This window comes from Rattus rattus, chromosome 5, assembly GCF_011064425.1.
Source record: "Rattus rattus isolate New Zealand chromosome 5, Rrattus_CSIRO_v1, whole genome shotgun sequence".
Lineage (NCBI taxonomy): Eukaryota > Metazoa > Chordata > Mammalia > Rodentia > Muridae > Rattus > Rattus rattus.
In genome coordinates, this window is record NC_046158.1 from 132,277,329 (window position 1) to 132,339,699 (window position 62,371).

General features: G+C 48.4%; 2 protein-coding genes across 3 annotated transcripts; one reads left to right on the forward strand and one right to left on the reverse strand.

Moving 5' to 3' along the window:
- Positions 1 to 24,071: 24,071 nt before the first annotated feature.
- Positions 24,072 to 49,649, forward strand: Ttll9 (tubulin tyrosine ligase like 9). 2 transcript variants are annotated; one of them, XM_032904458.1, is made up of 12 exons: positions 24,072 to 24,183; positions 25,111 to 25,296; positions 32,323 to 32,391; positions 32,748 to 32,822; positions 34,401 to 34,491; positions 35,896 to 35,936; positions 36,644 to 36,731; positions 41,495 to 41,553; positions 42,384 to 42,580; positions 44,404 to 44,517; positions 45,041 to 45,165; positions 49,144 to 49,649. In XM_032904458.1, the coding sequence occupies exons 1-12, from the start codon at positions 24,139 to 24,141 to the stop codon at positions 49,218 to 49,220; spliced, it is 1,167 nt and encodes a 388-aa protein (XP_032760349.1). In that variant the 5' UTR covers positions 24,072 to 24,138; the 3' UTR covers positions 49,221 to 49,649. The 2 variants fall into 2 exon arrangements, with proteins under 2 accessions (XP_032760349.1, XP_032760348.1); XM_032904457.1 differs by lacking the exon at positions 49,144 to 49,649 and adding an exon at positions 45,327 to 45,410 and having other exon boundaries at positions 24,078 to 24,183.
- Positions 49,650 to 51,386: 1,737 nt separating this feature from the next.
- On the reverse strand, positions 51,387 to 57,542 carry Pdrg1 (p53 and DNA damage regulated 1). Its single transcript, XM_032904459.1, has 5 exons — positions 57,386 to 57,542; positions 56,196 to 56,271; positions 54,762 to 54,836; positions 52,759 to 52,839; positions 51,387 to 52,239 (listed from the first exon to the last, which is right to left on the reverse strand). The coding sequence occupies exons 1-5, from the start codon at positions 57,470 to 57,472 to the stop codon at positions 52,157 to 52,159; spliced, it is 402 nt and encodes a 133-aa protein (XP_032760350.1). The 5' UTR covers positions 57,473 to 57,542; the 3' UTR covers positions 51,387 to 52,156.
- Between the last annotated feature and the right edge of the window lie 4,829 nt (positions 57,543 to 62,371).

Below are 62,371 nucleotides of genomic sequence, written 5' to 3' on the forward strand. Positions count from 1 at the left end.
TCCCGGGTGACAGGGAAGGTGACGGGGTTAGAGGGACATAGCACATAATAGGAGTGAAGGTGGGCAGGAACAGAGAGTGGTAAGTGAACTCTTATTTCTGGGCGGTTTTTTTTACATTAAGAGGTCAATAGAGCATCTATCTCAGGGCAGGCTACAGTCCTTGAAAAGATTCAAAACACATTTATAAGATAAACCAATGTCTTTGGAAACTTACAGGTAGCTGACCTTGGAAGGTGACAGATAGACATGGGAGAATCTCTGATAAGAGGGGGGAGGAGGTGGTGGGGAGGGACCCAGGTGTGTCACTCTCCAACATATTTCCTTAGGGTGGAGGCTGCTCAGCAAACCTACGAGACTACGAGTCTCACAAACGAGAGACTTCAGGAGCTGCTGGTGTAAACTTTAAGGAAGCAGAACTATTTCACGTATGGTTACCAGAGAGAAATCGGCCATGTGGACACCTTAATTCATCCAGTGAGACCCATTCCAGGCTTCTTCCCAGAACCTTAAGATAACACGTTCATGGGATGTCTAGGTTACCAAGTGTGTGGGAACTATAAGTAGCAATCAGAAAGTCTCCATTGCTGTTAGGAGAAATCAATCATCCCACAGTCTGGTGGCGTCCGCCCTGCTCTTCAGAACGTTGCTTCAAGTCTATGCGCCTCATCTTCTTTATCAACAAATGGGAGGGCATCGAAAAAGACTCTAGGTTTGTAGTGTGAGTAGATGAGATGGCTTATTTAAAGTACCCAGTGGAGACCCTAGCACACGGGAGATTAGGACCGTTGTCGTGGAGCCCTGGACAAGTCTCAGGTGTTAGAGCACCCATTCCAGACATTTATAAATAGGTCATGCCCCCTCGCTACCTCATACCCTCTACAAACATGCAACTGCTGGAGCTGGCTGGTAAGGTGGCCTGTTGATTCCCAGCCTGGTTCCTTCTGCTTACCCTGGAAACCTTAAAGTGTGTGTGGGCACCCTCTTTGTCTGGTACTGAAGGCACCCCCACACTTCCACCTCATTAATAAAACTGTTTCTTAAAGGGCAGTTTGTCTCAGCTCCTCTCTCTCCAAACCAAACCATTGTATCTCCCTCCCGACGGGGTCTTCTGGGTCACTCTCAGCGTGTCCAAGTCAACCAGCAGCATATAAAGATTTCTTTCTCAGGCCTCACCAACACGTGGCCTTTCAATGACATCAGTGTGATTTCATTGTTTTTATCTTTTATGTGTAATTTCCATTTAATTTTCCCCAGAAGGTGGTTTTTATGTCCTTAAGAATCCAGCTGTTGGGGCTGGAGAGAGGGCCCAGGAGTTAAGAGCACTCACTAATCTTGCAGAGGATCCAGGCTTGGTTCCCTGCACCCACATGGCAGCTCACAGCCACTTGTAACTCCAGTTCCAGGAGATCCAACACCCTCTTCTGGACTTTACGGATATCTGAATGCACACATGCACATCCTCCCACCACACGTATGAATAACTAAAACTAAATTCCCTTAAAAAAGAGAGAGAGAGAGAGAGAGAGAGAGAGAGAGAGAGAGAGAGAGAGAGAATTCATCTCTTTACATGAACTTTGGTAGCAGTTGTTGGGGTAGCATCAGCGGGTCTAAATTGGGGTGGGGATTTGGTCATTCTGGACTTCACAAGGTAGATTCACGAGCATCTTGTGAACAGCAGCGTACTATGCAATGCAGCCTTAGAGGGCTTGGCAGTACAAAAGCATCGAAGTCACTTGCTTCAGAAATGTCCCCAACAGCAGCAGCCTTAGTTAATCTCCAAAGGACAAATTTCTTTAATGCCCTTGACCTTGAGTATGCACAGGTCCAGTAAATGAAGCCATTATTCTACACAGGTTCCTTCCTAGTATGGGTTCTCTTGGGAGCCAGGACCCGAAGCTGCTTTTATTTTGTGCAACTGATATATTTAAAATCCTAATCTATACTTCTGTTAATTCTCAGATGGTTTGTAGTTAGAGTTGTCTTTCCTTCCTTCTTTTATTCCTTTACCCTCCCTTCCCTCCTCTTTTGTCTATCTCCCTCCCTCCTTCATCTTTTCCAGACAAGGTCTCAGTAGATAGCCTGGAACTCAATGTATAGCCAGGCTGTATTCAAATGTGCAGTAATCCTCCTGTTTCTGCTCCTCAAGTGCTAGGATCCCAAGTGTGCACCCCCTGCTCAGCAGATTTGAATTTTTTCTGCAGAAAATTCCCTACCTTGGTGTGTGATATCGTCATCTTGACAGGATCTAGAACCACTAGGGAGGCAATCTCTGGGTTACCCGTGAGAAATTTTCTTCTTCTTCTTTTTTTTTAAAGATTTATTTATTTATTATATATGAGTACACTGAAGAGGGCATCAGATCCCATTACAGATGGTTGTGAGCCACCATGTGGTTGCTGGGAATTGAACTCAGGACATCTGGAAGAGCAGTCAGTGCTCTTAACCACTGAGCCATCTTTCCAACCTGAGGAATTTTCTATATTGAGTTAATTGACGTACTAAGACTCATCTGAAAACCACACAATCTATGACCTTCTGTGTGTCTTCTTCCCCTTAGCCTATCATTCAGGTTCAACCACACCCGCGTCAGTGTGTCTCAGTCCGCCCTGCCTCTTTATGGCTGAGTAACATTTGATTATATGTATCTACTGTAACTAATTTGTCTCTCAATGGACATTCAGGTTGTTTCCATTTCGGGGACCTTGTGAATCTTACTATTGTGAATATGTGTGTATAAATATTTGAGTACTTGTTCTTAATTATATTGGACATATATTTAGTTTGGGGCTTTGTATTCTACTCTCGCAGTTGGTAACTATCCGTTTAATTGATATTTTCTCATTCATTCATGCAGTCACTGGGCGGTGTTAGCCAGCTGTCAAACGCTAGGCACAGTGGAAAATACATAAGTAGTCTTTTTTTTTTTTTTCCTTTCTAGGTGCTTATGGGAGGAGATACTACAGATTTAGAGGATTTTTTTTTCCCAGAATGGAATAATAGACAGCTGGAGAAGTTCTGAGACAAAGTGCAAGCTGAGGTTAGGGCAGAGGGGTGAGGAGAGCCGTCAGTAAGGGGACCCTGTGACGGTTGGACTTCAGAAAGTGGGGATGGGAAGCAATGGCCAAATTGTCAACTGAAACAGGTTGGAGACTACATGGGAAGAACAGGGTCACAGAGTGGGCGGATGAACTTAGGAAGGCTGCCCGTGGGTGTGTGTTGCGGGGGGAGGGGGGTGGAAAGTGTGTTCCAAGTGGTCAGGCATGATGCTACAGCAGGCACGGGATGAGCTCTGGCAAACAATTGATACTTAAGGATTATTATTATTGCCTGGCTAGTGACATAGGCCTTTGATCCCAGCGCCTGGGAAGTGGAGGCGGAGGCAGAGGAAGACCTCTGAGTTTGAGGCCAGCACGGTTGACAAAGTGCATTCCAGGACAGCCAGTGCTACACTATTAGACCCTGCCTTACAAAAAAGAAAGGTATTATTCCCTGTGTGGGATGTAGCTCAATTGTACAGGGCTTGCCTATTATACAGGAGGCCCTAGCTCAATCCCTAGCACCACAATGCAAAAACAGAGTTTTTATTGTAAATTGTAACTAGCTTATTTTTGTTTTTGAAGCAGGGTTTTATATCATACTGGCTGGCCTTAAACTCACTTTCTATCCAAGGATGCCTTTGAATCCTTCGGCCTTTACTTCCCAAACAAATGCCACTTTGCCCGGGTGCTTAAAAGGTAGAGAAAGTTAGAGAGCCGGGTGTTGAGGCAAGGGTATAGGAGTTCGAGGTCATCCTCGGTCTTGAAGTGAGTTTGAGGAGTGCCTGAGTAACGAAACCCTGTTTCAAAAAACAACCCAAATGAAGAAAAAGAAAGAGAAAGAAAGGGGGAGAGAATAATAATAATATTAATGTTTCACGGGGAGACCAAATAAAGGTGACCCAGTGAGGAAACTTCCTTCAGTTAGATTAGAGGACTGCAGTTTTTTGTTTTTGTTTTTGTTTTTGTTTTTGTTTTGTTTGTTTGTTTGTTTTCTTGCTTGCTTTTGTTTTTATTTTGAAACGTGACCATTTTTCAAACGCAGTGCTTTTAGATGGGCGGGGAAGTACAGCTGGAAGCAGAATAGTAAGTGCTATGGCGGGCAGCCAGCCAAGTGTACCCCAACGTTGGGAAGTGGCACCAGGAGAGAAAGATTGAGGCAGTCAACTGACCTGGGCAACACTTCCAAGAGCCATGGGTCAGAGGGAACCGATATATGCGGCCTAAAGGCGAGTCATTCAAACAGATGCTATTATCCAATCAGATCGGAGGATCCGGACACCTCCTTTTGTTGCCGTGGCAACGAGACGCCCAAGCTTTCTAGGGCGCCCGTGGCGGTTTGGTTTGGGCCCAAGTCATGTCGCGACTGAAGGTAGGACTTACAACAATCCGATGATTTCGATTGTTCTTAGAGGGAAGGAAACCGCGGAGGGATTCAGAAGGGGAAGGTTGGGTGCAGTTATTAGAGGGAATTAAAAAAAAAAAAAAAAAGAACACTCTGGACTCTCTTAGGACTGCAATTCCCGACAGGCCGTGCGCCACATAAACACGCTCCGCGAGAGCGCTGTACTGGCGGGAATTTACTGAGTGTAGATTCTAAACTGAACCTATCCATTTCTGTGGCCCCCTAGATACTTTCCTGACTTAGAGAAGCCATTAGAGATTCTTTCATCCCGTTTGCCTGTCCGACCGTCGGTTCGTCGGTCTGCCTGTCTGCCCCATCCATCCATCCATCCACCCAAAAAGCTCTGCTGTGGCTTCTCCAAGCCCAGTGCTCTTTGAATCTCAAATGAGACTGGAACGGACAAGCCAACTCTGATTTTAAGACCAGGAAAAATGAATTCTAAAGAAGGAAAATGAGTCTCCTTAGAACCCAACATTCTGGCCCCAACCTGCTTCTTATCTTGTGCTTCAACTCTTCAGAGTGCCGTGAATTTCCTCCTTTTACTAGGCTTCCTTAGTCTGTCTAATGTTCTGTCTTTCCTTCTAGACTCCAGGGTCGACCTGCTCCCTGGTATTGTACCCCAGCGCCAAGCACAGAGCTTGCACACGCTTCACTACTGGGTGACTGACTGCTGTTAATCAAGTTAGCGAAACTAACTCCTCTGTTTCAATGCCTTCATCAACAAATCCTCTCTTTTTTAAAAAAAAGATTTATTTATTTATTTTATATATAAGTACACTGTCACTCTCTTCAGACACACCAGAAGAGGGCATCAGATCCCACTACAGATGGTTGTGAGCCACCATGTGGTTGCTGGGAATTGAACTCAGGACCTCTGGAAGAGCAGTCAGTGCTCTTAACCACTGAGCCATCTCTCCAGCCCCAAAATCCTTCTCTTTTAACTCTGTGAATTTATATTGAATTTATTCCCTCCACTTCCACTACCACTGACTAAGTCATCATGATTCACTTCTTAATTGAAGTAACACTCTTTGAATACACAGGCTGGGAAACATCTCACTGTTAAAATGTCATTAACAAAACCCAAACCAGCATCTTCTGCAGTAGCCCTTTCCATACAACCTGTTTCCTTTTGATACTGAGCGACTAGGGCAACCCCATCTTGTTCTGACGCCATTTTGTGTTTGATTAGACAGTTCTCAGCCCTCTAAAGTCATCCCCCATGGGATGTCTGTCTTGGCAACACATTTGAGATTTTCATGGCTTTGACCATGTGTAATGGTCCATGAATGACACCCCAGGCTCAAATAGTATATATATTTACAAAGAGTGTTTTATTCTGCGGTCTGCCCATTACTAAGATAGACAATCAAGTGAGCTCGCAGGCCTGATTTAAAGCACATTGGAATTCCAGGGGAGATGAGCTTTATCTTACTCTAGCTCTAGGCATTCGGGAACCATTATCCGGACATGAATGCCGGAGCCTGGGTTTTGTTTTTTTGTTTTATTATTTTTTTTTCCTATTAGTAATCGACATGCTTGTCATTGCCTGGACTTAGCCAGTTCTTAGGCTTGGTCTTCTTTTTTTTTTTTTCGGAGCTGGGGACAGAACCCAGGGCCTTGCGCTTCCTAGGCAAGTGCTCTACCACTGAGCTAAATCCCCAACCCAGGCTTGGTCTTCTTAATTGCTAATTTGAAGCCTGTCATGGAATCAGCCTAGCTGTCTCATGTGGTCCAGTTGTATTAACCAAAATAAAGTAAACTAAAGTAACTAGAAAGGATATGAGTAAAAAGCAATTGGCATGTTCTGCCTAAAATAATTACTATGCTCTTCCAGAAATGAGTGTTTTAAGGTTACTTTGATACTCATCTAATTTTGATGTAAATTATGGTCTTTGTGGATGTGGTGGTTCAAAGTGCTTGGCCCAGAGAGTGGCACTATTAGGAGGTGTGTCCTCGTTGGAGGAAATGTGTCACTGTTGGGGTGGGATTTGAGACCCTCCGCCTAGGCATGTGGGAGCCAACCTTCTCCTGTCTGCCTTTGGATGAAGGTGTAGAAACCTCAGCTCCCCCAGAGCCATGACTGACTGGATGCTGACATGCTTCTTCCCTTGATGATAATGGGCTGGATCTGTGAACCTGTAAGCCAGTCTTAAATGTTTTTTATAAGAGTTGCCTTGGTCAACCAGTAGTAAAAACTTAACTAAGATACGTGGAGAGATGGCTCAGTGTTTTCTGTGAAAGAGTTAAGACCTCAGTTAGAATGCCCAGAACCAAGATAAAGCTGGGTGTGGTAGCACACGAAGTCCTCCTAGGAAGAGATGGGAGGTGTAGGCAGGGGAATCTCTGGGAGTGTGAGAGACAGCTTGCCTTGCACACAGGGCAATGAACAACAAAAGAGACCCTGTCTCAAACAAGATGGAAGGCAAGCACTGGTAGGGCTGTTCAGTGACCTCCACATATGCAGCAAGGTCATGTACCCTCTGTCTCTGTGTCTCTGTCTCTGTCTGTCTGTCTCTCTCACGCAGTTCTTGTGGTGTCAGGCAGAAATAAATGTAAAACATCGCTGAAGAACTAGAACCTGATGACTGTGATGGGAGAATAACATAATTATCAGTGAAAGATGTTTTTAGTGACTTTCATAGTGTTTCCATAATTATGAAAGAAAAGATGCCTTAAGTAAAAAAAAATGTTTAAATAAAACACTGTTCATGATAAATCCTTAAGAAACTAGGGAACAACAAACCATTTGCCCTTTTTGGTATAGGACAGTTATAAGAACCTATAGTAATATCATTGCTTAAAACAAATTTTTATTACTTTTTTAAAAAATTATGTAATGTGCTCCATGATACATATGGAGGTCAAAGGACAAGTTGCAGGAGTCCATTTTCTCTGTCCACCCTGTGGGTCTCCAGGATTGAACTCAGATATTCAGTTAGTTGCAAACACTTTATACACCAAGCCATCTTGCTGGCTTCAGCAACATCATTTTTAAAAGTTGAAACAGGAAATAACCCTCAAGGTCAAGTCACAAGTTAAGGATGCTTGCATTCAATACTTTTAGTCAGCATGTATGAGGGTTTAGACACTGCAGTTGAGCAACAGAAGTAAATAAAAGACATAGATAATAGTTTTTTTTGTTTTGTTTTTTTTTTTGTGGATGCAATATAGGCTAGATTAGACCAGATTAAAAATAGAGATTTATTAGATGCTACACCTGGGCAGGTTCACCGTTCCCAAGCAATGTGGCTGGGGAAATTGCGCACCCAGGCTAAGAAAGGGATGTTTTCGAGGTCTTAGGCAAGGGGTGATATTGTGTCGGCCAGGAGCTGGGATTGTGTCCATGTATGGTCAAAAGCCAAGCCCCTGGGTGGGCACTCTTGTGTGAGGTTCTGGAAATGCAGATACAAGGGGTGATGACTGCAGTTTCTCAGTTTATGTGGGCAAGCAGGGGTTCCAGCCAAACAAAAGATATCAAAAAGTAGGGAGTAAGTCTGCCTTTATTTATAGATAAGATGTATATACATAGAGAATACTAGGGAATCCATAAGCTTCCTAATTGTTCGGCAAGGGTGCTGACTGCTGGTTACTACACATTAATTCGTTTTGCTTCTGCTTGTATCTATTTTCAATGGAACAAGCTAACCTAAGTCTATTGATTAGAAACCTTGTTACCTAACAGGCCTCATGGTCAGAAGTATGAAATGAGGTGTTGAGTTGACAAAAGCCATCTAGGAAAGACCATGGCAAGCAAGTGAGTTTCCTGGAGATGGCCACCATTTTGCATGGCTACAGTGGGTACACTCTGGAGAGGCACAGCCCTAGAGCCTTCATCCCAGGATTGCTTCTCGCTGCTGATGTGCCTTTCCTGCCACTATTACATAGCCTAGTGATTCCTGGGACTGATAGTCCACCCTTCTGAGCAAATTTCCTGCAGATCAACATGAAGATAAACTTTAATAAATCAATGCTGTCTGGATGAATTAATGATTTTATAGAATTCCTAATTTGGGGGTTGGGGATTTAGCTCAGTGGTAGAGCGCTTGCCTAGTGCACAAAGGCCCTGGGTTGGTCCCCAGCTCCGAAAAAAAAAAAAAAAAAAAAAAAAAAAAGAATTCCTAATTTGATTCAAATAATTTTAGGAAAAAAGTTTAAGGAGATGGTTTTAGTTGTTTTGCCAGAGAGATGTAATAAAGTTAGAATCAAGAATACAATGTACCTCCTCCTCATAGAATAGTAAGTAAAGGCTGCAGAATAAGGAATACCATGAGCTTTCATAAATTACACTAAGAAGAGAAATAGGCTTGGGACAGATTTGTGATCAAGGATTCATTGTAGGTCAGGTCCAAGGATGAAGCCACAGTGCACTCTATGGTAAAGCAAGGCCATGTGAAACTGTTGCTTTGAACTTATAATGAGCTTACAGAATGAAACACTGCTCTGAACTTATTATCAGCATCTTTCTGTAACTCCCTTTTGTGTATCATTTTATCTGTGAGGTAATTTTATAAAGAACTTTTGTCTAAGAAAATATAAGAAGGTCAGAGAGAAGGAATAAAGAGTGGCATTTGGGGCTCAGCCCCATCCACCAAATGTATATATTTATATGTCTGTCTGTCTATATGTATGTATATAGATATGTAGGTATATGCCTATGAATATAAATGAACACTTGCGGAATTGAGACCAGTGGTCAGGTTCAGCCAAAGTGTGCGAGTATGTGTGTGTGTGTGTGTGTGTGTGTGTGTGTGTGTGTGTGTGTGTGTGTGTGTGACTTTTCCTCTATCTTTTTCTTTCTCTCTGGCTCATGAAGAGTTAATGAACTCAGAGCCTCTTGCTTAGCCAGGGAGGTACCCTTGAGCCAGAGAAAAACTAAGCCCTTTTTCTTAATCCCCTGCTGCTATCCGGGGAGTCAGATTACTAGAAGCCAGTGGCTTTTGGCCACAGACTAGCAAAGAGTTAAAGACAGAGCTGCCAATGTAAAGCAGCTTTGGCCATGACACTGACTCCATATCCTTTGCCGCCTTCCTCCATGAACTGGATTACAATGCAGAGTACAATGCAGTACAAAAGATTGCTCATTGCAGAGACAACCTAAAATAAACAAAGGGAGAAAATCAAAGATAGAGGACTTAGCTATTTGACTTTAGTATTTACTAGAGTCCACAGTCCTCAAAACACTGTGCCCTGGCTCTGGTAGCTGTAGTCTGGTACAGTGTGAGTTTAAGGCCAACTTTGTCTCAAAAATAAAAAACGAGAGCTGGAGTGGATGTTTGGGAATGTAGCTCAGCTGCAGAGTGGTTGCCAAACACACTCAAGGCCCTGGGTTTGAGCCCTAGCACTGAATACTTCTCATCCCAGAATCTGAGAGCCTGGAGCAGGAGGATGAGCTGTTCAGTGTCATCTTCGTTACAGAGACAGTTTTAGTCTGAGGCTAGCCTGGGCTGTATGGGCTCTGTCAAAACGAAACAAAGCAAAACAAACTCAAACAGCTTGGGCTGTAGGTCATCACTGGAGGACTCGCCTAGCATAAGCCAAGCTCCACATTCAACTTCTGACTGCTTAAAAAATGCGTTAGTGACACAGGACGAAATGCAAGCAAACCAAACAGAGCGGACCCTTGACAGGTAAGTTTCCTGCTGGGCTAGCGCGAAGAGTCTAGCATTTATGTGAAATCTGGTGCACTGCAAAGATGGCTCAGTGGTTCAGTTGCCTGCACTGCGACAAGAGGACCCAAGTTAGGGTCCCCAGAATCCATGTAAATGCTGAGCAGGCATGGCAATTCTCAAAGTCAAGGTGGGATTCCCAGAGCAAGCTGGCTAGCCATGCTAACCACAGTACCAAGCTCTGGGTTTGATTGAGAGACATGGCCTCAGTGGCACAATGGGGAAGAGTGATGACCATGGTTCCTCACATCAACTTCAGGCCTCCACATGCACACAGGTGTACAGACTCTTAACACACACACACACACACACACACACACACACACTCACACATACAAACATGTGCTCACACACACATGTGCTCCTACAGACACACATACATACACACACATGCTCACACACATGCATAACACACACAGAGACACATGCTCACACACATACATAACACACACATACATGCACACACATGCTCACACACATGCATAACATACACATAGAGACATATGCTCACACACATACATAACCACACATATACATACACATGCTCACACACATGCTCACACACATGCATAACACACACATACATACACGTGTTCACACACATGCATAACACACACAGAGACACATGCTCACACACATGCATAACACACACACACACACACACACACACACACACACACACACACACCTGGAAATTGCAAAACAAAATAAAAACTGGGAATGGTATCCAAATCTGTAACCCCATCTCTGTGGGATAGGGAGATAGGCAGATCCCAGGGGCAGTCTGGCCAGCCCAGCTATCAGAGAGCTCTAGGTCCACTCAAAGACACTGTCTCATTTAATAATGATGGGGGATATCCGAGTGGGAGAAATGTACCCAACACTGATCTCTGGACTTTACTCTCACAGGCATGGGTGAGCACACCTACACACACATGAAGCATCTGACTTGTATCCATGATGTGACTGAGAGCGGAAGAAACGCCTTACTCTAGAAGAAAACCATCAGGGAGGCACCTGATGTGGCCTTGTGAGACACGTCAGACAGTCCATTAAGCTGTGTACTGACTCTCCATCCATAGAAACTATATAACAATAAATGCATACTCTTCCAAGACACATCTGTGGTACTGTGTTAAAGGCAACAGAAAAGCCCATCCACCCAGAAGTCATCCTGAACAGGGACAGTTTGCTCCCTACTCACCCATGTATCAGGGACTGATCCTACCAGGAAGTGGGGAAGGGGGCAGTCTCCTTGGAACTTAATTGGAACCAAACAGTACCCCTTACCCATAGAGGATTGGGTAGGTGTTTGTCAGGGGTGGGGGTGGGGGATGTGAAGAAATCGCTCTGAGAAATGGGCACAGTCCCTTCCTAGAGCCTGTGTACTATCAACTCTCTAAGAATGGAAAGTCTAGGCTCTTCTTAGGGAGCTGGAGGAGCCCTCAAGCTGGGCTTTGATTAAGATTTGAAGTACTGGTGAGCAAGCCTTCATAGAGTGATCTTGCTTGCGGTGTAGCTCTTCAGCAATGGAGGATTCATTCCGTGGTAAGCAGGTGTTCTGCCCTGATTCATGGGCAGAGATGATGAGGAAGAACCCAGTCAGGCTGGAGGTTTGTGCCTGAGGACCTACACCCATTGAGTGTGGTAGTTTGCGTGGCTCACTCCCGGAAAAGGTTGAGCAGGGAAGTACACGGGTGTGCAAATTGGTTACATCACTTTTCTTTTCTTTCTACAGAGTCAAACTTCCAAGGGCCACGGAGCGTCAAAAGGAAAAGAGAGGTGCGTGATCTCACTCTCTCCACACAAACAGGGCCTGCCCTCCTTCCCTCCCTCTTTCCCTCCCCCACTTCTTTCTATCTCCCTCTGTGGCCCAGGCTGACCTAGAACTCACACAACGGGTTGCTCATGACACCTGGTCATCTCTCCATTATTTAGTTCAATAATTATGATCGGAACTTTAGTGACCTTATGAAACAGTTGTTGAACGGCTATTGCCCGAGTCAGACCTTGGACCACCCCACCCTGCCCCTTGTACTATGTCATCAAATCCTCATATTACCACCATCCTTGAGGTAGATCTGCTAACATGTCCACTGTTCAGATGGAGGAAACTGGAAACTCAGAGAAGACAAGTGCCTCGCTGGGAATCCTGCAGTTGTAGAGCGTGGCTGGTTGGACTCAACCACTATCTGGCCTCATTAGTTCTGTAAACCTAAGGCTTGCAGTGTGCCCTCCCCTCTGGCACTCTGCATCTATAACAGCCTGGGCTCCACACTGAGCACTGCCCTAAGCACAACCCTCCTGGACCAAGCCAGAGAACAATGCTCTTTACTGGAGATTTTCCCAGTGTGGAGGGGTTTGCACTATACACATTGTAGCCAGTGTTTTTATCTTTACTGTTCCCTGAGGTTCCTCCGACTCCCTCCTCCCCTGTCAGTCAGGTGGCTCTGCTGTAGCCTTGCTCTCTCCATGTTTGGTTCTATCTCATCAATGTCTCCAACTCACACAGACACATCCCAGATCTTGACCCTGAACTTGCATACCGACCCTAAAAAAACCAAGAACACTTCAGTCAATAGGACCCACCACCCTATGGTCAGGGTACCTGTCAATGAGAAACAAGTAACACCACAGCCAATCAGCAAATTGCATTTCCTTCCCTCATCAGAAGAAGCTGCAAGAGTGCTGCTACAGAGGTTTGATGTCAGAGCTTCCTGACTGTGTTGGGCCTACTGAAGCCGAGGCAGGAGGATTGGGAGTTAACATTAACTGGGCTACCCGAGTGCCTGTCTCAAAAAACAAAACAAAACAAAACAAACAAACAAACAGCCCAAAGAAACAATAACAACAAAAACAGGAATAGGTGTTTGTGTGTGTGTTGGGGGGATTCCTGACACACCCCTTACCTTTTTTGTTTTCCAGAAGTCCAGCCTTATCTTATTAGCCATAACCATGCTATACGACCATCCCTCACAGCTCAGGAGCTAGGGATGTGAGCTGCCTGTTTGTATAGTTTCTGCTCTGCACCCTGCTTATGCTGCAGAAAGTTACATTTTCAAAAACAAACAAACAAAAAAAACCCAATAAGAACACAAAATGGTAGTTTGAGTATCAATTAGTGGGGCTCTGAACATGTGGGCCACTTCCAGGCTGTCCTAGGCTATCTCCTAGACATGTGGATCATCTGGTTCCCTTTGAAAGCCTGGGTGTGTCCCCCGAATCACACGTCAAAATAAAGACCCAGAGCAAGATATCTGAAGGATGGTTTCAGGAAGCACCAGGAAGTGAGGGGAACAGGCGACTACAGGAGGGAATTGGTGTGGCTGAGGCCAGTGGGCTCCCTCTGCCCAGAGAGTAGCCCATAAAGCAGAGCTGGGAATCAGCCTCCAAATCCAGGCACTGGCTGTGTGCTGGTGAGAGGGAGGCTGACTCCTCACTGCTTCAGAGCTGCTCTGAGCCTGAGTGACCCCTGGGGGAAGGTTCAGGTGCTGAGGGGGAAGGCACTCCGGGTTGGTTTATGCAGAAGTGGAGAATGTTCGAGGGATATGAGCGTGCTCCCACAGTGATGTTTCCATAGCAAATGTCAACAATTGAGCCCTGACAGCGGTCCCTGGCATGTTTCTGAGAACACACCTAGGTGCGTACTTGGCTAAAGCAGGGTATTTTCAGGCTCAGTTTTAATAGAACTGACCTGTGAGTCAGCCAATGGCTGCTTCCTTCCAGTGTTTAGGGACTTGCTGGTTTCCTATGTACAACATATAGCCCGTGGTTTCTTTGTTGGTGGTAGTGGTTTTGTTTGGTTCTTTGATTGGTTGGTTGGTTTTTTGAGACAGGGTTTCTCTGTGTAGCCCTTGCTGTCCTGGAACTTGCTCTGTAGACCAGGCTGACCTAGAACTCATAGAGGTCTGCCTGCCTCTGCCTTCGGAGTGCTGGGATTAAAGGTGTGTGCCGCCACCACCATTCAGCTTGCTGCTGGTTTTAATAGGCCCAATCCCTGCCCACTAACAAGGTCCCAGACCTTAGCATGACTGACTCCATGATGGAAGTGACACTCTGGCTGTAAAACTCAGCACACAGACAGCACCACCTGCCAAAAATGAAAACAAAGACCTAATCCATCAAAGTCCACAGTTCTGGGAAAGTCTCTAAATGTTCTAACCTTGTTTTCTGGCTTCTACAATTCTGCTTCTGGCTAACATTCCTGTTAACTAAGTATGTCAATCCAGAACATGGTCTTTGTGTTTAAAAGCTTACCTTGAGAAAGGTTCAGTGCTACATGAGGATCCTGAACACCCAGCAGAGGCATCGGCTGGGTAGTAAAGAATTTCTATTGGTTTAAACCCATGTCTGAACATTCTTCTCTGGTGAATACCCCACACCATCAGCACCATATGGTAATTACGAGACCATCCCCCCTTCATGTGAACTTGTTATAGTCCGCTTAACATTTTCCCCAGTCTGGTGGATTTTGAAGCTGTCTTTTTTGTTCAGGAAAACGTACTCCTTTGTAATGTTCCACTTGGTCTCTATTGCTTTTTAGCTAAACCTAACCTTATTTATTTTTTTTTTAACAGTGGTTCTCAAGACCAACCTCACCTACTTCAGACCCCATTTCAAGAAAAAAGATGTTTGTGTTGTTTTAAAGGCAGGGTATTTCTTTGTATCCCTGACTGTCCTGGAACTCACTATATAGGCCAGGCTGGCCTCAAACTCAGAGATTCCCCCAGCGTCTGTCTCTCAAATATGAGAAACACTGTGCATGCCTAGAAATTTTTTTTAGTTCAATCTGTTGTTCTGCTAAAGGATTAGAAGAAAAACCTATCTCATAAAGATAGTAACTCCTGAAAGAGAACTGTAAACTCCCATGAACACTCATGACGGTGACCCAAGGGGATCAAAATGTGCATCTGTTATGGTTTTTACATCTGTCTCTCTGCCCCCGTCCCCCAAACTGGAAGTTTAATCCCCAAAGTCTAGTGTTGATATTAAGTTATTAAAATATTAATGTTATCTAGAGGTTGAATAGTGGAAATGCCTTTTCTGCTTTAGTTGATATGATCGTGTGATTTTTCCTCTTGCCTCTGTTCCTGTGGTAAATTACATCAATTAGATTCCTAACACTGAGCCAGCTTCGCTTACGAGCAATGTGCCACTTGGTCATGCGGTGTAATTATTTTTGTATTGTTGAATTTCCTTTGCTAGTGTATGTTTATGAACATGTGTGTGTGCCTGTATTGTGATGATGAGGATGTACCCAGGGTCTCACACATGCTAAGCAAGGACTCTGCTGCTAGCCACACCCAGCCCGTAGTCTGGAGCTGTGTTTTTATGTTAACTGAATTTCACTATCAGATTACACTAGTGTCACAGATGAGTCTGGAAGCTCTCTCCCCTCTTCTTCTTCTTTTTTTTCCTGAAAGAGAATGTGTAAAACAGAGGTGGCTTCTTCAGACCCCTCAGGGAATTAATTCTCTAGTGGAACCCTGTGGGTCCAGGTCCATCTTTTGGGGGTATTTTCATATATTAGATTTGATTTCTCTAAGAATACAGCTACTCCAATGTGTGTCACACCAAGAGAGTGGTAGTAGTCTGGGCTTTTCAAGAGCTGTGTCCCCTCAGCTGTCATGCTTGAGTTTGCAGAGGGGCTAGCCTGCTCTCACTGTGGTCTTGGTGTCTGTAGGGTCTACAGTAGCACCCCATTTGATCCCACCTGTGGTAACAGTGTCTTCTCTGTGTCGGTATTGCTGATAGATCTGTCAATTTTATTGGTCTTTCAAGACCTCCATTTTATTGATTTAGTCAATTGTTTTAGTAGTATTGGTTGATAATTGCCTTAAACATAATCCCAGAATGGAATATAGGACATAGTAGGACATATCCCCATGCCTACTTATAGGAAAGTGTAGGCTCCCCGACCCTAGGCCTCCTATGATGGGGGTAAGTGGTTAACCTTAGCGCCTGAGGGAGACAAAGGCCTCAATTCGTATTCCTACCCTTCCTCCGCACCATCCACTGACAGAGCAAGTGTGGGGTACATTGATGGAGCCTCATGAGAAGTGAGGGCTCTCCACTTGACCTTTACTGGTACCCATGGAGGTAGACAGCAGGTATTCACCAGAGTGGAGCCATTATTATACATTCTGCTTGTGGAAGGCTGTTCTGTCTTGGACTTCCCTAGGCTGGAGAAAGCAGGCTGCTTTTAAAGGTTGTTTAGGGCCCATGCCCATTACCATCTTGGGATGTCCATTGGCTGGCTTTTTCCTTTCTACATCTGGGATGTGGAGAGGCAGGGAGAGCACCAGGGTTGTGAGAGTTGCTGTCCCTTGGGTCTGGGTCGTTAGCTAGCTTCCTTGGGTACCATTCAGTCTTCTTACATTTGATTTCTACATAATGTTTTGGGTTTTTTAGTTGCATTAGTAGAAGGAATAGGGAAAAGTACATCTGTTCCGTCTCCCCGGCTGAAAGCCAGGGAAGGGGATCTGCAAACACTTACCATGTGACATAAGAATTGAGTCACAGCACACGTGAGGCAGCCAGACCTTGCCTTGCATGTAGTACGGACAGGAGAAATGCTTGCTTTATCATCTTATTTAAGGCTGGCCTCAAATTACGTAGCCAAAGGTGACCTTCGACTGGCCCTCCTGCCTCCCGAGTACTAGGATGGCTGGTGTGGGCCGCCACGCCTGGCTTATTGTTTTTATCATTTATTGTGTGTGCACGGGTGTTCTGTCTACATGCAAATCTCTACACCCTGGGCATGCCTGGCACCCACAGAGGCCAGAAGAGGCCACCTGAATCCTTGGAACAGGAGTTAAAGATGATTGTAAGCTGCCATGTGGGTGCTGGGAGTCAAACCTTGGTCCTCTAGAGGAGCAGCCAGTGCTCTTATTCACTGAGCCATATTATTATTGTTGTTTTAGGACAACACTAGACGCTTTGTGGTCTAGGCTGATATCCACGTGGCCTTGAATCAGGGCCTTCTTCCTGCCCCAGCCTCCTGGATTTCAGGCATGGAGTATCTGCTTAGTTTGCTATTTTGCATTGCCCCACAGATGCTAAGAGTCTGGGTATGGCTAGTCTAAGTGCTGGCAGGCGGCGGTACCAAGCTCTGAGAGAGCACATCTGGCTGTGGCATCTGCATGTGGAGTCTGGCTTTTCTTCCTCTGTTTTGTCCCGATCCTGGAAGACATCCTAGGAAAGTCGCTGAGCATAATTTGTGCTGTCCTATCTTGCAGAGAGCAGAGAACATTAATCCGGTTCAAGACCACACTTATGAACACGCTCATGGACGTACTGCGCCACAGGCCCGGATGGGTGGAAGTGAAAGAGTAAGACACACACACACCCCCACCCCGCTCAGCTTCTCCCTCTCCCTCCCTCAGCCCCTCCCCTCCCTCAGCTCCTCCCTTCTCTTTGTCTCTCAGGTCCTGGTCTCATTTCGTTTTTCTCTCAGTTCCTCTTGCTAGCTGCTGGAATTCACCCTAAAGCAGATGTGGGGTGGGTTTTTTTGGGGGGGGCAGTGGATGGGGGATTCACTTCACTTCATTTGTGTCCTACAAACATCTAGTCTATTGTGATGCCTTTCCGGGTGCTGGCCAATTGCTTGAGACCCTACAGCATGTGTGAAGGTTATATCAATTGTCAACCATATTACAGATTCGGTAGGGACAAGCCACCAGTATGTTTGTGAGGGAGTCTGTAGATTAGGCTACTCACGGTAGGAAGACCCATCTTCACAGTAGGCAATGCCAGGTCATGGGCTGGGGCGGAGAGTGTCCCAGGTTGAATTAGAAGTGGGGGAAGAGAGCTGGGCACCAGCATCCAGTCCTTCCGGCTTCCTGACTGTGGAGGTAATTGACCAACTACCACACGCTCCTGCCAGCCTGATGGGCTGCATCCCCTCCAACTGTAAGTCAGAAGTTAACTTTCCTTCCTTCCTTCCTTCCTTCCTTCCTACCTACCTTCCTTCCTTCCTTCCTTCCTTCCTTCCTTCCTTCCTTCCTTCCTTCCTTCCTTCCATTGCTTGTCCAGTATTTTGGGCACAGCAAGGAGAAAACTAACACAGCTTTCAGGCGTGCCTGTAGGATGCCATCCAGGTTTTGGGTGATTTCTGCCCACTCATTGTCTCTCATTCTCAGCAGAAACAAGGAATGTTTTCCTGCTGGCTGGAGCTCACTAGGGACCAGCCAGGCCAAGGACTGCTCTTCCCCTGCCACTAATTAGTCTGTGGCCTAGAGAGAGTGACCTGACTGACTTGGCCTGCATTTCTCTTGTGCGGTAGCGGCTCTGGGGACAGTGACAGAGACAATAATACATGGGCACATGACATTAGGTGCAGTTACGGAGGGCTGAGGCTTGGATGTGTGTCACAGAAACCCACAGGAGGCTTTGACAGGTAGAAATTTCTGGATCTGAAAATCCAGAGACAGTAGAGCCCTCTGCCCCAACCCCCACAATGGGGATTCCATTTCCTTCCATCTTTCTATCCTGCTTTCTCATGAGTGAAGCCTCATCCTCATGACCTGAGGTGACACTTCACTGTTGCTTCACATAGCGGTGGCAAGGTGAGGTGAAATAAGTGAGCCTGCCCCCCCACAGTGTCTTTGGTGGGACTTAGCCATGTTCCACACCTCACTGCCAGGAAATCTGGACAAACTGCACCACACATTGCCCAGTTAAATTCAGGGAATTCTAGCTGGGTGTGGTGGTGCAGCGCTTGGGTGTCCGAGGCAGGCAGATCTCAGTGAGTTCAAGGCCAGCCTGGTCTCCTAGCAATAGTCACACTAACATGGTGAGGTTCTGGGAAGAGCATGGACTTGAGGGATAGGGCCTAATAGCCAACCGTGCCAAGTTGTCCAACAAGCAATTCATTGTGTCCCAGTCACTAAGCCACCTAGGCACCCTGAAGCACTTAACACCAAACTGTCTCTTAGCCACACCACAAATCTTCCACCTCGAATCTTCCAGGCAAGTGCCATTATGATCCCCCATCCCAGTAATGGGAAGCCAGGGCACCGAGTAATGGGAATGCCATCTTGAGAGTGCTCTGCATAGGAAGCCATGGAGCAGGGTGTGTGATTAGTGCCTGCCTGCAGAATTGGCTCGTCCCCACCCACTCTTAGCAGCCTTTCCATGAGCAAGGGAGGCAGTGAGCAAGAGCTCTGGACCCGAGCTTCAGTCCAGCAGGAAAATGGACTATGGGCTACATCTAGCTGGTCCCCTCATTATCATTCAGTGCTAGTGAAGCTCATGGTGGCAGCTGCCCTGTTGGCCTTGGTCATCCCATGGTCATCCTGGGAACAGAGTGAGTGGCCTTTCCTTCCCTGGAGCCGGGGCCCTGGTGCAGGCAGTGGAAGATGAGTTAGGGGACAAGCTAGAGGGCGGTGTGGAGAAAAAGATACTGTTTCCACTTGTCCTGTGTCTTGGGTCCTTCTCTGCCTCTCCCAGTCTGTTCTTCAGTTTGGTAGCAGGGGATCTGAGGCTCACACTATGGGAGTCACCCTCAATGCCTGATCCTCGACTGGCTGTCTCAAGAGTTTTCAAGTCAGGATAAGCTCGAAGGCCAGGGTCTCTCTACCTCTTTATTCCCTCTAAACCCAAAGCCTCATCCTTGAGGACTTGTATTTTCAAACAGAATTAGGTCTTGATCGAGACCTTTCAGGTCAGAGTTTAGAACAGATATGGCCAAGCATGTCCTGTTCCCTGCTTCCTGCCGAGAAAGCCAGTAGGACCACAGGAGTTGTAGGAGTCACCTAGGGACCCAGGCAGTCATCAGGATGCTTTAAGGATGAGAATGGGAAGTAGAAGAACCTTTTACCTGGCTTAGTCATTTAATATCGTCCTCCATAATTAAAGAGTGGCCACATGGAATGAATGTGAAGATGGTGGGTGCAAGAGTGAACTTGCAGGCTCGGGATAGATCTGGTGCAGACTGCTCTGCAAGCCTTTGTTCTGTTGGGTCTTAGCTCTTTTCTCATCTTCGACTCTGGCATCTCAGCCACCTCTATGGCTTCCTTCATGCCCTTGAACCAGGGCATGTCCCCAGGGACATGCTCCAACCCCCTCCCACTGCCCCTGACCCTGCCACCCTCTTCACCCACCAGACCTCAGCTGAGGGTCACTCAAAGGGTCCTTCCCGACCTCATGACTGCTTTGCTCTGAAACACAGTTCACAGTACCTCTCTGCTTGTTGTCAATCAAGCTTACTGGAGTGAGGGCAACATCTGGCCACGTGTTTTGTCATCTCACTCCCCACAAACCGCCTCTCACTAGCACCCCGGAGACAGCCTTCACACATCCTCAGTCACTCAGTCAATACTCAGATCCCGGGGAATGCTGGGAGTGAAGCGCTGGTCACTGCCCGTTCATATCCTCGTGTTTCTGAAATGCACTGCTATCTTCTAGTGAACACACCCTCAGCAGACAGTTCTAGAACAGCTGCCCTTCTCCGAGCTCAGGGCAGCCACAGCAGTGACAGTCCACAGAGAAAGGTCTACCGGCCACCTTTTGCCAGCCCCTCCTTTATTGCTCCCTTTCTTATTGAAAAGTAATTTCACCTACCAGAAGATAAACCCTTTTCAAACAATACAATTCTAGCTGGGCTCTGCGAGTTTAAGACCAGCCTGGTCTGGTTAATGAGACCCTGTCTCAAAACGACAGCAACAGCAATGAGACCCAATTCCACATCTTTCTTTTTCTCTCACCACCCAGTTTGTCTTCAGCCTCACTATGTAGATGAGGATAGCCCTTTGGAGTCTTTCCCACTGTTCTTTCCCTCAGTTTGTTCTACTCAACCTCATAGAAATGGGGCTGGACAATGTGCCTTTTCTCTTCTTCCCTTCCTGCCTTTTTCACCCTGTCTTTCCTCCTTTCCACCTTCCCTTCCTCCTTCCATCCCTCCTTCTCTTCCTCCCTCCCTCCTTCCTTCCATCCCTACCTCCTTTCTTCTCTTTGTCCCTCCCTCTCTTCCTTCCTGAGTCAGAGTCTTGCTAGTAGCCCTGTGTAAACCCATTGTGACACACTAGCCTGATAGTCACTATGTAGCCCAGGCTAGCCTCAAACTTGTAGCAGTCCTCCTGAGTGCCGGCATTTGTAGGTATGAGCCAGCTTGCCCAGTTTGTCTGGTCTTCTACTTGTTCCAAAGGTGCAGCTGTGTTGAGCATGTCTTCATTTGTATCAGTACCTTGTGCCCCATTCCACTGCTGGAGGTGGAACCCAGGACCTCATACATTCTACACAGCCATCAGGCCATTAACTCACCATCCCCCATTTTTCTGGTTGAATAATATTCCACTTCATGGATGTACCACATTCTCCTTATCTATTCATTAGCCGATGGGTATTTGGATTGTTTCCATTTTAGGATTGTTATAAATAAAGCTTGTGAACAAGACCCATGTACAAGTTTGAGTAGATATGTTTTTATTTCTCCTGGGAGAAACACCTACAAGTAGAATTGTTGGGTCTTGCATATAAATTCTTGAGGAAATATTAGAATCCTCTGAAGTGGTTTCTCCATTCTCTGTTTCCAGCAGTAGCATATGCAATCCTAGTATTTCCACATCCTTCTCAATGTTCATTATTATCCATTAAAAAAAATTGACATCCAGGTACTGTCTTAGTTAGGGTTTTACTGCTGTGAACAGACACCATGACCAAGGCAACTCTAATAAGGACAACATTTAATTGGGGCTGGCTCACAGATTCAGAGGTTCAGTCCATTATCATCAAGGTGGGAGCATGGCATTGTCCAGACAGGAATGGTACAGGAGGAGCTGAGAGTTCTGCATCTTCATCTGACTGCAGCCAGGAGAAGACTGGCACCCACGTAGATAGAAGGAGGGTCTCAAAGCCCAACCCCACAGTGACACTTACTCTAAAAAGGCCACACCTCCTAATAGTGTCACTCCCTGGGCCAAGCACATTCAAACCACCATTGTGTCATTGTGGTTTTTCTTATTTTGATGATTAGTGACATATTTCCTGTGCATGTAGCTCATGTGCAAATCTTTACAGAAACATCCTGTTTAAAAAGAAACTCAGAATACAATTTGGAAGTGGAAATTTTTTATTTATATTTTTTTGAACTAACATCCAAAATAGCAAGTTTCCATGTGTACTGCTGCCCCGAGTACACACGGGGCACTTTGTCATGTATCACTGCTCCGAGTTTACTGCTGCCCCTCGTGCACCACCGCCCCTCAAGCACACTGGCCACTTCCTCATTCCTTGGTTTGATCCTCCATCTTGTTGGCCCTCCTCTCCTAAGCAGATCCCTTTCTGCTTTCTTGACCAACAGAGACAGTGATTCCTGACAGTCCATCCCACAGGCCATTATCCCCTTCCCAGTGTGATTTATTTGGAATTGTCCAGGGATGTGGCTATTAAATTTTGAAAAAGTCATTTGGAGCTTGGTGGAAAAACAAGTGGAATGCTCAGAGACATTCCCACACAATGTCCTCTGCAAAGGACAGAGGGATTCCTCAAGCCCCACACTGCACCCCGGAGGCCAGGCTCCTGTGCACGGTTGGCATCCAGGAGAGATGCCCATCCAACAGCTGAGAGGAGTGGAGAAACAATCTAAAACCTTAGTTTGGGAAACTTCTAACACCCAGCAGACCTCGCTGGCCATTGTTCCTCTTGCTTTATAGACGTCTCAGAGCTTAGCTCTCTGGACATTAAGCCAGCAGCTCCTGTAGGTGGGTCAGGATTTACAGTAGCCACAGCAGAGTGGCGTGACCCTGTGATGCCAGCGCCTCAGCCGGGAAGCATCCACGTGAAAGTCAGTGCGTGTGAGCAGCCATCTTTAGCTATTTTTGCTCACACACTAAGAACTCACTTGTGCCATCTACCACAGAAGGTTCTCATAGCTTCTGCCCATCCTTGTAGCCTCCAGCCACTGGGGTGAAAGGGACAGTTGGGAAGTACAGTGGACTATGGTGTTCTTCCTGACTTGGTCCAAGTCAGGCCCGGTTTATTCATCACTTCAGGAAGCTGCCTCCTTATTACAGTTTGTTTTGACTTCAGATCCCTCAAGGTGTTTTTCAAAACTCAGTACTTGGCCACAATAACAACAGAAAGAGCAGGAGCAGGGGTGGTGCGGGGGTGGGGGTGGGGGATGGGACGGTATTTAGTTGAGTTTCCATTGTTTGGGCAAAATGTCTTCTTCTAAGATAAATTAATTTAAAAACTGGAAAGAATGTCAGCAGCAGTGGCACACACCTTTGATCCCAGCACTAGGTGGGGTGAAGGCAAGTGGGTCTCTGCGAGTTCAAGGTCAGCCAGGGCTATATAGTGAGATCATGTTTTGGAAAAAAACAAAACAAAACAAAAAACCAAAGGCTTATTGGGTTGGGGAGGCCGTGGCCCATGATCAGTTGGCCCTTTCCTCTTAGACCTATAGTGAGGCTGAAAGCATGCTGGGATCTCATGGTAGCCATGAGGCAAAACCAGAAGCCAACAGCCAGGGAGGAGCTAAGGGTCAGACCAATATCCCATTCCAGCTCACGCCTCTCCATGAATAACAACCTTCTTCTGGGCCCCATCTTTAAAGACTCCACCATCTCCCAGTATTGCCACAGGCTGGTGACCAAGCTGTCAACACTCCAGCTTTAAGGGGACAATGAAACTCCAAATTAAAGTAGCAAGGCAGGGGCAGAGAGGGTGGATTCTGTGCTCTCCCGGACAATGCAGCCTGCACAGGCAGCAGTGAGTACCGATTGAGGGGCTGCTGAAATGTTTAAGCAGTGCACCCTGCACCTCAGGAAGTGGCTGAGACTGGAGCAGGCATGACCACTGTTGAGAAGTACCAGAAGGCACTCTGGCAGCATCTGCTGGTGCCTCAGGGAAGCTAGCCACTGTGGCCAGCATTCTCCTTCTACTCATGGTCAGATGGTTGTGTGCTGTGAGACCCCAGCAGCACCCCGTCCTCAGATCTGACCCTTGTCTCCCTCACCGCAGTGAAGGTGAATGGGATTTCTATTGGTGTGACGTCAGCTGGCTGCGTGAGAACTTTGACCACACCTACATGGATGAACACGTGCGGATCAGCCACTTCAGGAACCACTATGAGGTGAGCCTCCCGGTCTGTGAAGTGAGAATGGGTCTGGGCCATGGGACTATCTGTTGGAGCCCTTTGGATTGTTCCTGCTACTCTGAGGGTCTGAGAGTAGACACTGGTACCAAGAGGTGGGCAGGAGGACCAGCAAGATGGCACAGCAGATAAAGGCTTTTGTGTCCAAGCCTGAGGATCTGAGTTTGACACCTAAGACCCACATAGTGGAAGGAGAGACCGACACCCAGAAGTTGCCCTCTGACCTTTGATACTAGTGGGCTCTATCGATTAAATAACCACAGTACTGGAAAAAGGCTCAAAGCAAGCTAGGCTTAGCAGCAAGTGTTAGAGCTCTCTAGACAGAGAAGGGCCCAGAGCTGGGTATTGCTGACTCTAAGGGGGTCAGGGGCTTTTCTAGGGTTTACGTCTTCCCATCTTAGTAATTCTCCTACTTTTCCATTGGTCTTTTGTTTGTTTTGTTTTTTGAGACAGAGTCTCTCTCTGTAGCCCTGGCTGTCCTAGAATTCACTATGTAGACCAAGCTGGCCTCAAACTCGCAGAGATCCACCTGCCTCTGGGATTAAAGGTATGGGCCACTATGCCTAGCTTCTATTGGTTTTAAGGTGTGCACGTGTCCTTTCTGTTTTAGATTGCCGTTTAGGTCCACAGACACAGAAATGGTTGAAATAGGGCTTGGTGCTTGAGTAGAGAAGTTACTATGAATAGGGTTGAGTAGGGTCAGAGTGGGCCCCCAACACTCCTATCCCTCTGTGGTGTAGGAGGGACAACTCACTGCTGAGGACAAAAGCTCACGAAGGGGGTCACCATGTCCCCTTTCTCTTATTTTAGCCCCTCTCACATAAGTAAGTGTAATGAAACATTTTTTCTAACTAGAGGTGGGCAAGGCAGGAGCAGGGGTTACCGTCTGCCCTCCCCGCTGCCTAGCTCACCAGGAAAAACTACATGGTCAAGAACCTAAAGCGATTTCGGAAGCAGCTGGAGCGGGAGGCAGGAAAGACGGAGGCAGCCAAGTGTGACTTCTTCCCCAAAACCTTTGAGATGCCCTGCGAGTACCATCTGTTTGTGGAGGAGTTCCGCAAGAACCCCGGCATCACCTGGATCATGAAACCTGTGAGTGCCTCTGCAGGGAGGGGCAGGGCTGAGGTGTGGTGTCCCAGGAGGGCCCCGTGTCAAAACCGAACGCCTTGTGTCCCTTGGAGTTTTCATGAAAAAGAAACAAGTCTGTGGGCACTTTAGGAAAGCACACTCACAGGACCCTCAGGGCTCCGCAACTGGACCCCGGGGAGTCCTGTTTCAGGTTCTCCTGCAGAGCTCCAAGCTGCATGGGGTTTGGGAGCTAATTGCTTTTCAACCTTTTATTTTTAAAGAAATATTTTAGATTTATTTTGATTTTGTGTGTGTGTGCTTTGCCTGTATGTATGTTTGTGCACCACTTGTGTGCATTGCCCATAGAGACCAGAAGAAGGCATCGATCCCCTGGAACTGGAGTTACAGACAGTTGGGAGCTGCACTGTGGGTGCTGGGAATTGAACCTGGGTTGTCGGGAAGAGAAGCCAGTGCTCTTAACTGTTGAGCCATCTCTCCAGTTCCTGCCTTAGGATATCCCCGCATGAATTAGACCAGACTGCTCAGGCCCACCCGATCTGCCCAGTGACTTTGCTTTTGCACACGTTCCTGGGTAAGGCATGCGCACACTCAGGTCTGCTTATTTTGTCTTGATTTTTGAGATAAAGTCTCTCTATGTATTCCTGTCTTGTAGCTCTCTATAGCTGTCTTGGAACTCACTCTGTAGACCAGGCTGGCCTCAAACTCAGAGCAATCCATTTGCTTCTGCTTCCTGAGTGCTAGGATTAAAGGTGTCTAGCATTACACCCGGCCTCACAGGTTTGTGAAACTGACCAGAGCTTCCTGGGGCAGTGTGAAGGGAAGATGCTTCCTGAACTCTTAGAAACTATAAGAGAAATGGCTCGCTGTTGAGCACTGAACTCCAAGCCTAACCTGCATGTTTTGTAGCCAACAAGCGCAGCCTCAGGGAAACTGAGTCCCATGATGGGTCGACCTGGGTCAGTACTGTCCCAGCTTACAGATGAAGCACGTGGGCCTTAGCTTGAGGTCACAGAGCTCACGGGTGGCAGAGAAAGAATTAGAATCCAGGCACTTAAGAGGCCAAGGCAGGAGAAATGTTCCAAGTTTAAGGCCAGCCTAAGCTACACAGTGAGTTCCAGGATAGCTTGGGCCATAGAGTGAGACCTTATCTCAGAAAAAAAAAAAAAAAAAAAAAGCCCAGGCACCTGCTCTCATTCTTGCATTTCCTAGACAGCATGCCTCCGCTGTGGGACACACGCGCGCGCGCGCGCACACACACACACACACACACACACACACACACACACACACACACACACAGAACACTACCCACAGAGCCAAGGTTCCGCCTCTTAATCACAGCTGTCATGGTATCACCACTAACAAAAGCAGTGGGCTGGGAGAGGAAGCGACTTAATGTGCAATTGCTGGTTCCCAATTAGCAGACAGTGCCACTTGATGCAGCTGGGGCTGCCTGTAGCTCTCTGCTCAGCCTCCTCTCCCTGCTGCCACCAGATTGCCTCACCAGCCCGTTCAGGACTCTGGGAAAGAACCAGGAGCCCGGGAGCCACCCTCCTGGGGGACATGGTGGACCAGTGTGTTTTCCAGTACTGCCTTACCTAAGTCCATCCCCCTCCAGGCACCTGGGCCATGGCTACATCTGCATAAGCCAATCCCAAGCCTACTCCTCAGCCTCACTCCTCAGTTGCCTGCAGAAGGCTGTGCCCTGTTACCCAACCATTACCCTCTTCCTTAGGCACAGAAAATACAAGGGGGCTTTGGCGATGCTGCACCCCCATCCCAGCACCGTTCTGTAGACTCTCAGGGCCTTAAGACCATCTGTCTCTCAGCTTTCCTCTCTAGGGATAAGAACAGGCCTTTGTCCACTAGGCACAGCAGCACACTTGGGAGGTAGAGACAGGAGGATCAGGAATCCAAAGTCATCCTTGGCTACAGAGTGAGGGCTTGAGTTTTATTGTTAGCCCCCTTGTATTTTCTGTGCCTAAGGAAGAGGGTAAGAGTTGGGTAATAGGGCACAGACGTGGTGGCCTGTGCCAACAACACCAAGGAGTTAGAGATGGGAGCGTCCCTAGGGCTCACTGGCTGGCCATCCCAGCCTGGCTAAAGAACCAAGCCCCAGGTACCAATGAAAGCTCCTGTCTTAAAAAGTAAAGTGGACATGCTGGGTGCAGTGACCTGCACCTTTGATCCCAGGTGGGCTGCTGTGAGTTTAAAGTCAGTCTGGTCTGAATAGTTCTAGGCCAGCCAGAGCGACACTGAGAAACCCTATCTCAAAATGAATAAACAAGGCAGGCAGTTCCTGAGGAACGACATCTGAGGTTGTCCTCTGCCTCCTACAACATGTGAACATAACAGGTACAGGAACCACACACTTGTGTGTGCCCCCAACACATGTAAATGTGCATACACGAATAATAATAGTATTAAAAAGGATCAACTAAAAGCTAAGAAGTGGGCCTTTGGGTTTGACCATAGGAAGTCCAGTCTAAGAGCTGAGGATATAGCTCAGTGGTAAATGCTTGCCTAGCCTGCTGCCTGAGGTCCCAGCTTCAACTGTCAGTCCCACAAAAACTAAAACAAAAACCAAACAATTTAAGTCCAGTCTACTGGAAAAGAAATCACATACCACACCAATGTTTCTCCCATCTGCCCTTCCTCTCCGGCTCCCCTGCTAGGACAGAGGGTCTGGGCAGGACCCACTGCAGCTCTCCCAGGCTCTCAGAGTGCAAGGCATCAGGTGTGTGAGTCAGGACCATACCTTCTCATCAGTCTCTGTGTCCCGGAAGCTGCTCCAGGCCCTAGATTGTGGTGTCTTGGACAACCTTAGCTGCTCCCCACACGAGGACATTTTGTCACTTTGCTGTGTCTGAATGGAGGTGCTGAGACTGTCACTGAATCCTGAGAGCTGGCCTGCCTGGGCAGTAAAGATCATAAAACCATCTCCAGGGACCTAAGCAAGAGCGTGGGACTCCTGTCTGTCCATGCGCATGGGGGAAATGCACCAACCGGACACAGAACAGTGCTTTATTTAAAGCCACTTTTCCCAGATATGATTGACATATGAAATCTGAACAACATCATGAAGCCAGAGAGAACTATGACAGAAGGAACAACATCATGAAGCCAGAATGACAGAACAGTGGCTTTCAGCCAGGGGTAATGGCACATGTGTGTAATCCTAGCACTCAAGGCAGAGGCAGGAGAATTGTTGCATGTTGGACGCCGGCCTGGTCTATCAGTGATTAGCCAAGGCTACATAGCAAGACTGTCTCATGAAGCCAAAAACAAGACACAATAAAGAATGGGGGTTTTCAAAGCATAAAGTATATTTAATTACAAAAGAAAGCAGCTATGTCGAAAAACAGTTATTAAAACAGTTACTCCAGGCCTCCCAGGAAACGCATATCAAGAAAGACTAAATATGACTGTTGGAGAGAATGAGCAGGAGAAGCAGGTGGAGCTGAAAGACCTGGAGGGCGGGAGGGAGGGAGGGAGGGAGGAGGGGGAGGGGGAGAGGGGAGAGAGAAGGAGGGGGAAAATGTGGCTGGGGGTGGGTGAGAGCTAGGGCTGTTATACCCAGTGGCTTACTCTCCTACTGGGCAGACCCACGTTCTCTCCATGGTGCAGCTCGCACACTATTAAGCATCCTCTCTCCTCCTCATAACATGCTAAAGGGCCTAACAGCAGACTCCATCCCTGTGGTGATTTGAGAATCGTAAGATACACGAATACTCTTCTGACATCTATGCAACAATTGTCCTATAAAGAGGCTGTGATTTCTTCTGATGGTAAAGTCACAGACATGACTAATATTCCCAAGATGGGACACCCGCACGCATCTTAGAAGGAAATGCACAAATCTGCTTAGATATTAATAGAACTAAAATATGAAGAAGTCTTCTCCTTGCAGTTTCTAAGCCCCAGGTGACTTTCTTTAATAAGAACAGTCAAGCCAAGGATGGTTTATTGGGTGTCACACCCAGCAGGCGGGCGGCTCCTCCTGCTCACATCATGGCTGCAGCAGCTCCACTTTTACCTCACCTCTCCCCACCTGCCACCAGATAAACGAATGCCATGTCCTTTATCACTCTTGAAGACACACTCTCTCAGAAGTCTCTGCAGCAGACCCCTTGGCGTCCTGAAGGCCAATGCCGGAGTCAAGCACGTGGTGAATTAGCAAGGAGCGACCATGAGGAGACCTCAGCCAAGGGTAGAGCCCCAGGAGGAGTCGATCAGACCCTGTCTTCTGGGTGGGATGAAGTGGGAGAGGCTCTGTGGGAGATCATCTATCAACCTCAAGGCCTCACAAATGACACCAGTTGTCTTAGGGTTTGTGTTGCTGTGAAGAGACCCGTGGCCAAGGCAAGTCTTATAAGGACAACATTAATTGGGGCTGGCTTCCAGGTTCAGAGGTTTAGTCCATTGTCATCACGACAGGAGCATGGCAGCATCCAGGCATGGAGCAGGAGGAGCTGAGAGTTCTACGTCTTCATCTGAAGGCTGCTAGGAATGGACTGGCTTCCCGGCAGCTAGGAGGAGGGTCTTCAAGTCCACATCCACGCCCACAATGACACACCTACTCCACCAAGGCCACACCTCCTAGTAGTGCCACTCCCTGGGTCAAGCATATTCAAATCACACCACTGAATGTCACATAGTGGATGGCATCACTGGGGGCAGAGCAGGGATGGTTAGGGAATAAGGACTCAGAGTGGACACACTGGTATAAAACCAAAGTTATAATGGCTTCCAATGTGGCTCTGTGGGTAGGGCACTTGCCTAGTGTGTCCAAGGCCATGGGTTCAATCCTAGCACCAGACTCTACCGAAGCTGGCAGCAGAACTTAGCAGCAGTATCTAAGTACACGGTTTTGCAGCCACGAAAGGTGAGAAGGCGTCATGGAGGCTTTCATCTGGGTTCCAGAAGGTCGTGTAAATCAGTGAGTTGTGGCAGAGTAGGATCACCTGTGGAAAGCCCCAAGAAGCCATGGGTGAAGGTGCGAAGGGGAAGCCCAAGTTGTCATGGAGACCCCAGTGCACTGGAGATGCTGTGGCCATAGCACGTCTGTCAGAGAGAGCCACAAGTGTGGAGTGGAGCTGTGCGGAGAGAAAGACTGTGCTGCAGGGAGCAGAGCTGGAAGGATGGGGGAGCCCAAGGCTGTTGGAGCCTGTGGGGTCCTATCATGAGCTCCACGTGCTGCCCTGAGGGGCAGGATGGGAATCTTCCCTGCTGCGTTTCAGTCTCACAGTGAACTTTCCTTGCTATACCCTTTTGAAATGGTTATATGATTTTTCTATGCCATTGTGTGTTAGAGGTATGTAACTTGTGTTTTTAGTGTACAGGTGCTCATAGTTAGTAAATTGCCTTGGGTCTCAGAAGAGACGTTGGACTAAGGACTTTTGTTTGTCTGTTTTTTAAGAAAGGTTCTCACTCTATAGACCAGGCTGGACTTAAGCTCACAGAGATCAGCCTGTCTCTGCTCACTGGGTACTGGCATTAGAGATGTGAGCCCTTTGAGTGGCTCTGAATTAGGACCTTTTGTTCTGTTTTGTTGAGACAGGGAGTGTCTGTCTCTATGTAGCTTTGTGTATTCTGGAACTTACTATGTATATCAGGATAGCCTTAAACTCATAGAGATTCACCTGCCTCTGCCTCCTGTGGGCAGGAGTTTATCAATGTGAGCCACCATGCCTGGAAAGCATTTAAGACTTTTGAATAGTATAGAAATTTTGGGTGTTGGGCTTGGGGTTTAAGTTAGAATTCACGCATTTCACATTGAGAAGGCCATGACCCTGTGGGCCAGGGGCAGAATGTTGTGGTTTCAAGTGATGTGTTTATGTATTAAGTTGGCAACACTTAGATGTGTGATAACACATTGTTAGCTTGATTGGATTACTAAACACCTACAAAATTAATGAGGTGCATCCTTAGGGGTGTCTCAGAGGGTGTTTCCTGAGAGGTTTAGTTGACTAGAGAAGGCCCACCATGGATGGGAGATGGCAGCTTCCCATGAACTGGGGTCCCGGACTAAACAAAGAGGGAGAAAGGAAGGATTTGGTTTGCTCTGTTTCCTGCTCTGTCCAGAGCTGAGCAAGCCGCCTGCTGCCAGGCCTTCTGTCCTCTGCAGTCTGGTGGGCTGCACTGCTCAGAGAACAGAGGGAAGGAGGCGCTGCACTCACCTGAGGACTGCCAGAGAAAAGATGCCTTGGGGGAGTGGGGAGTGCTCAGTAGCTCAGATAACTAAAGGGCTGAACTGGCGCAGAAGCCAGAGTTGGTCTCAGAGGCCACAGAAGCCAGGCCAGACAGCAGGTTTTAGCTCTGTATAGGTTCCTCTGGGAATTGTGACTTCTAAGTGACAGATACAGCATAGACCCTGGGGATGGTCTGTAGCTCTGCCATGGAGTGCTTGCTTAGCAAAATCGAGATCCTGAGTTTGATCCTCAGCAACACACACACACACACACCCATACATTCACACACACACCAATATACCTTTGGACGATTGCTTCACTATCCTGCAGTCCCAATGGACTGTGGGCTGTGGGGAGGGTGGTGAGCATGCTGACAGTGTTTCTGTACAAGGCCAGGCAGGTGAACACCTTAGAAGACAGAAACACCCCAGGCTATTAAAGATTCCCCCAACCCCCTTGCCTCGGGGAGGGCATGAATTACCCATGGCAGGGTGCAGTAAAGGCAGACTGATTCCAGTATTAGCCGAAGCAAAACCTAATTAGGAAGGCAAATTGATTTCCAAAAAAAGCATTGGATGATATGTTCCAGGACTGGCCGAGATGGTTTCTTAATTGTCTGTCCTTCTGCATTATTCATGCAAATGTATGTCTCCGTAGCAAAGCCCAGCTCGATTTCCTCCTTCAGCCCCATGGGGGTTGAATGGCCATTCTTCTGGGCAGAGATTGGGTCCCACAGGGACATGGACACAGAGATGATCTGGGTAAGACCCTCAGCATGGGCCCAGGGAGGGACCTTGAGCTGAACTCTGCCTTTTTCCTACCCCCACCCCATCACCAGGTCGCCCGATCTCAGGGGAAGGGCATATTTCTCTTCCGGAGACTGAAAGACATCATGGACTGGAGGAAGGTGAGGCCACCTTTTTCCCTCACAAGCCTCACCCTCCAGGAGGAGGCTATACCTTCCTTCCTCCCGAACTCACAGTGCGACCTGTCAAGGTGTCCCACAAGAGTGCCAGCTCTAGGTTCAAATCCTGACCTCACCCCGCCCTTCTTAGCGTCTGCCCGAGGATCCCCTGTGCTGATGAGCAGGGTCCAATTACCAGCTGTGCTCTGAGAGATAGAGGAGACCTTCTGAACCCTGGCAGGGACAGCGGTGTGGGTGTGGGGAGCAGGAGGAGTCAACTCCCAGGGGAGACAAGCAAATGCTTACCAAATGCCTCTCCCCTTAGCACATCCCAATGTATCTCTTACACCTACTGGCAGGGCACTGCGGGGAAGAAAGTCACCAGTGTGGAGACCCAGGCTACTCGAGCCAATGTGAACCCTTCAGGCAGCCATGTGAGTAGAAGTGAGGAGGGCTCCAGGAAGGAGAGGCCTGGCTGCCCAGGTGGGTGCCGTGGCTCAGCAGGAGAGGGCTCTGCCCTGATGGCTGGAAGCCCCTAGTCCAAGCACTTACCGCTGTGCAGCTGTGAGTCCAGAGTGTATGGGACTCTGGGGTTTGGTTTTGGCTCCTCATGAAGTCACTGAGGTGGGGTCAAGGGTAACAGGAAGGGCTGTGCCTGTGAGTGTTGCCTGAACTGCTGGGTAGGAGGGGAGAGACAGCCCTGCTCTGGTGTTCTCTGGGCAGCCCTGCGCTAGAGCTTCTACAGCCCGGACAGGAGCAATTTCTCTTCCCAGGTGAAGCACTGGACTCACAAAGAGAATTGATCGCCCCTCCCTCCCTCCTTCCCTCCCTCCCTCTCCTCTCTCTCCACCTTGCCCTGTGATAGTGACAGAATCTAGAGCCTTGCATATTGGAGGGCAAGTGAACTGCCCCTAAATTCACCAAAGATCTAAACTTTTGGAATTTCATTTCCTCCGAGAATGGAAGGCACAAGAGGGTGTGGCTCAGCAGACTGCCAGCCTATCAGTGCAATACCCCCTCCCCGTTATCTCCACCTCCCGCCAAACTGTACAGGGCACAAAATCTAGGATTTTAATCATTTGCATGTATGTGGGGGGCATAGACTAGGTGTCTTCCTCAGTTACTCTCTTTAGAGAATCCCACTTTGACCATCTCAGTACTGAGGTACTAGGAGCATTCGTATTGTCACTTGTTGGGAACCCGTGGGCACAGTGTTTGCACCACTTAAAATCAGAACTCTGGGCATTCCATACCGACCTCCGCAATCCTTCCGCTTTTGGCTGCGAGGCACTGGACTATGCTGGTGACTCCAAGAGGTGGATCCTCTTGTTGCTGGCTTATTTCATGCAGCCACTGGCTTCAGTTTCGTTCATGTCACAGCATGTAGTATCGATATGAGTGTGAATGTCAATGCCACATGTGCCTTTTGAGGCGGTACAGGTCTAAAGCGTAACTTAGTGTCTTAGTTAGGGTTTACTGCTGTGAACAGACACCATGACCAAGTCAAGTCTTGTAAGGACAACATTTAATTGGGGCTGGCTTGCAGGTTCAGAGATTCAGTCCATTATCATAAGGGCAGGAGCATGGCAGCATCTAGGCAGGTCTGGTGCAGGAGAAGATGTGAGTTCTACATCTTCATCTGAAGGCTGCTAGCAGAGTACTGGCTTCCAGGCAGCAAAGGGGAAGGTCTTCAAGCCCACACCCACAGTGACACCTACTCCAATAAGGCCGCACCTCCACATAGTGCCACTCCCTGGGCAGAGCATGTACAAACCCTCACACCTAGGCTCTGGGTTTGAATTACATATGGCCCCACACCCCTGCTGAACCTCTGGCCAGCTGTGTGACTTCAGACAAGGCATCTCACCTCTCTGTGCTTCTGGTGCGCAAGTGTAAAAATGGGAATGGCGTTAGTTCTTACCTTAGAGACTCGACGTAAGGATCCAGTCAGACGCCCCAGGGAGGACACGGGTCACTTGCTGTGCATTGTTGTTTGCTATTGTCACACCCAGGACACAAGGAGCTCTGATGACCAGAAAGACGATATCCCAGTGGAGAACTACGTGGCTCAGCGTTATGTGGAAAACCCCTACCTGATAGGAGGTGAGATGGCTGTGTCTGTCCCCTGCCCTCTGCACAGTTAGGCAACATGGCAAAGACCGGGCCTGTCATCAGGCCTGGAATGAAACAGAGACTTGTCCTGTACTCTCCTCCCTCCTCACTGCGACTCTGCAATCCTCCAGCTTACCCTGATCTTCTCATTCCCACTGGGCTCCGGAAAATTCTTCTTGGAAAGCCAGTTCATTCATGCACGCTTTCATCCAATGAGACATTTACAGAGAGCCTCCTTGGTGCCAGCCACTGTCCTGGGCTCCATTCTAAGAGTTTGTGCTCCATATGAGGGAGCAGAAGCAAGCCACATAAGGAGTCTCACTGCAGCTGACCTAATGACACTTGTCTCCTCCAAATGTCCCTTGTCCCCTTTGTGGGGGCACCCTCTGGGTCTCTTCTCTTTTTCCCTCCCCCATCGATTCCAGCTCTGTGTCCCCAGCTATGTCTCTTGGGACTCTCCTAGCAATTCCATACCAGTGTGCCTCAGATTTGGGACTGCTCCTGAGTCTGGCTTACCCTCCATCTTCTCCACTCGAGCCATGGCGTCTCCTCCCCCAGGTTGCTAAGCCAGAGTCTGGGAAGTGTCTAGGAGTATCTGGTGCTCTCTGGTCACTGTTTTTTTTATTCTCGTTTATTTTTGTTTATTATTTTAATTATGTGTAGGTGCCTGTGTCTGTGCCTGATATGAGCAGGTGCCTGCAGAGGCAAGAGGCATCTGATCTCCTGGAGATGGAGTTAAAGGGGGTGTGAGCCACCTGAACTCAGCTCATATGGGAGAGCATTACACACTCTTAACCACTGAGTCATCTCTCCAGCCCCAATTCTGTTGATCATCACCAAGCTCAAATCAGTTCTAAAGCTGTCTGTCTGGCCACCTCTTTTCCCTGTCCCATTCCTAGCTGCTGCTGTCTCCCCACCTGGATGGCTGTAATGGCCTCACTGGTGCTCCGTGAGGGGCATTGACTCCTGCCAGTGGCTTCTTATAGTTTGGAGAACAAACCCCAAAGACTGCTTGGTGACTTGGCCCTGTCTACATTACTGTCCTTGTCTGCACAAGTCCTGGACCCTGCCACCTGCCTTGATTTCCTTTCTTCCTCCTCCCCTGGGCCCACAGTCTTTCCCCATCTGGGTCTAGCCAGCCTGGGCTAAGCCTACACTTGTCTATGTGTCTGTCAATCAGTCTCCACATCTCATAGGGCCTTCCTTGGTCACTCAGCCTCCAGCTTTGCCCCAATACTGCGCCACCCAATCATCTCCCTGTGCCCTGTGTAGTTGTGTTTGGAACCTCAAACAGGAAGTCCCTGTCTGTCTGACTTTCTCCTGATATGATCTGAAACCTAGACTAGGTCTGACAGCCAGTCAATAACCTTTACACTAACCAGTTCTTTCCTGCAGGCCGCAAGTTTGACCTGCGTGTCTACGTGCTAGTGATGTCGGTGAGTCTCTCGGGGCGGGGCCTGCTGTGAGCCCAGGGACATGGAGGGATAAGGCTGTTGAGGGGCATGTCCCATTGTAACAGCCTAGTGAGGTCCTCTGTCAAGTTATTAGTCATGTTTTACAGATGAGAATGGATGCACAGAGGTTAACCCAGAGTGCTCGGGAGGCTAAAGTAGGAGGACCTCAAACTTAAGGCCAGCTTGGTCTCCATAGTGAGTTCCATGCCTGTTACATAGGGAGACCCTGCCTCAAAAAAGTAAAAGCAAAAACAGATGCAGAGAGGTTAAATGACTTGCCCAAGGTCACACAGCAGGTCGATAGCCAAAATGGGATTCAAATCCATCTAACTCCACAGGCTGTTGCATCCCCTCACCCATTTATCATTCATTCATTCATTCATTCACTCAGTCAGCATGTGTTCAAACCTTCCTAGTGTACACTCCGTTCCACACTGTCTCAGGCTCACCCCATCCCTCAGGACCTTGAGGTCCTGGCCTGGGTGTCATGTATGGTAGTAGACCCATCGCTTTGCTTCTTTTGCATCTCTAGGGAAGGAAGGGGTGGAGCCGCAGGATGGGAGTGTAGGGAATGAGACCACTGTTGAGAGAAGGCAGGGCCTCCTGGGCAGAGGTAAGACGGTTAAAAAATTGGTACCAGGGAAAGATTCTGAGCTTCATTTCCCTTTTCTCTCCCTCACCCCCAACAGTACATCCCTCTGCGGGCGTGGCTGTACCGTGATGGCTTCGCCCGCTTCTCCAACACCAGATTCACATTGAATAGCATCGACGACCACTGTATCCTCCCAGTGGGACTCCTTTTGGTCCTCAGTCCCCTCCTCCAGCCAGCCTGCCCCAAACTTCACCACCAGAAGGATACTTGCCAGGTCCCCTACCCAGAACCAGCCCAGTCCTTTCTCTCTGGGGGTTCCCAGGCTCTCAGGAAATGGATCTGCTCAGGATAGCATCCCTCATATGTCCCCGCTGGATGGTGGTCTTCATGAGTGCCCAGTGATGGGGTTTCCCCACGTTCATAGGAGCAGACAGGTTGAGCTCTGCAGAACCTCTGCATCCTTCTTCCGCATCTTCCCAGGGCTCAGCTCCCTCGTCCACTCAGTTCCTTCTTGGCAGAAGCCAAAGCTCAGATACCACACCGTCCAGGCAAAGCTATGGGAGAAAGATGCTGTGTGTGTGGATGGCAGGAGCGTAGAGTAGGCTAGCCCTCTGCTGATGAGTAGCTGCCAAAAGCCGGACACACACACCCTCTGAACCAGCAAGCCCCATTGGTGTGCGTGCACACAACATGGGAAAGAACAGGCTTAAAGACTGCATATGGCATATCCTTGATGGGGCACAAAACCTAGAAAACAAGACAGGAGGTGCATTTATGCATGGAATACTATGCAACTGTTAAGTGGAAGGCTGAACCTTGCTTTAGATACTGATGGAAAACAATCTCTCAGGAAAAAAGAATACTGCAAATACAGCAAAGGGTATGCTCTCATTTGGGCCAAACCGTGTCTATGTTTTCTTACTCGTGCATAGACATCTCTGAATGATAGACAAGAAACTGGAATCAGGGCTGGGAGTATGGCTCAGTGGTAGAGGCCTTGCCCTATAAGCAAGCCCATAGATTTGATCCCAGCACTGCCTACCCCCCAGAAAAGGAAAGGATGGAGGAAGGGAAGAAACAGTAGGCATAGAAGTTGTCTTAGGGAGGAAAAATGAATGGAAAGGAGATTATATACATACATACATGCATGCATACATACATACATACATACATACATACATACACATGCATGTGTGTGTTACATTTTTACTTTGAGCCAGGCTAATGTATTGTCTACAAAACATATACATTTTTTGTAAATAAAAAAAAACTTTACTGGGTATGATGACACATGGCACATGCCTGTAATCTAAGCATGTGGGGGGTTGGAACAGGAGGATTATGGCTTTGAGGGCACTCAGGGCTATAGAGTGAGACCCTGTGTTTAAAAAGAAAAATCAGGACTGAGCTATGTAGTTCAGCTAGTGAATTGCTTTCCCAGCATGCACAAAGCCCTGGGCTGCATCCCCATCCCTCCACAAAGAGGCTGTGCTGGCACAAGCCTGTCATCCCAGCGCCTGGGTGCAGAAGGCTCAGAAGATCAAGGGCATTCTCAGCTATAGGGTGAGTTGGGGCCAGCCTGGGATAGATAAGAACCCAGCCTGGGCTACCAGAGAACCAACATCAATAACAAAACAAATAGACAGCTTTTGCTTTGGTTTTGGTCTTCAAAGAAGGGAGGGACAATCCAGCGCTGCTGGGAGGAGGGGCCAACTGGCAGGACTGCATGGGATGGGGGTTGGGGTGTAGGGGGACCGCACTCTGAGCAGACATTCCAACCCTGCTTTGGGCCAGCCTCCTCTCTCTGCCACGATGCCATCTTTCAGTTTAAGGGTGTGCCTGAAGTAAAACACTTTCATTGCCTGCCCCTGAGACTGGGTGTGGCCCTCATGCACACAACAGCACCACAAGCTATTTTCCTTGTTTCTCAGACTCTGTTACTCATATGTTAATTTTATCCTGCAGCTCTAACAAGCATTTGCCACAGGCTTGCCCTCGACTTAGCTTAGTTTGTTTGTTCTGCTGCCTCATTTTCAGTAAAATTAAGTAACACATACAAAGACACAGAAAGCAGTCGGCCAGAGTGACCCTGCAGCAAATGTCGCTTCAGAGTGCTGGCCCAGCCCTGGGTATCCTGAGGACATACTGAACAAGACTAGCCCTTCCCAGGAACCCGATGAGGGTCCACTGACTAAATATTCACACCAAGAGACTGCACCGCACTTTCCGCCCTTTTAAATGGTTTTCAATTTCTTAAAATTCAAATATACAGAAAAGACTACAGAGGATCCCTGCGTGTCAGGGTCTGCCCAGGCTGGGAGCTCCCTTGCTCTGCGAGGCTGGCCAACTGGAACTACAAGCTCATGCTATTGTCCAGAGTTGGTTGGTTTTTGAGGTAGGGTCTCATCATGTAGCCCTGGATGGCCTAATACTCAATTTGTAGACAAGGCTGGCCCTGAACTTGCAGAGATTTGCCAGCCTGAGTACTGGGATTAAACCTATGTGCCACCATGACTGGCCATTCCCAGGTTTTTTTTCTCTATGGCTTTTGGGCATCAAACTAAGGGAGCGAGAAGTTCATGACTGAGCTATTGCCCCCACCTTCAAGGTACCAACATTAAAATAATAATTTCTTCCATCACGAAACAAGAAATGCAATTACCTTAACTTTGGTATATGTAATATACAATAAATGCAGCAATTTGAGCATATATACACATACAGACACAAACAGGACACGCAGCTGAGCACACGGATGTGCTGAGGTGTCAGACGCCCTGACAGGAAGGAGTCTAAAGGAGGCGTGGGCCGCTCAGGAGATTGATGTGCTAACAATCCCATTTCCACTTTTTTCCCCCAAAGAGAGAATGAATTTTACATTTATTGCTAGGTATGTTAAAATATACTATCTCCCTCGGATTTATTTATCCTTTATTTTTGAGCTTATAATATAACTATGACATTTCCTGCTTCCCTTCCTCTGAATCCTCCCACACAGCCCCGCCCCCTGCTCTTTCCCGAATTCAGACTGCTTTTTTTTATTAATTGCTGTCACTGATTTCCACTCTTTAAAAGCTTGTTTTGTTTAGGAAGCGGTTTGAAAGGCCACTGTCAGCCATTAACTTATTAACTTTGGAAACACAGAGGATCTGGAATTGGGGGAGGAAAACGATTTGAAGGTAGTGCTCCTACCTTACCGTTCATCTCCGCAGCTAATACACTCTAACAAAAATAACAAAATGGCCTGAGGCAGCAGCTCACCAGGTAAAGGTGTGGGGCACACACACACACACACACACACACACACACACACACTAATAATAGTAACAATAATAATAATAATAAAATTTTGTACAATTGCTACAGCACAGATTATGATAAAATCCAATGTATCTATTTCTTCTTCTGTTGTTTGTGCTTTGCTGTCATAGCTATTGTGACTCTGAAGTGACAATGACTTATCCCTGAATGCTCTTTTAAGAATTTTTAGTTTTGTCTCTTGCCTGAGAACTCTGCAGTGTGTTTGAAGTTGAGTTTGTGTGTGGTGTGAGGAAGGGGGCTGGTCTGTGCATCCTGTTAGGTGGTCCAGGCAGTTTCCCACCTGGTTGCCCGGGTGCTCCTGCCCTGCGTGTGGGTAGGATGCCCCTTTCTCTGAGACTTACCTTGAAATCTTTTTGGAAATCATTGAGCGCGAACAGAAGGGCCCTTTTCCTGTTCAGTGGTTGGCCGTGTGTTCACTCTTCCAAAACAAACCTCTCAGATAAGGGTGAAAGAAAATGGGGTTGGGGATTTAGCTCAGGGGTAGAGCGGTTGCCTAGCAAGTGCAAGGCCCTGGGTTCGGTCCCCAGCTCCGGAAAAAAAAAAAAAGGGTGAAAGAAAATAAAAGGCCTTTGAAGAGTTCTAAAGATGGCAACTAGGAAATTCATATGAACAAGGTCTCCCATCTTCTAGGAGGCTGGAACCGCCAAGCCCTACCATGCTGGGGACAGACAGAAATGTGCTGACTCAGACTCAGGCAAGGGACCAGGCACTGTCCCCTCCCCACCTGCAAATATCCTGATTAGGTCCTGGGGTGGTGTTAGGTCATCTCATTTGATTTGGATGCATAGTCCCGGGGGAGGGATGCTGAGGAAAGGCTGAATGTCTGTGCCTGTCCTTTCTGAGCCTTGAAAGTCTCACCCAACCGTGACATGGGGATTATTCAGGAGCGAATGAGATGGCGCTGGAGCAGTGTCTTGTGGGACAGTCAAAGGGCGCTCCATCTAATCCCCCAAATATCCCAGGGAGCCATTGTGTGCTCCCAGCCAACAGGCTGGTGCCTTAGGTTTCTGTTGCTGTGATGAAACACCATGACCAAAAGGGAGAAAGGGCTTCTTTGGCTTACACTCCCATGCTGTGCTCCATCACCAAATGAAGTCAGGACAGGAACCTGGAGGCTGGAGCTGATGCAGAGGCCATGGAGGAGTGCTGCTTACTGACTTGCTCTCCAGGGCTTGCTCAGCCTGCTCTTTATAGAACCCAGGACCACCAGCCCAGAGATGGCACCCACAATAGGGTAGGCCCGCCCCCCTTGATCACTAGGAAAATGCCCAACCAACAGCTGGATCTTGTGGAGACATTTCCTCAGTTGAGTTTCCCTCCTTGCAGGTAACTCTTAGCTTGCTTCAGGTTGACACAGACTAGCCAGCACAGCTGGTAAACAGGCTCAGAGAGGTCACCGGATTGTCCAGGAATCCACAGCCCCTGAGATGTACCCAGAATCGCACCCAGGCCCATGTGACTGCAAAGCCCATGTGTGTGAACACTGGCTGGGTTTTGTTTCGTTTGTTTTGTTTTTTGCTTTCCTGGTCAACTCCCAAGCCAGGGTCTCAGTTCAGTCCTTGGGGCAGCAGGAGCTATGTCTGCCCCTCTCTGTCCACACTGGCCCTTGACCACCAACCTCTGCCAGATGTTCACCTCACCAATGTTGCTGTGCAGAAGACATCACCTGACTACCACCCAAAAAAGGTGAGGAAGCCAGGCACCTGCCCTCCTCCTGGGCCAAGTGGGGAGGGACAAGCAGAGCAACATGGAACCCAGGATAGACCATCACTTACCAGAGAGGAAGGGGTCACCCATCTGCAGAGCTAAGGCAAGGCTACAGTGGGGAGCCACTTGGCATGAACCTCAATATTTGACAATCAAATTAATGTACCTCGTAAACAGGATGTGATCTATCTTTATATCCTAGGTGCCTCTTACTGATCAACCAATCTATCAGCTGGTATATTAAACAGATATTCTGCCTACCAATCATCAATCTACCTGTAAATCTCTATCTATCTATCTATCTATCTATCTATCTATCTATCTATCTATCATCTATCTGTCTGTCTGTCTGTCTGTCTATCTGTTTATCATACCTACCTACTGATTTATCATCAGTCACCATGAGAGCCTGAAAGTCAATACAACTATAGAGTTCTCAGACTTCTCAGGGTTAAGGGCCGAGCCAGGGAGCATGGATGAGTCCGCACTCTTATCTCTTCCCTCCCCTGGTTCATCTCACATCATCCTAGGAACAGAAACTTACTGTTGCCTTTCCACCCTAAGAGGCTACCAGTGCAGGCCACCAGGAGAAGCCGCCTGTATGGGCCAGAGACATAGCCTGTCTGTCTTCTTAGCTATGTAGATATTCACCCCAGAGCGAGGGGCGTACCCAAACTTCCTAATCCCAGGGCTCAGGTGGAGCCCTCCCACCAGGCTTGAGGGACCCAGTGCATGGGTTTGTTCAAGAACCATCAGGTGGGCTCCAGTGAACTGGGCCCCTCTTCCCAACCTAACTGCCCGGGCCTCAGGGTTGCAAGTGGACTCTTCAGCGATTCAGGCAGTACCTGGCCTCCAAGCATGGTCCCAAGGCGGTGGAGACGCTCTTCAGTGACATGGACAACATCTTCATCAAGAGCCTGCAGAGTGTGCAGAAGGTGATCATCAGTGATAAGCACTGCTTTGAGCTGTACGGCTATGACATCCTCATTGACCAGGACCTCAAGCCGTAAGTGGCCCAGAGAGCCAGGGTGGGATGGGGACTATGGTGAGCTACACATTCCAGGGCAGACCACTGTGGCTTGAATTCCAGTTCTGCTGTTTCCTATCTGTGTAAATTCAAACATGCTTCCTTTTTCTGTGTCTCAGTTTGCCAGTCTGTAAATTGGGTTTGATCAGGGTGTCTGTCTTTAAGGGATTGTTAAAAGGATAAATGAGGGAGTTGGGGATTTAGCTCAGTGGTAGAGTGCTTGCCTAGCAAGCACAAGGCCCTGGGTTGGATCCCCAGCTCCGGAAAAAAAGAAGAGGAAAAAAAAAAAAAGGATAAATGAGATCTAATTGGTGCAGGCCTCTTCTAAAGGGATCTCTACCAATTGTAACTGAAACAATGTTGCAAGACCTTTTTGAGGAGTCTATTTCTATTCACAGATAGAGACCATGATAAACCAGAGAGAGAGAGAGAGAGAGAGAGAGAGAGAGAGAGAGAGAGGGATCTCCCCAAGTCTAACTGGGGGGACCGATGGGTTTAAGTGGGGTTACTTTGCTCTTGGGAGCATGGCTAAGCAGTTTCAAGAGAATGGGAACTCACAGGCAGCAGGTAACAGACAGATCTCCCATCTCAGGAGGAGACCATGCCAACCCTTGTCACTGTGCACAAGGACTCTGAATGGGCCCAGTCTTGTGAGGGTCTCCTGTAGGAAGTCACAGCCACTCTGACTTGGAAACAGAGATAGCTGCTGGGGGACAGCATTTCGCCACAGCACTCCAGTTACTCTGACTGTGGTTTTCTGCCTGCCTTTCTACAGTGCTTCCTGAGCCTCAGAGGGAGTGAAGGAGAGACCTGATTATGCACATGCTCTCTCTCCCACCTCCCCCCTTCCAGTCTCTTCCCCTCCCCCATTGGGCTAAGCAGTGCTATTGTAATCCTTGCTATTCCTTAGCACCCATGAGTCTCCACAGTAACTGCAGCCATTTGCAGAAAGAGGCTTCCCCCAGGCCGGCGCCAACACAGCAAAGATGGGGTGGATGAGCGGCTAGATTTAGAAGGTGTTTTTTACAGGCCTCATGTCCAGTTAGCAAAACAGCAGCAGTGGGCTTGTGCCCTTCCAGCTGTGGGGTTTGTCCTGACTGGCAGTATCAAAAAAGGTTCCCTCCTGTGGAGCAGGCCTTGGATCCAATTGGAAAGTAGCTGTGGCCTGTTGTGCCCTGGGCACACCTTATGCAGTATGCTGATGCCCCTAGTGTTTTGCACCTACAGGTGAGTAAACGGTTAACTCCCTCCAGCAGCCCACACAGTGCCTTCAGCCCCACAAGTGCTAGCCTTCAAGGAGGGAGCATCCAGGCTCAGTCTGGCTTCTCCATGTCCTGCAACCAGAGTGCAGTGACCCCGGCAACAGGGTCTTATCATCCGGTCCTGGGACACAACAATAGCTATGTAGTAGCCTGGGCAACCACTCAGGGAGGTAAGCCACCTCAGTACTACAGCTTTGCTCACGGATCTTACAGCATCCAGGGGTATCGTTCCTCCCACATGGGGTAACTTTATTCCAGCTCTTTCTCCATTGTCTTTAACACTCCCAGACATGGGGTGCTGTAGGATTTCCTGCATCACTTTGCTGGGTATCATCATCCAAATACAGAACTCAGAGCTGCGCTGAGCCCTTGCATCCTGGTGGGTTCATTTCCCGTCCTCACCTGGGTGTGTGTGCACATCTTTTGGATGTTTTTCTAAGCTGTGAGACACTTGGGTTTGCACTGTATTGTGAAACCTTTGGGCAGAAGGTAAACAGGACCTCTGACAGCCCTCCCCAAGTTCTCTCGTGCCCTCCCCAGGTGGCTCCTAGAAGTCAATGCATCTCCTTCACTGACAGCCAGCAGCCAGGAAGACTATGAACTGAAGACCTGTCTGCTGGAAGATACCCTGCATGTGGTGGACATGGAGGCCAGGTAGGGTCCTGTCTGTACCCCACATGTGGCGGGCAGGCAGGCTCCTGTCAAGGAGAGAGGACTCAGAATCTTGAGATTCATAGTTCATAGATGGAGAAACTGAAATGTTCATAGGCCCAAGAACTCAGTGTAGCTGGCTGTACTCAAAGCTTCCTTACGGTCACTTCCCTCTCTGAGGTTTGTTTCTGTGTCCGCAGAGCATCCTAACTCCCCTGGGGCTGTTGGAGAAACTCTGAGACAATGCCCTGTTGGGTACCTAGCTCACAGCATTCGCTAAGAGGCTACTTACCTCTAACACCAAGTCCTGGAAAGCAGACAGGAGTGGGCGAATCCCTGAGGGGAAGGGGCAGATTTTAAACCACAAAGGACAAATTGGGAGCACATTACTAACAGGATGAGTGGGGCCTCCTGAGTAGGAGGAAGTGAACGTGACCCCATTGCAGATCTGGCATTTGGTTTTAGTGGACAGGCCCTGTCTTCGAACCTCACCAACTCCATGTTCTTTTGCCCTTTGCATCTCCAGGCTCACAGGAAAGGAAAAGAGAGTCGGGGGCTTCGACCTCATGTGGAATGATGGCCCTGTCAGCAGAGAGGAGGGGCCTTGTGACCTATCGGGGATGGGAAACTTTGTAACCAACACTCACTTAGGTAAGCTGAGCCCGACAGGAAGTGAGTAGGAGAGAAACATCATAGGAAGTGGAGGGGGACTGGGACTGCTTGGCATAGCAGTGAGATCATATAAATCCAGTCAGCAGCATACCAGCTGTGTGACTGGGGCGAGCAACTTGACCTCTCTGTTCTTCATCCAGGTGTCATGTCCAACCTGCAGCCTGGGGACTGAATGCAGCTAAGGGTGGCAATGAATGTGGCCCAACACAAAATCATATACTCAAGATACTGAGATTTTTGTTCAAGTGTGTGTGTGTGTGTGTGTGTGTGTGTGTGTGTGTGTGTGTGTGTGTGTGTGTAAATGTTTGCTCGGTTCTCAAGTGTGAACTTTGTAGATGGCAATGTCTGGTCACAATGTCAAACGGTTGGATGCTCCTGGTAGGACCCTGCCCACTATAGTGAGAAATTTCTGAGTTGTCCGGAGGGGGATTTCAAGACTCATGTGGAGAACGAATTATCATTAGAAAAGTTAAAGACCGTAGGACTCTGCAAGGTAGTATGTGAAATGTGAAAAAAATTCCCGATTATAGAAATTCACACTCATTGTAGAATATTTGAAAACTAAAGAAGGAAAATTTAAAACACATCCAGACATAACCATCATTAACAATCTGGTGTTTCCTTCCAGTTTTAAAAAATGCATATATTCATATTTTTGTAAATCTGGCACCAGGCTGGCGTTTGGAGTCCCACTTTCTGTGTGGCTTCTCTCCATTCAGGATTACAAAGGGCCTCCCATGGGAAGCATGTGTTAGCCAGGGCGGTTTACGTGCATTACAACATCATGTGGTAGGGGTTGGGATTTAGCTCAGTGGTAGAGCGCTTGCCTAGCAAGCACAAGGCCCTGGGTTCGGTCCCCAGCTCCGAAAAAAAGAAAAGAAAACAAAAAACAAAAAACAAAAAACAAAAAAAACCCCAAAAACAAACAAACAAAAAATAACATCATGTGGTAGCTTCTGTGATTACCCTGAGAATGAGGAAATTGTCTCCAAAGGCTGTACAGACCACAGAAGGCTGTTGTCATAGAGATGGGCTAGCCTGAACCCTAACCCCTGAGTTCTGGCCTCTAGTCTCTCCTTAGAAGAGTTACAGAGCATGGCTGCAGAGCATTGCAGCCCACGGGTGTGCCAGCATTCAGCCAGCCGATCTCTTACCATTGGGCATTTGGTGTGATTTCATTTTCTTACTTTTCTAAATCACCTTGTGGTGAACGTTCTCTCCTGTGAAACCCACTGACACTGGCTGTTTTCTTCTTCTAGCTCCCTGGAAGTAAAGTCACTGAGCTGAAGGGACAGACTTAGTAGAAAGAGGTCCAAGCCCCTTGGTGAATTCATTATTATTTTAATTCCATTGTTACTGAAGAGGCTTCAGTTTTTAATTTGTATTTCCTCTTTTGTAAGCTGTCCTTGCTTTTGCCTAATTTCCCTTTTTAATACCAGATCACTTTTATGAAGGAACATGCACCTAGCTCTTACAGGGAATTTACTTTTTGTTGGTTTGGCGGTGAGGTTTAGACAGGTTTTTATGTAGCCTAGGCTGTCGTTTAACTCACTGTGTAGTCTTGAATTTCTGATCTTCCTGTTTCTACTTCCTGAGCACCAGGACCACAGATGTGTGCTAATGTCCAGGTTTTCATGCTATTAGGACTTGAACCCAGCACCTCATGCGTGTTAGGCAAACACTTCACCAACTGAACCACACGCAGCCCGAGCTGGCTTCAATTCACTATGGAGCTAAGCCTGGGCTTGAAGTCCTTTTTAATCCTCCTGCCTCAGCCTACAAAGTGTTGGGATTGTAGGCATATGCCACCATTCCTGGCCTCTCCTCTTTACCTGTCTTCCTTCCTTCCTTCCTCCCTCCCTTCCTTCTTTCCTTCCCTTCTTCTTCTCCTCCTCCCCCTACCCTCCCTTTTCTTCTTCTTCTTCTTGAGACAAAGCCTCTCTAGGCATCTCCAGGCTGGCCTCAGATCCACCTATTTCTGCCTCCATAGTGCTGGGATTAAAAGTGTGTGCTGCTATGCCTAGCCTGTACCTGGTTTTCTCTGGGTTACCTATAGCCTCCCCCCACATTTGTAAAGACACAATATTAATTGCTAAAGACATTGCCCCTGTCCCATCCTGATCCATCAAATGTACAGTAAACATTTTCCTAAGTGTCTCATTAGTTGTTTTTAGTTTGGGCTCCTTTTAAAATTTTTCTTGGCCACAGGATCTCACTGTGTAGCTCTGGATGGCCTAGAACTTATTACGTAGATCAGCCTGGCTTTGAACTCACAGAGATCCACCTGCTTCTGCCTCCTGGGTACTAAAATCCTGTTTCTTTTATGAGAGACTTGATATCTTTTAAAGAGTTTAGTGTGAGTTAGAACTAGGCTTGGCTGCACACAAGAAACCCTAATACTTCAGTAGAACAGGCTGACCTAGCCAGCCCGAGGACCACAGACTTGTAAACCCAGGCACTAGGGAGGCTGAGGGAGAAGAATCACAAATTCATGGTCTGCCTGCACTACAGCGTGGGTTCAAGGTCCGTCTACCTTAGTGAAACCCTGCCTCAAAGTTAGAGTGCTTGCCTGGTATTTACAGACTCTAGGGGCGGAGGGTGTCTCAGGCAGCACCCCTTAGGTCTGTCCTAGGGCACTGACACAATGGGTTTGAGATGCCTTTCCTGGACTTCTTGCCGCACTCAGCAGGTCTGCTGAATGCTCTGGTTGTCTTGTGGTTGCAAGATGGTTGCTCCAACAGCAGACACCGAACTTTGAAAAGTGTAGATGTCTATGGGGATGAAGATCTGGCTGGTTTGCAGTCACTCAAGATAGGCAGAGAGAGGACCACTTCTGTAGAAATCTCTAGAATCACTTTCATGTTTTCTGGTTTTGTGCTTGGTGGTAAGTGGAAGGAGCTGTTTTGTGAGCAGGGAGAGGAAGAACGTTGATGATTGAAGACAAGCTAGGAATGTGTTAGCAGAAATTCCAGTGATGAATCTGGAACTCCAAGAAAGGGTTTGCGCTGGACCTGAAGATTTGGCATGAGGAGCGAGCCAAAACATTAAAGTAGGCTCCCTGGGATCACTTTGGGACACGCCAAGGATGCATGGGCCGGAGTGCAGAGGCCTTGACAGCTGGGCAGCCTTGGAGGCAAGGGTAGAATGGGGGTTTCTAAGAAGCAATCAGGAATCTCCAGGTCAATCCTCATGGCCGTGGAGTGTCAGCTCATTCCAGTAGCACTCATGAGTGTCATAAATGTGCCTGGCTAAGATTAAAAACTGGTGTTGCCTTAAGAAGCAGCTCTGAGGGGTTGGGGATTTAGCTCAGTGGTAGAGCGCTTGCCTAGCAAGCAAAGGCCCTGGGTTCGGTCCCCAACCCCAAAAAAAAAAAAAAAAAAAAAAAAAAAAAGAAAAGAAAAGAAAAAAGAAGCAGCTCTGAGACCAAGCAGATTGCCTGGTGAATGTGCAGGCAGAGGCAGCCGTCTGGCATGGAGACACTTCCGAATGTGCTGGGTAAGAGATGTAAGTTAGCACTTACTAGGCATCGGGCACTGCTGGCTTTCGTGTTTTCACTGAGCAAAGCCAAGGGCAATGTGGTCTGGAGAAACAGCAGGTTCCCTGGAAACACTTTGGGACACTGCGTGTGACTCTGGCTCCACACCTCAGGTCAACTCTCGGTTCTGCTGCTCGTGCAACTCAGGGTAAATGGCAACCTGAGTTTGCTGGCTACAGAACTCCTGAAGGGCTCGACAAGCTCATCTGGGGCCAGTGCCTGAGACAGCAGGTGAACTCCCAGTTAGCCTAGGCATTTGCTGACCTCTGAACTCACTCTGTAAGGCAGGCGGTGCCAACCTGAGAAAGCTGATACTCAGGTGAGCTGAGGGCAAGCCTAGTACAGGAATGGGCCACCCATGGCCACACTATTCCTGCTGCCCATGTGTAGCTAGTGGGTAACCAACACCTCATTCTTTCTAGGCTGCATCAACGATCGGAAGGAGCAGTTGAGGCAGCTGTTCCGATCCCTTCAAATGCAGAAGAAAGCCTCTAGCTGACCCCCAGCCGGAAGAAATGAGGCCCTGGCAGGTGCCGCCCTGGCCTCTGGCAGCGGGATCCCAGCACAGTGCACCAGTCTTCACCTTCCTCCAGCATGGCAGCTGTTTTACTGGAGAGGCAGCCTCAGCTTGCTAATTGGACCAGACGGACCCTGGACACCCCTCCACCCCCTCCAGCCCTGTGCATCTTTGAACCAGGAACAGCCAATCTTTCGAACTGGATGGGCTCATCCTTGGCCCAAAGAAGCCAAGCAGCAAGTTCCACCATTCAGAGAGCATGTCTAATAAAGAACAGGCTTAGAGCCACTTAGCGCTGGGCCAGGCTCGGGATGCTGCTGCCATTTTGATGTTTCTTTAGTCATGGGTCTTCTGGGCTAAGAAACTTGTCTTTAAACAATACTTGCAAAGTAAACAATTTCAGATTGCTCACTGGAGGTCTGAGGTGGTGCCAAGCCCCAAATGTACTGTCCTCTGCTATGTGAAGACTACAGAGCTAGGGCCTCCTGTATCTCAGGCGAAAGAGAACTGAGAGGGCAGCGCTGCTTAGCCAGGGTCCTTGGGAAAACGGGCCTCTCATTTGGGGCTTTGAGGTTAAAATCAGAAAGGAAGGCTCCAGCTGACAGGCAAGATCACACAGGGAATCAGAGGCCTGCCCTCCTGGTCTATCAGGTAGCTCGGGCTGGAAGGCACCTTACTCCATGAGGAGGTCTCCAGGGGCCCAAGCAGCTCTATTACTTTCTGGGCAGGCTTTGCCCAGAAGTGCAAACCTGACTACATAAGTAAGCCCAGAGGAAAGTCTGGGCAAGAATCACCAGCGAATCAAGCAGCAAACCAACTGGCCGGTGGTGGGACTGGTAGGTAAGACACTGTATCTGCTCCTAGAGATCAGGAGTTTCCCAAACCCACAACCCCCAAGTACAGACGAGGTTCTTGCTTCAAGAATACAGAACCGCTGTGCTCTTGGCCTAGCACCCTGGCAGGCAGAAGCACTGTTCCAGTGGGGAAAGTATGTGCCAGGCGGCTGCCGTCAAAGTGAATTCTGTTGGGCTTGCATTTTATTCATATGGTTTGGAAGGTCAAAGCTTATGAAGGGTTGGGTAACAGTATTACCTCCCCTCCACCCTGCGGTCTGTCCTTCGGGGACCACACAGCATCTACCAACAGTCAGTTGTCAAGCGTTGCTCGGCCCTTGCTCTGGTTCCACCTCAGGGTTCAGCCTGAGCCACCCTGCCTCCTTCCTCTGACGCTGCGGTCTTATAACTAGAGCCCAGTGCAGACGTGTGGCCTGGTCTGGTCTGGGTCTACCACTGGAGCGCCTATAAAACCCAAGAAAACAAACCTTCAGGGCACGGACCAAATTTGCCTGACATAAGGTGTCTATCTTGATCAACATTTTTTAAATATTCCTTGAAGGTATCAGCAATATTCTAAATATTTGGCTGATTTCTAATTTCTAGTTCCTTTCCTGTTTTTTGGGACAGGGTCTGTCCTGTAACTTCCTCCGTAGACCAGTCTAGCCTTGAACTCGGGCAGTGTGCATGACAATTGGAAATAGAAATTTCCACCTACTTCTGTCTCCCAAGTGCTGGGATTAATGGTGTACACCACCACACCTGACTAGTTCATTTTTAAAGATTTGTATGGGCATTTTGCATGTATGCACATGTGTGTACATGTACTGTGTATGCCTGTGGAGAGTAGAAGGTGTCAATTCCCTAGAACTGGAGTTATGGATGGTTTTATAACTAGTATAACTATAGCTATACATACTAGTATAGCTAGTATGTAGTACTGGGAACTTAACTTAGTCCTCTGAAAATGGCAAATGCTCTTAACCCCAGGGCCACCTCTCCACCCCCTTCTTTCAAGAAACTTGATAGTTACACCAGCTCCTTTCTGGTTTAACTATGGGCCAAATGCAGTGAGGATAACAGATAGTGGTTTCTGTCTATTCCTGATGTCACATACTTTAAGGCAAGAGCCACCCCCATTTCTTAGGTAGCACTCTAGAAGGCGGGACCCTTGGTGAAGGACAGAATGAGGTGACAACTCAGAGCTGTGGTTTGTTCAGCTTTTTTTTTTTTTTTTTTTTTTCGAGCTCTTTTTTTCAGGGAAACAGAGCCTTGCTTCCTAGGTAAGCATACCTGCACGAGCTAAATCCCCAGCGTTTGTTCAGCTTTTATCGAGCTGCAGGGAACAGAGGCCAGCTTTGCTCTCATACCACACGCACACTGTAATCTCAAGCCAGCCAGCCAGCCAGCCAGCCAGGCCCTGCTCTGAGAGGTCAGGAGGATGCTCCACGTCGAGTCACATCAGGAAGGGCACTGCTTGGCGGCCCCGGGCCAGAACTCCTACCTCAAGAGCAATCACAGGATGACTGGCAGCACCTACTGCAGAAAGCCAGCGGGGGTTGGGGGGTTGGGGGGGGGGGGTCGGGGAGGGCAGAACTGGCGAGTGGGGAAATGAATGTGTCTACCCTGCAGCTGGTGAGGAGTACTAGGTCTGCTTCACACAGAAGTGAACTGTCAGTCTCCTGCTTTATTCCAGTTGCTACACACACTGCCTGAAATGCCTCACTGTGCAGAAACCTGGAATGGAGCTCCCCGTCCGGCCTCTCCTCCATCCCTGGCCAGGCCCATGTGAACAGCAGGCTACTGTTGAGAAGTGTCGGCTGCAGACATTCTCACACACCCACACACCTGCTGACAGCTGCCAGGCTTGTCAATAGAGCTTGTGTCTAAGCTCTGGTGGCCAGGCCAAGCCCACAGAACAGACTAAGGGTTCTCTCTTGTCACAAAGCAGCCAAGCACCACAGAAAAGGATTTTGTACAGAAGCCACATTCCTTATGCCTGTCCCCTTGATCAGACAATCCTGTCCTTGCAGGTCTCAAGGCTGGGGAGGGTCCTAGTCACAGGTCCCCATCCTGCTGTGAGTCTCATCCTTTCAAGATGACCTGGAGGGCTTTAAGCTCATCCTGGTTGAGGGGGTTCAGGTTAAAACCCTTCAGCTCCGGTTTTCCTGCAAGAAGTAGAAAGTCACGATCAAATCAGGTTCCCTGCTGCCCAACCTACTGCTGGCTCTGGAGCCAGGCCCAGGAAGGAGGCTAACACTGCAGTTACACTGCCAGCTCAGCCTGAGAGGTGCAGGGCTGGGCCTCAGATTCTGCACTGCACAGGCTGATGCAGATCAACGCTGCTCCCGGGCTAAGAACCTGCATGGTCCCGACTGCTGCCCAATCAGACCTGGGATCCGATGTGCTGGTTTACTCATAAGCGCTGACCTCTGACTAAAGTCTTCTGAGTTCCTCCTGTCCTTGCTACCCTAGTAACATGCTAGATCATCCCAGGCAGCTCTAAGTGCCTGGGAAAGGAGCTGTGACAAGAAGCAGCTTCATAGGCCTCAAGTCCTATCTCTGAGCAGCTACAGACAATGCTGTTCACTTCCCACTGCCCAGCTGAGTGCTTTTCTACACCGGCTCTCTGACATTCTCTCAATAGCTTCCTCCTCTCCCACCTTCCAGCCCCACCAGGCCAATACCTTGGGCTTCTAGGAGGCGGTTAACTTTCACTTTCAGTTGGTTCCGCAGCCTTTCTATTTCTTTATCCAGGTGCTCCTGATCTGTAAAAAATGCGGCAGGCAGACAGGACAGAGTTGTGTTACATAGAGGGACCCAAGTTTCCACCTAATGCCCTTCAGAGCCAAGGCTTGTAGCACACAGGAAGGAAAAGGTGACCTCAGAGCCCAGCAGAAGCAGGGCTAAACTCTAGGAGCGACACTACCTGCCCAAGTCCCTGAGCTGGCCCAGAACAAGGCCTGTCACTCAGTTAGTCAAAGAATGCTGGGTGGCTGGCTGCTGGATGGCTGAGAAACTTTACAAACCCAAGTTCCATCAAGGACCTGTGAAAATGTGGCCCAAGTAGCCAATGGGAGAGCCTGCTGCTCCAGCATAACCTAGTCGGCCATGGTGGATACAAGGACCAGCCTAGCATCACCATAGACTTCACTGAGGAGTGCTGGCACAAAGACACAGGCACCCTTCAAAGCTTATCAGCCAACTATGCTATGAGGGACATTCTACTGGCCATCCGCTGCCTGTCTGCTCCCACTTCCTGAAGAAGAAAGGCCCTGACTAGCCATGCCTCACAGCTTTGGTAATTGATTTCTGACTATAAATAGGAAACTGTTTATGAACTTGTTCAGTCTATATGATTTGGGAGAAAACTAGAACCCTCATAGATAAGAGATTAGACGACATCTGTGGGTCAGCAGGACACAACACCGAATCCTGAACTCAGGCAGTGACCCCTAAGTTTTTAGCTGTACAGTCTTTGCCCATTACCCAAGCACATTGACCCTTAATTTTAAAATAATTCTTTACATGTATTATTATGTGTCTGTGTGTTTTGCCTGCATGTATGTTTGTGCACTATGCCATGCCTGGTGCCAGAAAAAGGTGTTGGATCCCCTGGAATTGAAGTCACACCAGTTGTGACCTACTATGTGGTGATTGGAACTGAGCCCTGGTCTCAGAAGAGCAGCCAGTACTCAATGAGCCACCTTTCCAACCCGACCCTTCATTTTAGCCACACTACCTTAATTTAATAGCTGAAATTTCTGCAGGTTTGCTCCAGTTACCAAAAGTATAAACATATCCTGTCTTCAGGAAAGGCAATCTTACTGGTCCTTTTGATCCATGTGTTTTCGAGGATGTAAAAGAGAAACAAGTGTATCTGTCTTTTCCCAGGCTTTTCTTTACAGAGCTTCTCTGAGGAGATGTTCACGGTTTGAGACCTGAGCAGTATTTTGCTTGCACAAGCTGCTCAGACTATAGAGGCAATCTTGCTCTTTCTATACTCCATTTTCTTACAGTAATTATACCCAGGGCTTTACACAGGCTAGGAAAATGCTCTACCTCTAGCTATGTCCATAGTCACACTTCCTCTTTCAGCACAGTCTCAGGTGCAGGGGACACGAAAAATAAAAGCTCACTCGGGTACTGGGGCGATGGTTCAGTCAGTAAGTGCTTGCTCTGCAAGTGCGAGGCCTGCATCTCCAGTACCAATGTTAAAAGTCACACATGCTCAGTGTACCTATTATCCCTGCACTAGGGGACAGAGACAGGCAGATGCAGAGAGCTTGCTGGCCAGCCAAGGTAGCCAAAGAGGTTGGGAGACCTCACTTAATTCGAGGGAGGAAGTAAAGTGGAACGGGCTAAAGGGGGACACCTGACACCCTATTCTGACCTCTGCATATTCATTGCAACACACACGCACGCACGCACGCACGCAAACACACGCCACAAACACACAGGCTCATGCAAAACTTCACTTATCCATGACCTTTCACAGCTACGGATGGCCTTGACCAATGAGATTCTGGCAGAGAGTGGCCTTATTTTCAAACAGAAAGCAAAGGCCCATATGGAAGAAGCCATTTGCCTTTCCCCAGCCTAATGCACAGTTTTGCTTCTCAGTGCTGGATTATGACTCAGACTGGGGGGAAGGTAGCCATGTCCTTGACCCATCTTCAGGACACCTTACCTTTCTGGATCATTTCCTTCGTCTTAAGGTGAGGCATTCTGATGAACATGTTCCCAAAGCAAACCATCACGTCTTCTGAAACAGCAGACAGACATTTCTTCATGTTTTGTTTTTCCTTTTTGAAGCCCCTATCATCTGACAGGCACTGTTTAGATGCTAAGAACATAGCAGAACTAAACAGTTCATGCTCTCGTGGAAATCACGTCATAGCAAAAGATGGGGAGTGAGCGAAGCTGTTTTTCCACACACCACTAAGAACTAGCATGAAAACCTGTAGTGGCAGTTTTGGCATTTTTGTTTCTTTAAAAACAAACAAACAAACAAACAACACAGAATATATAAGAATATGTCTTCCTTATAATCCCAGGTGTGGGATATGGGGCAGCTCAGAGAGACTGACCACAGCAGCTGACTGTGGTTTGCCTCATGCTCTGGCATGATTTTGCCAGCTGCAAATAGTTTCTTCGAGTGTGTGATGTTTGGAATTCTGAGGGCTTTTGAGAGGGTGTAATAACGCTAGGTGCCCCCTTTCCAACCCCCCTGACTTTATTCACGGATCTCTTTTCTTCATCCTTTTTTCTCTCTTATCTAGTGTTGGGGGTTGAAAAGGTGGAAGAAAAGGGGGGTGGGGAGAAGGGTGGAAGAGCCCATAGTGTAGCAAAAGGACCAGTTAATTAAACAAACAAAAAACACAACAACAACAACAACAACAACAACAACAACAACAACAACAAAAAGCTGTTTAAAGTGCTGGGAACCGTCAAGAGGACTGATTTGTTGAAAGTTGGTATGAGACTTCTATGCAGATGTGACATCCAGGCAGAGGACTGAGGAAAGGGAGGACTCCATACTTACAGACACGTGGGGAAACAAGGGATCAGTGAGTGAGCGGGAGAGTCAGGGCTAATACGATGGGAGTGCGGGGTGGGTCATGGGGAGTCCTGCAGGACAGCTCTGGGTTTCACTCAGGTGAGATAAGCCAGTGGAAGGCCATGTCAGCCTTCACTGTGGCCTGGATGCTGCCCACCTTTCCACAACTGCTTCATGTCAGACCCCTGCTTGCTACTACCAGCCACAGCCACCTGCCCTCAATACCCACCCATGGCCTCTCACCATTTTCAGTTATGTGTCTATGCTGCTTTCCCTCATGTGGAACGTAAGGGCAGAACTATTGCTTTTATGTGCCGTGAGCACTCTCTGCATCTGCCATCAGTGAGTGATGAGCTAATGGCCTGTCGCTGAAGTGAGCAGCTAAATTCTGAGTCACAGCGTATGTCTGACCTGCCACGCTGGCTTGCTCTTCTCCACAAGCTGTCTCAGTTCCTCATGAGGGTGAGTCACACAGTCCCAGCCTCCTGCCTGGCTGGTCTTTACCAGGGATAATGAAGTCCCTGAACCAGTTTCCAGGGCTTCAGTAAGGATGCCACAACTTACCAGAGACACTCGGGTCTTTCTGTAGGGCCCTCAGGCCCTCTCGGTTCTGATTCCTCTTGGTGTCCAGGTCTACAATCTGAAAACAGGAGCAGATGGGAACTCAGATGCCTCCTGCCCCAATCTGAAGAAACAAGGTATCGTTTCTGGTGAAGTTCCAATGTCTTGCCTGACATGGACGACTCAGGTGTGAACGTTCTTTACCCACTCAGCTCCCCCTCCTCCAGAGAAGGTGGTAGGAAAATGTTTGCAGATTGAGCCACTTTGTATCATCCACTCAAACTTGAGAGTGTACCGGGGTCACCAGGGAGTTAGTTGAGTGTCTCCTCTAGACAGTGACTATTGACAAGCTCTTGTTAAGTAACTCTGACAGTCTCACCAGACATTCAACCATACTGGACTGGAGCAGCTGTTGCACCTTATCACTATGACAACTAACTGCTCAAGAGGCGACTTTCTGGGGCTGCAGCTAGTGAACCATCAAGCCTTCTCAAATATAGATCACGAAGACTCATTCCGGTCATTACGGTAGCTTCTGAAGACCACCAAGTATGTCTCACCCCATCACTCTCATCTGGTCTAAATCCAGATTATCTGGATCACCTAAATGGCTCGCTGCACTCTAGGAAGCAGCCAGAGAGAGACTTTTAAAATCTAAATGCACACCTGTAATCCCAGAACTCAGGACACTGACGAGGACAGACCACGGGTTGTTCAAGGCTATCTTAGGCGACACAGTGAGTTCGAGAAGTCTAAGATACATGAGATCCTCTAAAGTTTAGTCTAAACCAACCGATCAATCTATCAGTCACTATTCAATGATAACATCCCCAGGACGAACTCCCTTTAGGGACTACTTACCACAGAACCAGAGCCAAGCACCCCTTTCGGGTCTGCGAAGCCCTCAACCGCGCCGCCGCCCCCCACGCACACGCACATTAGTGTACTGCCCAGACATATGCAGCCTATGTCTCAGCAACCTGATTCAAGATGGGCCTGGGACTGCGTTTGGAAAGTGGTGTCAGGGATCCGGGGGACCAGCAATGACGGGGCAGGGTGAAAGGAAGGCGACTGCCCAATACAGAACTGAACTACGCACCAGGCCGCTAGGAGCAGTGACGCCGGGAGGCCCGGTGATCACCCAGCGACACCGCGCACTTGCGTAGGGCGCTCGCGGCCGCCGCGTCTCTCACCTGCCGCTTGTCTGAGAGCACTGCCTCTGCCAGCTCCTCCACTTCGACCAGGTACCGCAGCACTCGATCCGCCTCGGGGGACACCATGGTGCCACAGACCTCTTCCGACACTCGCACTACTTCACCCCAGCTCCTTCCGCGCACGCGCCGTTCTGGGACTTCCGGCAAGCCTGCGCAGTGAAAAGAACATGCGCCTCAGCTGGGCTCCAGAGGGGAGGGTCAGGCTTTGGGAGCAGGGAAGATGCGCCCCCTGCAGGCTCTGATCGAGCAGCCCAACGCACTGCCCTTTCCCCTCCCTTCAAAGGGTTCCTGGGCATCCACCATAAACCAGGTTGGGTGTCGGGAAGGCGGCTGCAAATGAAGCATCCCGGCTCTAGGAAACAGCAAACACTGATGGCAAAATAATTACACATTATGGAAGGTAGCGATAAGGGCTTTGGAGACACAGAGGTCATAAAGTCCAGTTTAACATCGCCAAGAAACTGAGTGTGGCAAAGAGACTCATATTTTAACCCGCGACACTTTCAGCTTCCAGTTTGTAAATAATGGGTATAGAAATTCCCCGCACTGACTCTCTCTGTCTCTCTCTGTCTCTGTCTCTGTCTTTCCTGTCTCCCCCACCCCAGCCCCCACCACCACGGAAGACGGAAAGGAAGCAGAAATCATTTTAAATTACATCTGGTTGCAGCGTTTGTTGAATCTAATGTCCACAGTAGCAAGCCAAGATTCACAGAAGGGGCTGGAAACTGTCCAGGGTGAGCAATGACGTGTCAGTAAGAGCTGAAGAGTGAATTAGGATCTTGGACTTCCCGGGGGGTGGGGTGGGAGGTGATGACTGCCCGACAGAACCAGAGGGGTCCCCCAATCTCTTACTGTACATTTGCAAAGCTGGAGGCTTAGAGGCGGGCTACCTCACCCATCCTCTTGTTTTTCCGTGTGTGGAACTGGAATTACCCCAGTGCCTCTCAAGCGCTACACTCTACCGCTGAGCTATATCTCACCTATTTTCTTTTGTGTGAGTGTAGGTGTGTGGTGCATGCATATAAGGGTACTCTGTGCCCCTGCAGAGACAAGCAGAGGCCAGAGCAGGGTGACAGGTGTCTTCCTTTGGCATTCTCCACCTTATTGTCGTGAAATAGAGCCTCTCGTTGAAACAGAAGCTCACTTTTGGGTTAGGCTGCCTAGACTTGGGGCTCTCTGGATCTGCCTGTGGCTGTTTGCTCCCCAATGCTTAGATGACAGGCCCACACAACCATGTCTGGATTTTTCTGTAGGTGTTTGGGATTCAAACTCAGATCCTCATTCTTGTTTTTTTTTTTTTTTTTTTTTTTTCCGAGCAGGGGACCAACCCAGGGCCTTGTGCTTGCTAGGGCAAGTGCTCTACCACTGAGCTAAATCCCCAACCCCAGATCCTCATTCTTGTAAAGTGAACACTCCTCACTCCCTCAGCCACCTCCCCAGCCCTAAGACCCAACTCTGACATCCATTTTTTAGTCTCCTTTTTTGACTCTGGGTAACTTAGCCCATTCATATTCTTGGCCTCACTTGAATTTCATGGCCACTTTTGTAGAGACAGGATTATGTCTGTTTAGTTATGCAGCTGCAGGCTGAGGCTGGGAGAAGGGCACAGATCCCCAGGGTGGAGGGTGCTGGTCTCTATCTCACAACTGTTGATGGACATTGACAAACTGTGGCTCACGAAGCCCAGAAACACCTCCGTCTTGTCTGGCTTTGGGCTTCCTTCAATTCCTAGAGACTGAGACAGTTTTCTCTGCAGCTGCCTGGTGTGGGGATGGAGGAAGCATCATTAAGGATTCCTCATAGAGGGTGAATTTGTCGCCAAACCCAGGATGTTTTGTGTAAACACCTTCTGGTTCAGAAACGCAGGCACAGGCCCTGTGAAGGAAGTGGGGGTATTTGCCAAAGGAAAAATGAGTCTTCCAGGAATCCCTGGGGTCTGGACCCTAGTCCTGTGTCCTCTCCCCACCTTGGGGCCAAAGATGGCTGGAAAAACTGACACCCCTGACCCCTGCTGGGTGGGCCTGAATGGAGAGAAGTTAAGGAAGGTTCCATGTTAAATTTCTTGGCTCTGACTGGCCCTCGGAGGCCACATCTGGTCACTGGATATTGCAGAGAAGGTCACACTCATGTCCAAGAGTCAAAATGAGCAGATTGTGGACTCTGGGACATCTCTGACATTACCTAACTATTCATGTCATAAAAATGTAGCAATTTCCCAGGCTCAGAGATTCATGAGTCTACTGTGAGCAAAACCGGTGTGATACCTGCCTTTAGGCTGTGGAGGCAGGGGAGTGGACCATCGACAGGGATATAACCAAATGCATCCTGGATCAAACGTAGATGCGTGCTGTCAGGTCCCCAGCAATGCAAGGTGGACAGGGAGAGATACAGGAGCCATTTGGGATAGGTAGTTAGGGAAGGCTTCTCCAAAGAGGTGGCATTGGAACAGAAGTGGGGAGAAGGTAAGGGGTGAGCCACGAGGGTACCTGGATGGGGTGAGGCAGCACTGTAGGTAGAGGACGCAGCAAGCACAATGACCCTGAGGTGAGCAACAGTGAGGCTAATGCACATGTAATAGAATGGGCGAGGGAGAAAGGTGGGAGATGAAGCCGGAGAGGCAAAGGAGCCACTGGATATAAATAGCTGGAGAAAAGGAGGTGTCAGTGCCATATCCTCACCCACAAGGCCCTCCTTGGCCATCGCCTGCAGACTGCAGTCCCTGCTGCCCAGACCTGTGACTTGTCTCTGCTCACTGAGGCAAGGCCAGTAGCAAGTACCAGGTAAGGTTGGCAATGGAATGAAGCCCTAGAAAGAGGAGAGAGGAATGAGTGACTCATCGCCCACATCTTTACTTCTCTGTGGGGTCGACATTGATGCTTCTCATGTGGGGCTGCTGCATCAATCCACCTAAGAGAAGGTCACTGGACCGAGGGACAGTGAGGGTCCTCAGGACATTTGCACACAGTTGCCCTCAGCCTGGTTTGATTCTCTCTCTCTCTCTCTCTCTCTCTCTCTCTCTCTCTCTCTCCTCTCTCTCCTCTCCTCTCTCTCTTCTCTCTCTCTCTCTCTCTCTCTCTCTCTCTCTCTTCTCTCTCTTCTCTCTCTCTCTCTCTCTCTCTCTCTCCTCTCTTCTCTCTCTTCTCTCTCTCTTCTCTCTCTCTCTTCTCTCTCTCTCTGCTCTCTCAACATCCCTTTCTGAGCATTAGCTTCTTGAAATGGATTTTGTGAATGAAGTTACCAGAGAGAGAGAGAAGTCACACCTACTCTGAAAAACCGATGGACTGATTCAAACTTTGTGAATGCAAAGAGTTGAAATGTTGCAGATTCAGAACTGAATTATCCTGTGCTGTCTCTATTCCACTTTCTAGCAGTTTGTTGCCCACATCTGTGAATTTTTTTCCCTATGAGGTAAAAACCTTTGAAATATATTTTATGTAGATCAGTAGATCCCACACCACCCAACTGCTAAGAAGGTCAGCAGATAGCATCTAAAACCTGTAACAACTTCCCCCATTTTGCCATTCCTTGTCTGACCGCAGTCTCCACCAACATATTTAATAAGTGGGTTGAATTTTGCCTTTGTTTTGTTCTATGACTAACAAGAGCTCATGTAACCTGGGCTGGGCTTGGTAGCTTGTGCCTTTAATTTCAGCACATTTCAAAGGTATCCTAGAAAGCAGGGTTTTCTGGGCCAGCCAGGTCGATATAGTGAGACCCTGTCTCAGAGACAGGGAAGCAACAACAGAATAACTCATGTAACGTTTGTCCACAGTGGAGCAGTCATCTGAGATAATCTGAGTCTGTTTGGGGCAATGGGCTCACATATTTGGCAGCTCAGAATAAACTCTCTTATTCCCTTTGAAATGACAGCTAGGTTTTCCCTGACAGGACCTTGCCTGTCCGGTTCACAGCCATCTCTAGACCAAGAATGGGCTTGGCACAGTCGTGCTCAGTCAATGATTATGGGATGAATGTGAGGGTGGACTTTCTAAATCCTGGCACATGAAAGATGAACAGAGCCAGCTCAAGGTAGCAGCTGGTGAGTCCAGGCTGGGTGGCCACTTGGCTAGTGTATTGTCGAGGGGATTAAACCTCTAGGAGGGTGACTTTATGATCCTCTTCCTTGTTTTGTTTTGGATACAGGGTTTCTCTGTGTAGACCTGACTATCTTGGAATTTGCTCTGGCTTCAAATTCAGAGATCTGTCTGCCTCTGCCTCCCAAACGCTGGGATTAAAGGTGTTCACCACCATCGCCCAGCCTTCTTTTTGTTCCTTCTTAATCTAAAAGTTCCACCTGATCACATTTTGGTTTATCCCCAATTTGAACCACATCAATTTTGGGGTATGGCTCTTTGGTCTTGGTGTTTGTGGATCGCAGCCAATAGCAACAGTGTTCTGCCCATCCCTCGGAGCCTCTGTATATTCAATGATCACATCCACAACTCTCCTCGGGAAGTAGGTCCTCAGGCTACTGCAGCCTTTCCGGCGACGAACCTGCCTTCCTAGCTAAGGCCATCAGCTTGGGACTTGGAGGCCTGTCCTTTTGAATGAGGTGAAGGGTGAGGGACGGTACATCCACGTCTAGCTTACAGATGGAGCCCCCTGAGCCGCAGGCAGATGACGCTGCCATCTGTGCCTCTGGCTGAGATCGCAGCCATAATGGACTTCTGTCTGTCTCCCTGACTCCTTCATGCTTTAAAGCCCTCCACGACTGTCATTCACTCCCCAGCCTGCCCTAGACGACCCGTCTACTGCCACGGTAACAGAGAAGTTAAGAGGTTTTGTTTTGCTATTGAAGATGGTTCATGTAGTCCCAACACTCAGGCAGTTGAGGCAGGAGGATCGTGAAGAATTCAAGGCCAGTCTGGAATACAGAGGAGGTGAGGTGGGGCAGGGGGGATACTCCATCCTTGCCAGTAATCCTGGACAGCTTTCTCTACTCCTTTGTGCTCTGTACTTTACTTA

Coding starts and splice junctions, on each gene's coding strand:
- Pdrg1 (XM_032904459.1), bottom strand. CDS start 57,472: ATGGTGTCCCCCGAGGCGGATCGAGTGCTGCGGTACCTGGTCGAAGTG. Junction 56,272..57,385: donor TGCTCTCAGACAAGCGGCAG/GTGAGAGACGCG, acceptor TCCTGTTTTCAG/ATTGTAGACCTGGACACCAA. Junction 54,837..56,195: donor GAAAGACCCGAGTGTCTCTG/GTAAGTTGTGGC, acceptor CTGCTGTTTCAG/AAGACGTGATGGTTTGCTTT.
- Ttll9 (XM_032904458.1), top strand. CDS start 24,139: ATGGATGAACACGTGCGGATCAGCCACTTCAGGAACCACTATGAG. Junction 34,492..35,895: donor AAACCCCTACCTGATAGGAG/GTGAGATGGCTG, acceptor TCTTTCCTGCAG/GCCGCAAGTTTGACCTGCGT. Junction 42,581..44,403: donor ATTGACCAGGACCTCAAGCC/GTAAGTGGCCCA, acceptor TGCCCTCCCCAG/GTGGCTCCTAGAAGTCAATG.